General features: G+C 43.5%; 1 pseudogene; it reads right to left on the bottom strand.

The window, feature by feature from the left end:
- Window positions 1-16,477: 16,477 nt before the first annotated feature.
- Window positions 16,478-44,952, bottom strand: LOC134807001 (ankyrin repeat domain-containing protein 18B-like; annotated as a pseudogene).
- Between the last annotated feature and the right edge of the window lie 27,137 nt (window positions 44,953-72,089).

Genomic DNA, 72,089 nt, shown 5'->3' with positions numbered 1-72,089 from the left:
TGCCCCTCCTGGGCTGGAGGCTGTGCCCTCTACAGTATCTGAGGAAGTCCAGTCCTGAGATGGGACAGTGCTACCCAGGGTGGGTGGCCAGCACCTGACAACAGTCTCCCAGCAAGTGACCACATCACCCGGCCAAGGTCCAGGGAGCCTGGGCCAAGACCTGCCCAGTGCGCTGAGGGTGCACCTGGAGCCCACACCACCTGACGCCCCCACAACCCTCATAGGGTCTGACCTCCCAGCATGTACCTGCCTCTCCCTGAAACCAAGCTGCCCACCCTGCCTGTTCCCTGGCCTCCTCCATCCTGTGCAGACCATAGACTGTGACTATCTCTCCGGCCACTCTGGCCCTTCCTTTACCTTTGTCCTGTCAGAATCTCTGAGCAAGATCTCCCAGGTCCATCCAAACACCTGCTTTGTCCACTTTTGACGGACCATTGAACACCACTGGGCCACCCCAGCTGTCCACAGGCTCCTCGATAACATGCATTTCCCCTGACATCTCCCAGCAGTACTCAGCAGCCCCCACTGACCAGGTCCCTGGTGACCAGATCCAGCATATCACTTCCTCCCTGACCACACCCTCACTGATTAGAGCCCCATCACCAGGCCTCACTAACTAGATTCCCGCTGCCAGGCCCACAATGACCAGGACTCCACTGACGAGGACCTTACTGACAAGGCCTCACTGGCAAGGCCTCACTGACGAGGTCCTTACTGACAAGGCCCCACTGATCAGGTTCCACCGATCATGACCCCATTGTCTGGTCCCACAGACGAAGCCCCACTGACCAGGCCTGCAGGGAATAGGCAGCCAGTGACCAGGCCCCTGCTAACCAGGACTGAGGTGACAAGATGCCCCTGACTGGGACCCTAATGACTACGCCCCACTGAACAGGCACGCACTGCTCAGATCCCCGCTGACCAGGTCACCCTGTAGACCAGTGCTACAAAAGCCACCAATGATCAAGTCCTCTCTGACCAGGCCCCCACTGATTAAGTTCCACGGACCAGCCTGCCCTGACCAGGGCCCCACTGACAAGCGTCTCTGCTGACTAGGTCCCAAGGTCTCCACTGACCAAGTCCCACAGCCCAGGTTGGCACTGACCAGACACCAAACATTTGTCTACCACTATCAACCCACTCACCAAGACATGCACTACTAGATCCCTCTAATGAGACCCGCTCTAAGCAGACCCCTGCTGACCACCCCCCACTAAATAGGCCTCACTGACAAGTCCCAACTGACTAGGTCCACTGAGCAGGCCCACACTGATCAGGCCCCTCCTAACCATATCAGAAGACCAAGAGGCAATGAGATGTTTCATATGGCAGGAGTAGGAGCAAGACAGAGAGGGGAAAGAGGTGTGACATCCTGTTAGACAACCAGATCACATGAGAACTCACTGTCAGGAGATCAGCATCAAGAAGACTAACCAATGGTGAAGGATTCTCCAACCACACCACTGCCCACTTCTTCCAGGCAGAAGCCTCCTGCAGAGGCAGAACCTCTTATGAAACTTCCACTATGGCAGTGCAGAAGGAAAATATAGGCTTTGAGCCCCCACACAGGAGGCCACCATCCTCCAGACTCCAGATTAATAAGCCCACCAACAGCTCACACTCTCAGTATGGAAAAGCTACAGGCACTCAACACCAACCCAGCCCATGAGAGCAGCCATGGGGGCTACACCCTGCAAAGCCACAGGTGCACTCTCCTAGTAGAGGTTTCCCATGAGCCTCTGCCTCTGGAGCAGGTTACTCCCACCCTCCCACCACTCTACTGACAACCTACTCCTCCCCACACTATCCCTCCTTTTCCTTCCACCCCAACCCCCTCCCATCCAAGATTAAGTCACCTCCCACCTGGCCCACCTCCAACATTAAGGATGACACGTGAGTTTTATACGGACACACAGCCAACCCATATTATTCTGACCCTGATTCCCCAGAACCTCATGTCCTTCTCACAGAGCAAAACACAATCATGCCTTTTCAAAAGTTTCCAAAAGTCTTAACTCATTCCGAATGTAAAAATTTCAAAATCTCATCTGTGACAAGGTTACAGTCCCTTCTGCCAATGAGTCCCTGAATTTAAAAGGGATTTCTTTTCCTTCAAGGTAGAACAGGCATTGGGTAAGGTTTCTCAATCCAAAGGGAAGAAGTTGCCCAGAAAAATAACACAAATGCAAGTCCAAAACCCAGCAGGACAGTATTCACTCAATCTCACAGCTCCAAAATCATCAAGAGAACTCACTGTCATGCGGACAGCATTAAGGAGATAGTGTTTACTCATTTGTGAAGAATCTGCCCCCCACCCTCACCTTTCACTCCCACCCACAAAATAATCTCTCCCATTCTCCCCACAACCCTACCTCCAACACCCACTCTTCTCCATGATTAAATCACCTCCCACCAGGTCCCACCTTTAACATTCCCCACTACAATTCCACATGAGCATTGGTAGGGACACAGAATCAAATCATATTATTCTGGCTCTTGCTCCCCAAATCTTGTATCCTTGTCACACTGCAAAGTACACTGATGACTTCTCTACTGTCCCCCAATGACTTAACTCATTCCAGCATTTACTGAAATGTACAAGGACTTACGGACCCCATGCAAGTCAAAAACCCAGCAGGCCAGTCATTGAATCCTACAGCTCCAAATCATCTTTTCTGAATCTACATCTCACATCTAGAGCACAGGTGTGTGATGCCTGGGCTTCCAAGGCCTTGGGCAGCTCTGCACCTGTGGCTGTGCAGGGTCTGTACCCCACAGCTGCCCTCATGGGCTGGGCTGATGTTGAGTGCCTGTAGCATTTCCATACTAATGGTGCCAGCTGTTGGTGAGTCTATGAATCTGGAGTCTGGAGAATGGTGCCTCCATATTTAGGGACTCCAGCCCTAAATTCTCCTTCTGTACTGCCCTAGTAAAAGTTTCCCATGAGGCTCTGCCTCTTGGAAAAGATTCTGTGTGAACACCCAGGTTTTTCCGTACATACTCTGGAGTCTAGACAAAGGCTTGCAAGCGTCTAGTTTTGTGCTGTGTGCAGCTGCTGGCTTAACACTATGTGGAAGCCACCAAGCCTTGAAGCTTGCACCCCTAAAGCAGTGATGCAAGCTGTACCTGTGCATCTTTCAGCCAAGGCTGGAGCTGGAGCTTCAGGAATGCAGCCAACAGTGTCCTGAGGTTGGACATAGCAGCGGGGCCATGGGGCTGGAGAAGGAAACCATTCTTTTCTCTCAGGCCTCAGGGCCTGTGATAGCAAGGGCTGCTGCAAAAGTCTCTGAAATGCCTTCAAGTCCTTTTTAATATTGTATTGACTATTAGCACTGAACTCCTTTTTATGCACATTTCTGAAGACTTTTTGAACTTTCCCACTGATAATCAGCTTTCCTTTTTGGCCACTTGGCCAGGCTTCAAATTATCCAAACTTTTAAGCTCTCCTTCTCATTTAAATACAAGTTTCACTTTGAGGTCATTTCTTTGGTCACATATAGGACCATAGGCTGTTCGACACAGACAGGAAACCTCTTAAGCTTTGCTGCCTAAAATTTCATTCCACCAAATACACTCTAAATTATCACCCTGATGTTCAAAATTTCACAGGTCTCCAGGTTAGGGGCATCGTGCAGCAACATTCTTTGCTAAGGAAAAAACAAAGGTGACCTTGACTCCTGTTCCCAGCAAGCTCCTCATTTTCATGTGAGACCTTCTAAGCCTGGTGATCACTGTCCATCCTTCTGTCACCTTTTTAATTATAACTATTTAACAAGTCTCTACACTGATCCAAACTTTTCCTCATCTTCCTGTCTTCTTCCAAGACCTCCAAACTCTCCAACCTCTGGCCATTACACACGTCTCAACCTGCTCCTACATTTTCAGCTACGTTTGTCACAGCCTGGCAATGTGGTAAAGGAAGAAAAGTCCATTTCAGGAGAAAAATTAATGCAGGCTTCAGACATTTGCCTGAAAAGAAGCTGAGTGCTGATTGCCAAGAGAATAGGAAAAAGGCCTTGAAGGCATTTCATAGTTCCACTTTATAGCATTATTTTTCTGCATAATCAGAAAGAAAAGACGTTGAACTGGCTCATGGTTCTGCAAGCTTTAAATAAGTCATAGAGGCTTCTGCTTCTGGGAGGACTCAGGAAGCCTCCCAATCATACCAGAAGACCAAGCAGCAATGGGATGTTTTATATGGCAGAAGTAGAAACAAAACAGAGAGAGGAAAAAGGTGCCACACGTTGTATAACCCTGTTATACAACCAGATTTCCTGAGAACTCACTATCACAAGGTCAGTATCAAGAAGATGTTGCTTAACCATTGGTGAAAGTTCTGCCCCCTACCACCCACACCCCTCGCTGTTTCCAGGCAGAAGCCTGAGGAAAAGGCAGACCCACTAGGAAAACCTCTAATAGGGCAGAGCAGAAAAAGTATATGGGCTTGGAGGCCCCACACAGGAGGTTACCATCCTCAGACCCCAGAATCATAGACTCACCAACAGCTTGCACTCTCAGTATGGAAAAGCTACAGGCACTCAACAACAACCCAGCCTATGAGGGCAGCCATGGGGGCTACACCCTGCAAAGCCATAGGTGCACTGCCCTGGTGGAGGTTTTCCATGAGGCTTTGCCTCTGCAGCAGGCTACTCGCCCTTACTACTGCCCACGAACCTCTCACCACCCTACTGCCAGCCTACTCCTCCCCATCCTACCCATTTGTTTTCCCTTCCACCCCTACCAACCTCCCGTTTGTGATTAAATCACCTCCCACCAGGCCCAACCTACAACTGTCAGGAATACAATTCCCCATGAGTTTTTGTAGGGAAACACAGCCAAACCATATTATCCTGACCCTGACACCCCCACATCTCATGTACTTCTCACACAGAAAAATACAAACATGCCTTTTCAAAAGTTTCAAATAGTCTTAACTCATTCCAGCAGTAACTCAAATGTAGCAAGTTCAAGTCTCATCCAAGACAAGGCTGCAACCCCTTCTGCCTATGAATCCCTGAATGTAAAAGACAATTCTTTTCTTTCAAGTTACAATGATGGCACAGGCACTGGGTAGGCTTTCTTAAACCAAAGGGAAGGTTTTCCCAGAAAAATAACACAAATGGGACACAGGCCCAATCCGACTCCAAAACCCAGCAGGACAGCATTCATTTATCACGAGAACTCACTATCACACAGACTGCATTAAGGAGATAGTATTTAACCATTTGTGAAGGATCTGCCACCCATCCCCATGTTTCACCCTCACCCACACCATGAACCTCCATTCTCCCACATCCCCCTTCCAACCCCCATTCTCTACCATGATTAAATCACCTTCTACCAAGCCCCACAGTTAACATTCCCCATTATAATTCCACATGAGTTTTGGTAGGGACACAGAGCCAAATCGTATTATTCTCCCTTTGGCCCCCCAATCTCACATCCTTCTCATACTGCAGAATACAATGATGCATTCTCTACAGTCCCCCAATGTCTGAACTCATTCCAGCATTTACTCAAATGTCCATTTGTGAAGGATCTACCCCCTACCCCTGCCTTTCACCCCCAACCCCACCACAATCGCCCCCAACCCTCCCCACCCCTTAATCCCCCCAACCCTCCCCACCCCCCAACCATCTAACCTCCACTCTTCACCATGATTAACTAACCTTCCACAAGCCCCCACCTTTAACATTTCCCATTAAAATTCTACATGAGTTTTGGTAGAGACACAGAGCCAAAACATATTATTCTGTCCCTGGTCCCCCAAAGTTCATGTCTTTCTTACATTGCAAAATGCAATGAGGCCTTCTCTAGAGTCCCCCAAATCTTAACTCATCCCAGCATTTACTCAAATGTCCAAAGGCCAAAGTCTCCTCTGAGACAAGGCTGCCATATCTTCTGCCCTGAGACTCTGAAATACAAAGCAATTTAACCACTTCCAAGTTACAATGGTTGTACAGGCATTGGGTAAGCATTCCAAGCCAAAAAGAAGAAATTTCCCAGAAAGAAGCACAAAACACAGATGGGACTTACAAACCCCCTGCAAGTCAAAAACCCAGCAGGCCAGGCATTCCATCATACAGCTCCAAATCATCTTTTTGGAATCTATGTCCACATCCAGAGCACAGGGTTTTGTGATGGCTGGGATCCCAAGGCCTTGGGCAGCTCTGCACATGTGGCATTGCAGAATCTTCCCCCTACAGCTGCCCTCATTGGCTAGGCTGGTGTTGAGTGCCTGTAGATTTTCAACACTAAGGGTGCAAGCAGCTGGTGGGTCTATGATACTGGGGTCTGGAAAATGGTGCCTCCCTGTATGGGGACTCCAACCCTATACTTTCCTTGTGTATTGCCCGAGTAGAGGTTTACCATGAGGCTCTGCCTCTTGGAAAAGCTTCTGGCTAGACACTCAGGATTTCTGATATATCCTCTGGAGTCCAGACCAAGGCTCTGAAGCTTCTAGTCCTGTGCTTTATGCACCTGCTGGCTTAACACTATGTGGAAGCCACCAAAGCTTGGAGCTTGCTTCCTCTGAAGCAGTGACGCAAGCTGTACCTGTGCATCTTTCATCCATGGCTGGAGCTGGAAAAGGAGCTGCAGGGATGCAGGCAGCAGTGTCCTGAGGCTGCACACAGCAGTGGAGCCATGGGGCTGGGCCAGGAAACTATTCTTTTCTCTTAAATCCCAGGGCCAGTGACAGCAAGGACTGCTACAAAGATCTCTGAAATGCCTTCAAGGCCTTTTTCCCATTGTCTTGAATTATTAGCACTGGGCTCCTTTTTATGCAAATATCCGAAGGCTTCTTGATTTTCCCCCTGAAAATCAGCTTTTCTTTTTGGCCATTTGTCCAGATTACAAATTTTCCAAATGTTGAAGCTCTGCTTCTCAGTTAAATATAAGTTCCAACTTATGGTAATTTCTTTCATCACACATAGGAGCACAGGCTGTTCGACGTAGGCCGGACAACTCTTCAGCTTTGCTGCTTAGAATTTCATTCCACCAGATACACCCTAAACCATCACCCTAAAGTTCAGTTTCACAGATCTTCAGGGAATGGTCACTGTGTAGCCAATTACTTTGCTAAGGCAAAAGTAAAAAACCTTGGTTCCTTTTCCCAGTAAGTTCCTCATTTTCATCTGAGACCTTACAAGCCTGGCCTTCAGTGTCCATCCTTCTGTCAGCCTTTTAATCATAACTATTTAACAAGTCTCTGCAATGGTCCAAACTTTCCCTCATCTTGCTATCTTCTTCCAAGCTCTCCAAACTCTCTAACCTCTGGCCATTACCCGATTTGGAACCTGCTTCTACACTGTCAGCTATCTTTGTTGCAGCCTGGCAATATGGTAAAAGAAGAAAAGTCCATTATCAGGGGAAACATCAAGATGGCCTCCAATATTTGCATTGTAAAAAGCTCAGCGCTAATAGCCAAGAGAATGGGGGAAACGCCTAGAAGTCATTTCATAACTTCACTTCACAGCATTAATTTTCTGTATCTACATAAAGAAAAGAGGTCTAATTGACTCACAGTTCTTCAGGCTGTAAAGAAAGCATAGTGGTTTCTGCTTGTAGGAGGACTCAGAAAGCCTCCCAATTATACCAGAAGGCCAAGCGGCAATGAAATACTTCATATGGCAGGAGTAGAAGCAAGACAGAGAGAGGAAAGAGGTGAGACATCCTGTTATACAACTATATCTCATGAGAGCTCACTATCAGGAGATCAGCATCAAGAAGATTGTGGTTAACTGTTGGTGAAGGATCTGCCCACCTCCCCATATCCACCACCCACTGTTTCCAAGCAGAAGCCTGAGGCAGAGACAGAACCCCTTGGAAAACCTCTACTAGGGCAGTACAGAAGGAAAATATGGGCTTGGAGCCCCCACGCCACCATCCTCCAGACCCAAGAGTCATGCACCCACCAACAGCTCACACCCCCAGTGTGGAAAAGCTTCAGGTACTCAACACCAGCCCAGCCCATGAGAGCAGCAGCAGGTGCTAAACCCTGCAAAGCCACAGGTGCAAAACCACAGGTGCACTGCCTTAGTAGAGGTTTTCCATGAGCCTCTGCCTCTGTGGCAGGCTACTCCCTTCCTGCTACACACCACCCTACAGCCAGCCTACTCCTCCCCACCTTACCCACCTGTTTTTACTTCCAACCCCACCCCTCTCCCATCCATGAATAAATCACCTCTCACCAGGCCCCACCTGCAACATTCGGGATTACAATTACATGTGAGTTTAGGTAGGGACACACAGCTAAACCATATTATTCTGACCCTGATCCCCCAAATATCATATCCTTCTCACAGAGTAAAATACAATCATGCCTTTTCAAAAGTTGCCAAAAGTCTTAAGTCATTTCAGCATTAACTCGAATGTAAAAAGTTCCACGTCTCACCTGAGAAAAGGCTACAGGCCCTTTTGCCTATAAGTCCCTGAATTTAAAAGGGAGTTCTTTTCTTTCAAGGTACAATGATGGTACAGGCATTGGGTAAGTTTTCTCAATCCAAAGGGTAGAGGTTTGCCAGGAAAATAACACAAATGGGATCACAGGGCCAATGCAAGTCCAAAACCCAGGAGACCAATATCCATTACATCTCACAGCTCCAAAACCATCACGAGAACTCACCATCATGAGGAAAGGATTAAGGAGATGGTGTTTAACTATTTGTGAGGGATCATCCCCCCACCTCCACTTTTCACCCCTCACCCCCAGCATAATCCACCGATCCTCCCCAATCTCCACCTTCCAACACCCAGTGCCCTCCATGATTAAATCACCTTCCACCTGGCCCCAATTTTAACATTTCTGATTACAATTCCACATGAGTTTCCATAGCGACACACAGCCGAATCTTATTATTCTGTCCCTGCCTCCCTAAATCTCATGTCCTTCTCACTTTGCAAAATACAGTGATGCCTTACTTACAATTCCCCAAGCCACTATGCTTTTTTTTTACAGCCTGCAGAACCATCAGCCGATTAAACCCCTTTTTGTTATGATCATACAGAAAATTAGTACTGTGAAGTGAAGCTATGAAACGCCTTCAATGACTTTTCCCCATCGTCTTGGCTAAGACCTCAAAGGTCTTAACTCATTCCAGCATTTACTTCAATGTCTGAAGCCCAAAGTCTCATCTGAGAGAAAGATGCAGTCCCTTCTGTTCCTGAGCCTCTGAAATACAAAGCAAGTTACCTATTTCCAAGGTATGATTGTCCAGGCATTGAGTAAGAATTCCCACCCTAAAGGAAGATTTTTGCCAGAGAGAACAACGAAACACAAACGGGACTTACAGGTCCCAGGAAAATCCAAAACCCAGCAGGCCAGTTACTCAAACTTACAGCTCCAAAGTCATCCTTTTTTAATCCTTGTCCCACATCCAGGGCACAAGGGCATGAGGGCTGGACTCCCAAGGCCTTGGGCAGGTCTGCACCTGTGGCTTTGCAGTTTTCAGTCCCCACAGCTGCCCTCATGGGCTGTGCTGGTGTTGAGTGCCTGTAGTTTTTACCCACAGAGTGTACAAAGCTCTTGGTGGGTCTATGAGTCTGGAGTCTGCATATGGTGGCCTCCAGTGTGGGGGCTCCAACCCCATATTTTCCTTCTGCACTGCCCTAGTAGAGGTTTCCCAGGAGGCTCTGCTTTTTTGGCAGCCTTCTGTCTGGACATCTAGGCATTTTCATACATCTTCCAAAATCTATATGAAGGCTCTGAAGCCTCTGGGCTAGTGCTCTATGGACTTGCTGGCTTAAGACTATGTGGAAGCCGTGAAGCCTTATAGCTTGTACCCTCTGAAGCAGTGATGCAATCTGTACCTGTGCATCTTTCAGCCAAGGTCGGAGCAGGAGCTGCGGCTGCTGGGATGCAGGCAGCAGTGTCCTGAGGCTGCACACAGCAGCAGGGCCATGGGGCTGGCCCCAGAAACCATTCTTCTCTCCTAGGCCCCAGGGTCTGTGACACCAAGGGCTGCTGCAACCATCTCTGAAATGCTTCCAAGGCTTTTGCCCCCATTGTCTTGGCTATTAGCACTGGCCTCCATTTTATGCAAATTTCTGGAGCCTTCATGAATTTTCCCCCTGAAAATCAGCTTTTCTTTTTGACCACTTGGCCAGGCTGCAAATGGTTCTAAACTTTTGAGCTCTGCTTGTCATTTAAATATAAGTTCCAACTTGAGGTCATTTCCTCAGTCACACATAACCTCGGTCACACAAGAACACGGGCTGTTTGATGCAGACAGGATCCCCCTTGTGCTATGCTGCCTAGAAGTTCATTCCACCAGATTTGCACTAAATCATCACCCTCAAGTTTAAAGTTTCACAGCTCTCTAGGGCAAGGTCGCCCTGCAGCCATGTTCTTTGCTACAGCAAAACAAAAGTAACCTTGGCTCCTGTTCCCAGTAATTTCCTCATTTTCATCTGAGACCTTGTAAGCCTGGCCTTCACTGTCCATCCTTCTGCCAGCCTTTTAATCACAACTATTCAAAAAGTGCCTACGATGGTCCAAAATTTCTTTCATCTTCCTGTCTTCTTTCAAGCTCTCCAAACTCTCCAACCTCTGGCTGTTACCCACTTCTGAACCTGCTTTACATTTTCAGCTATCTTTGTTGCAGCCTGACAATGTAGAAGAAAATGAAGTCCATTTTCAGGGAGAAACTTCAAGAAGGCTTCAGATATATGCATTAAAAAGAAGTCCAGTGCTAACAGCCAAGACGATGGGGAAATGTCATTGAAGATATTTCATAGCTCCACTTCGCAGTACTTTATTTTCTGTATGATCATAATGAAAAGGGGTTTCATTGGCTCATGGTTCTGCAGGCTGTAAAGAAAGCATAGTGGCTTCTGCTTCTGGGAGGACTCAGGAAGACTCCCAATCATACCAATAGGAAAACAGCAATGAAATATATCATACGGCAGGAGTAGGAGCAAGGCTGAGAGAGGAAAGAGGTGCCACACCGTTATATAACCAGATCTCATGAGAACTCACTATCACTAGGTCAGCATCAAGAAGATGGTGCTTAACCATTGGTGAAGGATCCGCCCCACAACACAGCTCCACCTCCTAGTGTTCCAGACAGAAGCCTGCTGCAGAGGCAGAGGCTCTTGGGAATCCTGTACTGTGGCAGTGCGGAAGGAAAATAAGGGCTTTGACTGACTATGCAGGAGGCCACCATCCTCGAGACCCCAGATTCATAGACCTACCAACAGTTCATACCCTCAGTATGGAAAAGTGATAGGCTCTCAACACCAGCCCAGCCCATGAGAGCAGCCATGGGGGCTAAAGCCTGCAAAGCCACAGGTGCACTGCCTTGGTGGAAGTTTTCCATGAGCATCGGCCTCTGCAGCAGGCTACTCCCCATTCCTACTATCCATCACCCTCCCACCGCCCTACAGCCAGCCTATTCTTCCCCACCCTACCCACCCCTTTTTTCTTCCACCCCTACCCCTCCCATCCATGATTAAATAATCTCCCACCAGGCCCCTTCTCCAAAATTTGGGATTACAATTCCACATGAGTTTTTCCAGGGGCACACAGCCAAATCATATTATTCTGACCTTGACCCCCCAAATATCATATCCTTTTCACAGAATAAAATACAATCATGCCTTTCCAAAGGTTTCCAAAAGCCTTAACTCCTTCCTGCATTAACTCAAATGTAAAAAGTTCTAAGTCTCATCTGAGACAAGGCTACAGTCTCTTCTGCCTATGAGTCCCTGAAGTTAAAAGGGTGTTTGTTTCTTTCAAGGTACAATGATGGTACAGGTACTGGGTAAACTTTCTCAGTCCAAAGGGAAGAAATTTCCAAGAAAAATAACACAAATGGGACCACAGGCCCAATGGACATCCAAAATCCAGTACGTCAGTGTTCATTCAATCTCACAGCTCCAAAATCATGAAGAGAACTCACTATCAGAAGGACAGCATTAAGGAGATGGTGTTTAACCATTTGTGAAGGATCCACCCCCATTCCTGCCTTTCACCCCCAACCCTACCACAATCTCCTCCAACCCTCCCCAACCCCTATTCCCTCCAACCCTCTCCACCCCAGAATCCCCCCCCCACCCTCCCGGTGCCCCCAACCATCCAACCTCCACTCTCCACCATGATTAAATCACCTTCCATCAGCCCCCACATTTAACATTTTGCATTAACATTCCACATGAGCTTTGGTAGAGACAGAGAGCCAAAACCTATTATTCTGTCTCTGGTCCCCCAAAGTTCATGTCTTTCTCACATTGCAAAATGTAATGATGCCTTCCCTAGAGTCTCTCAAATCTTAACTCATTCCAGCATTTACTCAAATGCACAAAGCCCAGAGTCTTATCTGAGACAAGTCTACAGTCCCTCCTGCCCATGAGCCAGTGAATTATAAAGCAAGTTTACTACTTCCAAGGTACAATGATTGTACAGGCAGTGGGTGACTCATAGGATACATAAGTGTCCAAAACCCAGCAGGCCAGTCACTTAATGCTACAGCTCCAAAATCACCATTTTTGAATCCTTGTCCCATATCCATGGCACAGGGCTGTGAGGGCTGAGCTCCCAAGGCCTTGGGCAGATCTGCACCTGTGGCTTTGCAGCGTTCAGCCTCCGCGGCTGTCTCTCATGGGCAGGGCTGTTGTTGAGTGCCCATAGCTTTCCCACACTGAGGGTGCAAGCTGTTTATGGGTCTATGAATCTGGGGTTTAGAGAATGATGCCTCCCTGTGTGGGGGCTTCAACCCTATAGGTCCCTTCTTTGCTCCTCTAGTAGAGGTTCCCCATGAAGCTCTGCCTCTTGGAAAAGCTTCTTCCTGAACATCCAGGATTTTCTGTACATCTTCTGGAGTCTAGACGGGAGTTCCCAAGCCTCTAATCTCTTTCTCTGTGCACCTACTGGCTTAACACTATATGGAAACCATCAAGACTTTGAGCCACCTCTGAAGCAATGACCCAAGCTGTACCTGTGCATCTTTCAGCCATGGCTGGTGCTGGAGCTGTACGGATGCTGGCAGCAGTGTCCTGCGGTTGAGCACAGCAGCAGAGCCATGGGACTGGCCTAGGAAACCATACTTTTCTCCTAGGCCCCAGGGCCTGTGACAGCAAGGGCTGCTGCAGACATCTCTAAAATGCTTTCAAGGCCGGTTTCCCACTGTCTTGGCTTTTTGCACTGGGTTCCTTTTTATACAAATACCCTAAGCCTTCTTGAATTTTCCCCCTCAAAATCGGCTTTTCTTTTTGACCACTTAGCCAGGCTCCACATTTTCCAAACTTTAGATCTCCACTTGAAGTTCCAACTTGAAGTCACTTCTTAGGTCACCCATAAGAACACAAGCTGTTCAATGTAAGCAGGACACCTCTTGTGCTATGCTGCCTAGATGTTCATTTCACCAGATACATCCTAAATCATCACCCCCAAGTTCATAGTTTCACAGATCTCCAGGGCAGGGTCCCCATGCAGCCAGCTTCTTTGTTAAGGCCAATCAAATGTAATCTTGTCTCTTGTTCATAGGAAATTCCTCATTTTCATCTGAGAACTTTTAGGTCTGGACTTCAGTGTTTACACTTTTGTCAGCCTTCCTATCACAAGTATTTAACAATTCTCTATAGTGGTCCAATATTTTCCTCATCTTGCTGTCTTCTAAGCTTTCCCAACTCTTCTGACCTCTGTCTTTTACCCACTTCTGAACCTGGTTCTACATTGTCAGCTATCTTTATCACAGCCTGGCAATGTGGTAAAACAGAATAGTCCATTTTCAGGGGGAAAGTTCATGAAGGATTCAGATATTTGCATGAAAAGAAGCTGAGTGCTGGTTGCCAAGACAAAGGGGAAAGGGCCTTGAAGGCATTTCATGGCTCCACTTCATAGTACTAATTTTCTGCATGATCATAAAGAAAAGAGGTTTAATTGACTCACGGTCCAGCAGGCTGTAAAGGAAGCACAGTGGCTTCTGCTTCTGGGAGGATCAGATCAGGAAGCCTTCCAATCATACCAGAAGGCCAAGGGGCAATGAGATGTTTCAAATGGCAGGGGTAGAAGAAAGACTGAGAGAGGAAAGAGGTGCCACCCCCTGTTATATAACCAGATCTCATGAGAACACACTATCATGAAGACAGCATCAAGAAGATGTTGCCTAACCATTGGTGAAGGATCTGCCTCTCACCCCCACCTCCCACTGTTTCCAGGCAGAAGCCTGCTGCAGATGAAGCATTCTTGGGAAACCTCTACTAGGGCAGTGCAGAAGGAAAATATGGACTTGGAGCCCCCATGCAGGGGGCCACCACCCTCCAGACCCCAGATACATAGACCCACGAACAGCTTGCACCCTCCGTGTGGAAAAGCTACAGGCACTCAACACTAGTCCAGTCCATGAGAGCAGCCATTGGGGCTCAAACCTGCAAAGCCACAGGTGCGCTTCCCTAGTAGGGATTTTCCATGAGACTCTGCCTCTGCAGCAGGCTACTACCCCTTCCTACTACCCACCACCCTCCCACCACCACCCTCCCACCACCGTACAGCCAGTCTACTCCCTCCCACCCTACCCACCCCTTTTTCCCTTCCACATCCACCCCCACCCATCCATGATTAAATCACTCCCTCCCACTCCCTGTCATAATCTAATCCCTCCAAACCCTTCCAATCTTTGTTTGCTACCCACTACTGAGCCTGCTTCTACTTTTTCAGAAATCTGTATAGCAGGTTGGCTATGTAGCAATAACAAAAATCCCATTTAAGGGGAAACATTCAAGAAGATTTCAGAAATTTGCATATAAAGAAGCCCTGTGCTAATAGCCAAAACAAAGGGAAAAAGGCCTTGAAGGCATTTCACAGCTCCTCTCTGCAGTTCTACTTTTCTGTATTATTGTAAATAAAAGAGGTGTAATTGACTCATGGTTCTGCAAGCTGTGAAGGAAGCATTGTGTCTTCTGTTTCTGGGAGGAATCAGGAAGCCTCCTCATTATATCAGAAAGCCAAGGGACAATGAGATATCTCCTAAAGCAGGAGCAGGAGGATGAGATCTGTTAAACAACCAGATCTCATGGGAACTCACTCATTATCAGGAGGATAGCATCAAGGTGATGGTTCTTTATCATTCGTGAAGTATCTACCTGCACCATTTTATGACTAAATCTTTTTCCACCTAGATCTTGCCTGTAACATTACAAAATATAATTCCACATGAGTTTTGGTAGGGACATAGACAAAAACCGTATTATTCTGTCCTTGACCCGATGAATCTCATGTCCTTCTCACATTGCAAAATACAAACATGCCTTGCCAGCAGTCTCCCAAAGTCTTAACTCATTTCAGGATTAACTCAAAGTTACAAAGTCCAAAGTCTCATCTGGGTCAAGGCTACAGTCTCTTTTGCCTATGAGTCTCTGAAATAAAAAGCAGGCATTGTGTAAGCTTTCCATATCCAAAAGGAAGACATTTTCCAGAAAGCTTCTTATTTCTCTCTGAGACCTCCTCAGCCTGGCCTTCACTGTCCATGTTTCTGTCAGGATTTTTGTCACAACCATTGAACCAGACTCTAAGATGGTCCAAAAGTTTTCTCATCTGTCTTCTTTTGAGCCCTCCAAACTCTTCCAACCTCCATCCATTACCTGGTTCCAAAGCTGCTTCCACATTTCCAGGTATCTGTATAGCAACGCTCCAGTCCTCATTTGCCATTTTCTGTATGATTTATTTTGAAAAAGAGGTTTAATTGGCTCATGGTTCTAAGCACAGTGCTTCTGCTTCTAGGCCTCAGAAATCTTTCAATAATCATGGAAGGCAAAGAAAGAATCAATTGTCTCACATGGCAAGGGGAAAACACGGAGAGTGGGGAGGTGATATAGAGATTTCAGTGACTACATCTCATGAGAAGTCACTCATTATTGTGAGGATGGTACAAGGGGATGGTGCTGAACCATTCATGAGAAATTTGCCTTCATAATTCAATCACCTTATACCAGGATCCACCTTCCACATTAGGAAATATAATTCAACATGAGATTCGGTGGGGACACATATTCAAATTGCATCATCAATCTTTGAATATAAAGACATCCACAGCAGGCTTTATCCAGCCAACTTCTTTGAGACTCTTTAAGAGTTTGAAGTCTAGAGCATATACACTAAAATATTCATACTTCAAAAAGCAATAAAGTGGTATTTTCATTTTTCCAAACGTTACAGCAGTAGTTTAGGCATTCATAGTATGATTTAGTTCACGATTGCTACTGTTTCTATTCTATCACCATATTAACTGTTTCCTATACAATTCTGTATTCAGCTGATTTCAGTTGAGCACAAAACCATCCTTGTACTAGCTCTTTGCTAGTGTTATTATTCTGCTGTAGAAAGTATCCTTGAACTGGAAACCGTCCACGATCGAGTATCGAGTCATTCAACACTATCAATTCCTGGGTGAATTTTTGAAAAAGTAGTATCTCTTGTTGCAAGAAATGCTGCATCTGTGAGTCCATGTCTCTCACTAGAATTGGATGGAAGTGGTGAATTTCAGCCAAAGTGGCCAAAGAAATCCTGTTCCTGTGATTCTGACGTCATCAGCCTCTGCACCTCTGTCTTCCCTTCTGCCACGTGTTGCCTGCTCTCCATGACTTTGGTAAGAGCTTCCTTGTGTATGTGGATGATGTCCAGGATGTTGGTCTGGTGTCCCTGAGACAGCACTAACAGGTCCATGGCTGGGTCCAGGTCCTTCCTGGACTGACCGGCAAAGAGCTCACTGACAGAGTGGAAGGCATCTATACTGAAGTGGATGGCCTGGTCCAGCTCCAAGGCCTGGCTGAGGCTGAAGGAGAACTGTCAGGCTTCTGATGCTCTTTCTCAAAGCCTGCCACCACTCATTGGCTGTGAAGTTGAGCTGAGTGCCCTGTTGTCCATCTTCTTGGTGAAGCACTTGAAGCCGTCAATCTTGCTCTCCCACTCCTAAAAGTTGAGTGTCACACTGGGGGTGGGCTCAGGGCCAGGAAGAATCTGGCACTCACCATCTCATCCTTCTCAGCCTTCCTCTTGCCCTGTCTCCAGGCTATCTCTTCAGTGCTGGTGGGGCACATCAGGAAGTGACAAAAAATGTGGCACTGCACCTGCATCCAGAAGCTGGCTGTATGCTTCATCTACAAGATTGGGCCCTTTCTGCACTTGAACATAGATCCACTTCACCATAGATGCCTTCCACACTGTCAGTGAGCTCTTTGCCCATCAGCCCAGGCAGGATCTGGACCCAGTCATGGACCTGTTAGTGCTGTCTCAGGGACACCAGGCCAACATTCTGGACATCATCCACATACACAAGGAAGCTCTTACCAGAGTCCTACTCAAGATGGCCTGTGGTCTGCCTCTTGGCACCTGAGAAGCCCACAGTGCTGTAGAAGCCCCGATGCTTGGACTGGAGCCCCAAAGGTGGCACACACCCCAGTTCTGAGCCTGCTGCTCATTTCCTCTATGTGGCTCCATTTGCAGCACATTTGTTGCACTGAGGCCTGTGCATGCCAGGCAAAGCCAAGCTGGCTCAAAGAGCAAACAGCCACCTCTGCAAGGGTGTGCCAGGAGCCAGTGGACCAGCCACCAACGTCACTCCCTGCCAGTCAGGGTAAATCAGTTATTCTGCCCTGGAGGTGGAGCCCCAGTGCCATCTGCTTTTCCTCAGGCCTCCACTCCATCAGCTGTCAGGTGGTGGTCACTCAGACTGTGGGAAGCTGGCCATCCCTGTTTCCTTGAGTGGGTGAGGTTGGTGACTGCTCCACCTGCTCCTGGCACACCCTTGCAGAGGTGGCTGGTTGCTCTTTGAGCCAGCTTGGCCTTGCCTGGCATGCACAGGCCCCAGGTACTGAGAAGCTGCTCCGAGTAAGTTTGTCTTGGGCCAAATTCTAAGTCTGGCCAGGGCCACAGAAGGCCGAGTCCCCTGGGTGGTAATCCTGGCTGCTGCAGGGGGGCCCATTGTGCCCCTCCCCTCCCAGGGCTCAGGATGAGGTCCGACTGGGGCAGGATGCTTTAGGTATGGGACTTGTGCCCCAGGAGGGGACCTCTGTCACACACGTTGGGTGAGAATATGTATGGCATGCTGCTGGCTGCCAGGGCTGTTGGGATGCACGTTCACCCTTCCCTTCAGAGACCTCAAAGTGACCAGCTTCCCCTTTATGAATGACTTCCCAAGGCCCAGGAGCCATTTGGGGCTGCAGAGCAGCTGGCTGCATGCTGCCCTGGCTTCTTCCATGTTGTGCTGGTCACTACCTACCAAGGGGGGTCAGTTGCAGGCACAATGTAGGACGATTGTCTCTGGACCTGTGTCTTGGTTATCATGGAGCTAGACTGGGCCTGGTGACAGGGCCCTGATGGGGTTGCCCTCTGTGGTCACGGAGGTGATCAGAAAAGATGCAGAATGGAATTGCTGTGAGGATGAATGAGATGACTGTCAGCACATAACAGGCAGCTGGTGAGTGTTCAGCGATTACCCTCAGTAGCTGCCCAGAGGCCAAAACCACCCACCTGATAGTGACTTTTCCCAAGCCAGGAGGAAGAGAAAAGAGCAGGTCCCACTCACCTGAATCTGATCAGTGAGCTGTGTTGAGATGTGCCTCTCATCTAGAAAATGGTCCTTCACGCAGAGCTACTCACAGACACTGCTGTGTGTCTCTAACTGCTCCACAACACAGAGGCAATGGGGACTCAGCAACAGTGACATTGTGGGGTGACACAACCCACCACCATGGGAGTCTGCTTGGGTCAACAGGGCCCAGAGTCAGTGTCCTCTATCCCCTGAACTGACATGTGTGTATGCAATGTATTTGTGTATGCATGTGTGCCTGTGTGTGTGTGTGTGTATGTGTGTGTTTGTCTTGCTTCTCTGGACAGGCCTAGCTTCTCCACTCATGGGTGCACCCAAGTCCTCATCACTGTCACCTTAGAGCATTAGAGCCTCTATAGGTGCTCCCCAATCTCTGCCCACTCCACCCATGGTGGTCCTGGGGATGCAGACAGAGGAGGGGCACTGCATAATGCTGAGAGGGCTGGCACCCTCTCTAGGTGGAACACAGGTCATTTGTAAAGTTGTAGGTCTGCCAAGCAGTATTGGATTCAACACATCTTCTCACCTTCTTTCCAGCCACCCTCCAGGGTGCCCTGACTCACTTTCCCTGCAGATGGAGGCAAGGAGGCTCCACAGACAACCCCCCGCCTGAGGTCACATAGTGGCCAGCAGGCTAGGTACTGACCAACTGCCCCTGACCAGGTTCCCAGTGATGAGTGATGAGGCCCCTAATGACCACTCCTCCATTGACCAGGTCCCACTGATCAAGTCCCCACTGACCATGTCTTCCTAACCAGGCCCACACTTAATAGGCCTCATGGGCCAGACCCCACTGACCAATTTTCCACTGACCTGGTCCCCATTGACAAGACCGGGTTCCCACTGACAAGACCACAATTTACCAGGTTGCTGCCCACCCGACCCCCCACTGAACAATTCTCCATGAACGAGTACCCAGCTGACCGAGCCCTCTCTGACCAGGCCCTCACTGACCAGGCTCCAAGCCACTAAGGCCCCACACTGACCAGGCCCGTGATATATTGTGTATGCCCCACCAACCAGTTTTTCATTGTTTATGTTCCAACAGATCAGACCCCACTAAAAAAGCCACCACTGACTAGGTCCCCCCACTGACTAGGCTTCCAATGACTAGGTCACCAGGTCCCCACTGATGAGGCCTTTACTGAGGAGGCCGCCACTAACCAGGCCCCTGCTGATCAGGTCCCAAATGACTAGGTCCTGATGACCAGGTCATTTCTGACCATGGTCCACTGACCAGGCCCCGGAGCAACGGGGTTCAAAGTCTCATTACAATGTCCCCCTCAGCTCATAGACCCTCCCTCCCTGCATGTGTGCCCAGAGGTCAGGCCCTGGGGTTTTTTTTGGGACATGGCCTTTCCTCCAAGATACAGGGAGAGACAGTTGGTCTCAGGCTCCAGGTTCCCAGCTCCACACTCACCCCAAAGGCCCTCTGGGCCCGTCTCAAAGGAGAAAGTGAGGTGGCCTGACACTGCCTGGACACACCATCTACCCTATTCCTGAGTGTCAGAGTGTGAAGAAGGGAGGGACATTTGGCAGATAAGGCACGCTGTGCTGTTGGGTCTCTCAGGGCCCTTCCCACAGAGCCCCGATCTAAAGACACAACACAGAGGCTACAGGAAGACTAATCCAGAACCTCTGAGACAGCCAGGGTCCACATGAGGACTCTCCCCAGACAGCCAGAAGGCCCTTTGCTAGTTTCTTGGTACCTCAGTGGATGTGGCAGTGGTTCTTCTGTTGGGGACCAGTGAGTACACACTGGGGAGGGCTCACCTGTGCTTCCTCAGTGGCTCCACCTCTGCTTCTAAAAAGAATTACTCATTCCAGAGCTGGAGCAGAGAAAATACAAGCTGAGCTTAGAACATCTTCTGCCAGAAATTAAAAAAGTGCCGACAGAGTAATGGAGACAAATCAAAGAGACATAAAGTCAGCTTGGAATGTCTACTACTGGCCTAATCTTGGGGAATTGGAGCATCAGAATCATGAGCTTTCCTTCTCCCTTATTTATTGGTTTTATTTCTCCATGTAGAACAAAGAAGAGAATAAGAAAATAATCATCTGGTAACCATCATAGTAATAATTGTTCAAACACAAGTCATCCATGAAATGCTAAATCTAGTGGGTTCTGAGGAGTAACCAGATATTTACAGAGCCTCAAAGTATCTCCATACAAAATACAGTTGAACTACAGAAAGAAAATTGTAACATTAGCACGGACAAACCTGGCAGGTACTCCTTAACTCTCCTAAGTAATAAAAACTGTAAAATGCAAATAAGCCTTCGATGACCTTTACTAACTTTTACTAAAGTATCAATGATGACTTAGTTGTTTAAACAGCTGACATTTGGGCAATTTGAGTATGTCAAACTCAATAATACTGGTTTTCATTTGCAAGATCCACTTAAAACTTAAGGAGGCCAAAAAACATCATTTAAAATACCCTATAAATTATAATCATACATATGATACAAAAATATCCTACTTCAGTAAATATTGGAATGTTATATATTTTATGAGAAACAATTAAAATGTGTAAATAGCCCAGTAATAAAATTTTATAATCTTTTAAATCATCATACAATTTTTCCTTAAGATTTTATGGTTAAATATTCTCTTCATTAGATGTGGCTTACCCGTGGATTCTAGAGAAGAAAGTAGATGGGAGCAAGTGTCCAATACAGCAACAGTTGGAAAGAAAAATAAAGAATTTTGTTCTTTACCTAAAACGCTTCAGTTAACTAAGTGTGAGTTTAAAAACTAAAGACTTGAGAACTTTATCAGAGTTAATAAGAATGATAAATATGTATGTACATTTACAATACAAAATTACTATTTAATAATTTACACATGGCATTAATTCTAATTGTGTTTAAATATCAGAGCTTTTTCAGTCTTCATTCATGTAATCAACAGCCACATGCTAAGGTACTAGAACCAGCACTGGAATTACAAGATGAAGATGGCATGGTCCACCTCTCAACAGTCATAAGCTATAACCTAAAAAACAGACAGGCAGGCAATGTCCATATAGAGTCATAGATACCATGACAGGTATATAGCAGGGCACTACTGGAACACAGAGAAGGGACATCTACCCACTTTTATGTCAATATCATGGGCTTTCTGGTGGAGGAGATAACATAGGTTGATACCTGAAGGACAAGGAAAAGCTTCCCAGATAGAGGGAAGAGGCAAAGGCAAAGAGCCTGAGGTGAGGAAGAGCCCTGCAGAGTTCCACTCCATCCAGTTTGGTGCTAGAGCAAAGGGCAGAGTGCAGTAAGTGGTGAGAAACAAGGCTGAGTAACTTGACAAGAATTACATTGACATGGGTGTTTTTATTTCATGGTGAAAAATTTGGAACTTTTCCTGAGAACAAGTGTAAGCCAATGACACAGTAAATTAGAGGAGATTTAAAATGTCACCTGTCAAGTGACTGCTTATGAAGGGTTATTGCTCAGCTAAGTATTTCTGAATGAGTCTTAGGTCTGTTGGCCTTCAATCTCTACTGAAACCCTGAGAACTTGATGATACATTTGTTTTCTGAGAATCGTTTCAGTGTGCTGGCTGACAGTTCCATGAGGATGGCAAAACTTAAGAAAGTGTAGAGCCAGTGAAAAAGAGATGCACAGACTTCTTGGGAACTGTTTAAGCTTTGGAACATGATGAATTTATGGTGCATAAGTACAGTCTTCTCTGTGAAAGTTTTTGTTTTCACATCTTTCATTAGATGTGTGTAAGAAAAAAATATTGATGTAGTATCTACTAACCCAAGAATGAAAAGGAATGCCATTTGCTATTTACACTTTATTTCTAAAATAAACCTAAATTTAATTAATAAATTTTGTCAACGTACTTCTCTTTGTTTCTCTAATTATTTATTCTACACAGTCCGGCCCCATCTAAAATAAGTAAAAAAAAAAAATGTCTAAATTAAACAAGAAACATTATCATGAAAATCATGTATCACTTACAAAATGTGGCCTTTAGTATTTTTAGTGACTAGACATAACTTGAAGTTTGCTTAAATAGAAAAATAATCACATAAATAAAATAAAATTTCTACTCATTTTAAGTTTAGATAACAGAGGATGTATATGTGTAATGCTGTTTAGAGTAATCTGACAAAAATGCAGTTAATATTGATCTATTGCATATACATGATTTTAGAAAGGTAGTGTTTTATTAGTACAAAGGTTAAACAATGGCCAGACATGGTGGTTCATACCTGTAATCCCAGCACTTGGGGAGGCCAAAGCAAGCAGATCACAAGGTCAGGAGATCGTGATCATCCTGGCCAACATGGGGAAACCCCATCTCTACTAAAAATACAAAAATCAGCTGGGCGTGGTGATGTGCACCTGTAGTCCCAGCTACTTGGGATACTAAGGCAGGAGAATTGCTTGAAGCCAGGAGGTGGAGGTTGCAGTGAGCCAAGACTGCACCACTGCACTCCAGCCTGGTGACAGAGTGAGACCCTGTCTCACAAAAAAAAAAAAAAAAAAAGATTAAGTAATTAAAGCCATCTTTTGCAATGAATGCATTGCTTTGAAATTCTTAGAAAACTCTGCCTTTATAAAAGTTTAATCCATTTTTTAGTTCAATAAATTTTATCTTAAAAAGAAATTTCTGTTCTCTACTTATAGTAAACTTTTCTTTTTTTTTCTAGTTTGTATTCTAAATTAACGTGGTACCTCTGTAAGTTTCTTCCAAAGGCATATTGAGGGATACCGAGGTTTGCAGTACAATTAAACCCATCACACAGGTTGTGAGCATAGGACCCAAGAAGTAGTTTTTCAACCCTGGCCCACTCTGTCCCTCCCCGTTCTTATTTCCCAGTGTCTATTATTCCCATCTTTATGACAATGTGCACCCAATATGTAGCTCCCACATGAGTGAAAACATGAGATATTTGGTTTCTGTTTCTGCGTTGGTTTGCTTAGGAGAGTGGATTCCAGCTGTATTCATGTTGCTGCAAATGACGTGATTTTGTTCTTTTCATGGCTGCATAGTATTCCATGGTATATATGGAATTTTCCAATCTACCTTGGATTTTCAATCTACCTTGGATGTACCTGGATTGACTCCACGTCTTTGCTATTGTGAATAGTGCTGCAATGAACATACATGTGTATACATCTTTTTGTTACAATGATTTATTGTCCTTTCGGTATACCCCTAGTATAGTAATGGGGTTGCTGCATCCAACAGTCATTCTTAGTTCTTAATTTCCAAACTGCTCTCCATAGTAGCTGAATTAATTTACATTGCCACAAACGGTTTGTGTTCCCTTTTCTCCACAGCCTCCCCAACATCCTTTTTTAAGTTTTTATTTATTATTTGTTTTTAACAAAAGTCATTGTGACTGGTGTGAAATGGTATCTCATTGATGTTTTGTTTGGCATTTTTCTGATGATTAGCAATGGTAAGCATTTGTTAATGTTTGTTGGCCACTTACGTGTGTTGTTTTGAGAACTGTCTGTTCATGTCCTTTGCCCATTTTTAATGGTCTTATATATTTTTCGCTTGTTGATTTGTTTAGGTCTCTTATGGATTCTGGATAATAGGCGTTTGCTATATCCATACTTTGTGAATATTTTCTTCCATTCTTTTAGGCTGTCTGTTTAATCCCGTGATAGTTTCTCATGCTGTGCAGAAGCTATTTAGCTAATTAGATCACACTTGTCAATTTTTGTTATTCTTGCAATTGCTTTTGAGGACTTAGCCATAAATTAATTGACAAATATGATAGCCAGAAGAGTATTTCCTAGGTTTTCTTCCAGGATTTTTATAGTCAGATGATGTACTCTTATGTAAGGAAAGCACAAACCTTTTTTTGTTTTGTTTTGAGACAGAGTCTGCATCACCAAGGCTATAGTGCAGTGGTATCATCTTGGCTTACTGCAACCTCTGTCTCCTGGGTTCAAGTGATTCTCCTGCCTCAGGCTCCTGAGTATCTGAGATTACACCTGCCTGCCAACATGCCTTGCTAATTTTTGTAATTTTACTAGAGACAGGTTTCATCATGTTGGCCAGGCTGGTCTCAAACTCCTGACGTCAGGTGATTCACCTGCCTCGGCCTCCCCAAATTTTGGGATTACAAGTGTGAGCCACCATGCCTGGCCAAGCACAAAGCTTTTAACATAAAAATGGAAATGAATATTTTAGTGTTTTGTTTAATTCATAAAATGCAATTATTTTGGATTCTACTAAATAATAAACATCCATATGTGGCAAAGTGTTTGGATGCCAATCATTCAGTTGTGATTATGAGTGGGAAGAATTGAGATGGTGCAAATAAACTTTTTAAATTTTTTTTTAATTTTCAAGATGGAGTCTTGCCCTGTCACCCAGGCTGGAGTGCAGTGGTGCAATCTCAGCTCCTGCAACCTCCGTCTCCCAGGTTCGAGCAATTCTCTGCCTCAGCCTTCCTAGTAGCTGGGATTACAGGTGCCCACCACCACACCAGGCTAATATTTTTTTTTGTACTTTTAGTAGAGATGGGGTTTCACCATCTTGGCCAGGCTGGTCTTGAACTCCTGACCTCATGATACACCTGCCTCAGCCTCCCAAAGTGCTGGGATTACAGGCATGAGCCACCACACCTGGCTGGTGCAAATAAACTTTAAAAGTGGCATGGGCCGGGTGCGGTGGCTCATGCCTGTAATCCCAGCACTTTGAGAGGCTCAGGCAGGCAGATCGCAAGGTCAGGAGTTCAAGAAGAGCCTGGCCAATATGGTGACACCCTGTCTCTACTAAAAATGCAAACATTAGCTGGGTGTAATGGTGGGTGCTTGTAGTCTCAGCTACTCAGGAGGCTGAGGCAGGAGAATCACTTGAACCCGGGAGGTGGAGGTTGCAGTGAGTGGAGATGACACCAAGACACTCCAGCCTGGGTGACAGAGTGAGACACTGCCTCAAAAAAAAGAAAAAAAAATGTGGTATGAACCACAGCTAAACTACAATCAATTAGAGAGTAAGCCAAAGCATCTCAAAGTATATCATCAGTTATCAGGCAATAACATGCAATTTTTCTAAAACCTAACTGAAATGCAGCTTTTAAAGACATTTCAAACGTGTCAATTTAGTCACATTTATTGAATAAAGTTAGCAAATGGATATCTCTTGAAAATGAGAGCTCCAGGGAATTAAAAAATGTAAAGTTCCCATTTCCTTTCTGTGTTAACACAGCTAATTATGATCTTTACTTCACATGCAAAAGTCAACAGAACAACTCAGTATTTCTCCAAATTATAAACAAGAATTACGCTAGAGAAATGAAACCCTAAAGAGAAACGGTCATATAACTAACCTCAGTCAAGTAGTTCTGGCAGTTATTTGATGTCTGAGGTTTGAAGTAGGAATTCTTACGGGCATTTGGGAAATATATTTTCTCTTGAGTCCTATACTAGTAAGATTTTCAACACAAGGTGACTCTCGACCTCGCCTTGTAGGAAGAGTGCTGAGAAAATATTTCACCTGCTCCTTCTCCATAAAGAGCTGATACTGATCATTGCTATTTTCTTATTCGATCTGTAAAGATAGCAAAGACAAATGCTTAATATTTCATTTTTCCTTAAATGATTCTTAATGACTTGCAGTTTTTAAAAACTTACCCTGAGAGTAAACCAAATTACCCACTAAATAGTGTTTTCACACAGAAGATGTGTGTAAGAGCATACCTGTTGTAAGGAATTATAATTTTAAAATCGTTCTAAAGAAGCACCATTGTTTCTAAGGTGATTTCTACCGAACAAGCAGTTCAAACAAAGTACACAGGGAAGAGAAATGGCTATCAGTGATGTATGGCTCAACAGGTAAAACTTCCTGCCTTCTAAAATGGCTCTACTTGTAAGATTCTGAAGATTCCATTAGAAATACTTGTATTTAAAGGGTAATAATGTGGGAAAATGAATATGTTGATTTGCTTGATTATAAGAACCACTTCACTAGAAATAATTATATCAAAACATCATGTTGTACTCCTTAATGTAGGTTAAGAAAACTAAAATGAAAGAAAAAAAAAATCTAGGAATACTTGTGTTTAGTAAACCAGTTTTAGATTTCACTCTTGTACATTTCACCCATTATCTAGGACCAATTAAACATTTGGCACTGAGGAATAATTCAGAGCAACAACTCCTAGGGGAGAACTAGATTGTCTGGTTGGTGATCAAAAAGAACAAAAGCATCTCTGAAGGCAATTAGCCCCCAACACTGTGACCAAGGCCCTGGAGGTGGGGCATGTTCTTTCTGCCTTCCACACACCGCTTCAGGATGAACAAGGTGTTATTTTTTAACCGCTTTGTGAATTACACTTCTTTAAATTCCTGTGATATTTATTCCCTATTTCACAAGGGTGCCTTTCTGCAACATCTTGAATATGTTACACAAATAGTCTTTCTTGAGGCACCCTCTGGTGATGATACTAAAGATCACAATCAAAAACAATTGTGCCCAGAGTAGCAGTACCACTTTGCATTTAGGTTGTGATCCACTGAAAAGTAAATTAAACACATTAATATTTCTATTTAGGGAAATTCTGACAAGTAATTTTATAACAAGATCACTTCATTAATTATAAAGCTTCAAAAATACTTAGTGAAAAAAACTAACAGATCAGGTTAATTACATGAGACTTTTCAGGAAAAAAAGCCATACAAAAGCAAAAAAAAAAAAAAAAATGAGAGGAGAGACAAAAACTATCTTTGACTAACATTTTAAAGGTAAAATTATTTACTAACATTATTTTTCAAAATTACATTGTCAAATTAGCATTCACTTCCTTCTAATCTCCTGAAGCCATCTCACTAAAAATTATGCTTTTGAAACAAATTAATGAGCTTAATTCATTTTCTATGAGTGTATGTTTTGACTTACTTAGTTAATTTTTTTGACATGGAACTGTTAGCTTTCAATGCTGCTGCAAAGGCTTCCTTATATTCTTCTAACTCAGTTGTAACCTCTTCATAAGCAGTTTTCATTTGTAGAATTTACATTCCACATCTTTAAGTGTGAGTTCCTTCTTATTTAGTGAAGCTGTATTATATCCTTGTTTAACTGCTCTAATTGTTTTTTATATTGTGCTTGTTCCTAAAACAGAGGAAAAGAATACACTTTTAAAACAATTATAACCTAATTATTATGTTTGTTGCCTTTCATTTTGAGTCAGTGATTCAAAGAGTATTTTTGAATATGTTAAAAAAGAGGATGAAGTTTAAAATATTTCAGCAATATCAAAACTAATAACTGAATTCAGAATTAAGTCTGATTTGTAAAAATTTGAAATCGTAATTATGCTAGTATTAATGTAATCTGGTCATATAAAAAGTAATAGAATCCATTCATAGTTTTAAAAAGTGATCAATGAACACTGTAGCTTAAGACCAATTCATAATTATCACATAATTTCTAAATCACAATTTTTTCCTATGCCAACTGGTCTTAATCATCAAATGACTCCATAATGAGAATCATTACTCTGAAAGATTGATTTTGTTATAATAATAATAATGGAAATTTAAATATTTAAAAGAAAAAACAGATATCTTTTTTTCTAGAACTCTACAAAGCAGATTGCTACAAGAGAGGCAGAGGTAACTATATATATATATATATATATATATATATATATATATATATATAATCTCCAAAATATAATTTGCAGTGAAATAAATGAAAGCACATTACAAGTAAACTTACCTGATTTAAACAACTTACCTGTAAATGGATTTCTTCTAATTTTTCTACTGCCTGCATTGCCCTTTCATCTAGCTCTGATTTATATTCTTGTAGTTTACTAAGTTCTACCATACTGTTTTCCATATGTGTCTTAAGATTTAATATTTCTTCTTCCAACATCTTTTTATCCTCCTCAAGTTTTTCACATTCCTGTTGTACTTTTTTCATAGATAATAACTCCTGTTGAAAAACTTGATTCTCTTTAGCCAAATTGACACATTTTGAAGATACAGCTTCCTTCTCCGCCATAAGATCATCAAACTGCATGAATAAAATAGTATAGCTTGATAATGAAGTAGGCTGAGAATAATCTAATACAAAATCAATAGCAAATTTTGAAATGCATTTACTTGCAATAAAATGTTATCTGTAATGCAGCAGATTCTTCAAATGTGAACCCTTAAATTACTCAGAATTTTAAGAACAAAGTTAAAGCTACCATGAGTCATAAAAATATATTCTTTACTATCATCATCTTTGCCACAGAATTTTTGTACTTCATTTTACTTTTATTTTTCTGATAATTCATTTTTGTTCCTCCTTAAATGGCACAAAGTTATCTCCTAGTAAAAAGTGTCTAACCCCCTTCCTTCATTATCATTCCCCACAGTATGTCAAAAAAAGTTTCAGAGATATCATATTGAGTTATTTAGGCCAAAGTCAATAAATGGGTCTAGGAATAAGACTTTGAAAATGATATTACACTCTATACTAGGCATGGTGGCTCATGCCTGTAATCCTAGCACTTTAAAAAGCTGTGGCAGAAAGATCACTTGAGGCCAGGAATTTGAGATCAGCCAGAGCAACATAGTGAGACCCCCATCTCTACAAAAAAAAATTTTTTTAATTACCCGGGCATGGTGGTTCATGCCTGTAGACCCAGCTAGTTGGGATACTGAGGTGAAAGGATGGATTGTACCCAGAGTTCAGGGCTGCAGTGAATTATTATCACTGCACTTCTGCCTGGATGACAGACAAAGACCCTATCTCAAAAAAAACCACAAAATAATGAAATCTATGATTAAGGACTCTGATGCTATAAGCCTTTCCTTAAACTGCAAATGTTTCATGCTAATTTGAATTGCATTTTAAGAAGTAATGATTCTTGGGGTAAAGACCATAGAATACGGCACCCAGAAATAAATCCACATATTTCCAGCCAACTGATTTTGGACGAACATGCCAAGAATATACGCTGGGGAAAGGACAGCCTCTTCAAATGAATGACACTGGGAAAACTAAATATCCATATGGAGAAGAATGATATTAGCTTCCTATGTAACACCATATAACAACATAAACTCAGAATCGATTGAAGACTGAAATATAAGGCCCAAAATTATCAAACTACTCTAAGTAAATATAGGGAAAATGCTTGAGGACATTAGTCTGCACAAAGATTTTTATGGGTAAGACATGAGAAGCATAGGCAAACAACAAATCATAGACAAAAGACACTACATTAAGCTAAAGAGCTTCTGTCCAGCAAACAACTGAGTGAAGAGAAAACCTGTAGAATAGGAGAAAATATTGTCAAGCTATTCACCTAATAAGGGACTAATATACAAAATATACAAAAAAACTCAAACAACTTCACAGTAAAAAAAATCTGAGTTTAAAATTGGGTAAAATATCTAACTATACTTTTTTTTAGAAAAAGAAATACAAATATCCAATAAATAAATTTTAAAATGCTCAGTATCACTAATCCTCAGGGAAATACAAATCAAATCTACAATGTGATATAATCTTGCTTCAATTTGAATAAATTGCTGTCATTGAAAAGACAAAAAAATAACAAATGCTGGTGAGGCTCCAGAGAACAGTAAACTCTTACATGCTGTTGGTGGGAAGGTAAATTAGTGCAGCCACAATAGAGAACAACAGGAGGTTTTCTCAAAAAAACTAATAATGGGACTGCCGAGGGATCCAGCAACCCCGCTACTGGATATTCAGGCAATAGAAAAGAAAACAATAGATCAAAAGGATATCTGTCCTCATATGTTTACTGTAGCTCTATCCACAACAGCTTGTGTATGGAATCAACCAACATGTCCATCACCAAATGAATGGACGAAAAACTGTGGCACACAAACACAGTGGAATACTATTCACCGTATAAAGGAATTAAATCCTGTTATTCGTGGCCACGTGGATCAGTCTGACGGATGTTATGTTAAGTGCAGACACAGAAAGATAAATACTGCACATTCTTACTCATATAAGGGAGCTAAAGGAAAATTGAAGGCTGGGCAATATGGCTGATGCCTGTAATTTCCTAGCTCTTTGTAAGACCAAGGCAAGAGAATCATTTGAGGCCAAAAGTTCCAGAGCTCCCTGGGCAACATAGGGAGATATCTCTACAAAGTCAAAAATCAGACATGTGCAATGGTGCACGCCCATAATGCCAGCTGCTTAGGAGGCTGAGGTGTGAGGATCAGATGGGCCCAAGAGTTTGAAGCTGCAGTGAACTATGATCAAACCACTGTCTCCAGTCTGGGTGACTACAGTTGCCCAGAGCCCAGACTACAATAGCAAGACCCTGTCTCTTAACAAAAAAAAAGCTCACAGAAGTAGGGGAGGGGAGGCTGGTTAATGGATACAGAATTACAGTTAGATAAGAGGAGTGAGTTCTGGTGTTCTGCGGCATTTTAGGGTGAATATGGTTAACTATGACTTATTGTATATTTTTAAAAAGCCAGAAAATTTTGAATGTTCACAATTCAAAGAAATGAAAAATGGTTGAAGTAGTAAATGTGCTAGTTAGCTTGATCATTACACACTATAAACGTGTATAAAAATATCACTCTATAGCCCATAATTATGTATATATGTGTCAATTAAAACAAAAGAGAAGCTACATTCATCCCATTTAAAAAACAGAATATGGGCCAGCCTTACTGACTTCCTTCTAATGAGTAGAATGTAGTGAAAGGGATACCATGTGGCTTCCCTATCTCAGACTGTTTTCCCTTGGAACCCAGCCCCAATTGTGAGAGCCATCAGGCCACAAAGAGAGCCTGAAAGTGCCTGTGTCAGTGTTCATGCTGCCTGTCCCAACCAAGTTTACAGCCGATGGGCAGCATCAACCATCAAACAAGTGGGTGACCAAAGCTTCAGAGGATTCCATTTCCCCAACTGATCAGCTGTTCCTAGGGAAGCTGAAGGGAGCAGAGACAAGCTGTCCTGGCCAAGTTTTTCCCAAACCACAGGTTCATGAGCAAAATAAATGTTTTTCTTTCAAGCCACAAGACTCTGGGTAATTGTTAGGAAAATAAGTTTTAAAAAGAGACAACAGGAAACATAACTTATGCAGCAGAAAAGAGTCTCCTTTAAAGCAGGATCTAATAAATGTTGATATTTATTTATTGATGTCAAACATTATTGAGAAGCAGTAGATAACCAGGAGAGAGACATAAGCTGCTGAGGAGGAATTTTCCTAAAACTCCTTCAATTATGAACTCTGATAACAAGGCAAGGGTGTCTTCTTACAATTTCCCCTCAAGTTAGGAAGTAAGACTGGGAAGCAAGAAGATGTATGATTTGAAAAACACCTAGAAATACTGGGTGACATAGGCAAAATCAGACATTTACCTGATTTCAATTAACTAAAATTCTAAAAGAAGAAGTTTTGAGTATTTATTAATCAACCTAGTATTCAATTTTCATTTTCTTTTCTAAATGAGGAAATAAGGAGAATATTATGGAATGATTTTTATTCTTCACAGAAGTAAAATAAGCATAGTGTGTTTTTGAGTGTTAAGACACAAATGCAATTTCTCCTTTACCTTACTCCAAGCTTGTTTGTATGGAGAAGTTAAGACCATCCCATCTCTATGTTATGCCACAATGCTTCTCTATAGCACACAACTTGGCTCTGAAATTTTGAAAGTCAAAATACTAATCTACTATGTGTCTCTGATAAATTGCCTGAATGTTATCTGATTTTGAAGTGCTGCACTCCTAAGACTTTTTCTTGGAATGAGTTAAACGTTTTATTCCAAGAATCCTCTACTGAGCTAGAAAGCAGAGCTGCGCATCTCTGTTTCAGTAAAGGGAGGTCAATGCAGGGAACTGTGGTTTCTGAGAATGCAAGATCTGCACTAAGAAAAGGATTAGCCACAGTGCTACCCAAGAGAACTAGCTACCAGGAGGAAAGAGGGTCTGTAAACTGCAAGATGATGACTTCACTTGATTTCCACTGAGAAAAGCTGGTGGCTCAGACTTAAACTTCTCCTTCCTAGATGATAAACATCTATGGAAGGTTCTATGAATTATAATGAGTTAGTAAAACATAATGCACTGAATATTAGACTATGTCAGCAGATCCTGTAACCAAAACTTACTGAAAATATAACTATAGTGGGAGGCAATGGAAAAGAGACTAAAGGCTTGAATGGAGAAAAAAAGAAATTAAGTGTGTCTTGTAAGCCTGGCGTCTGATCATGTCTTAGAGGAAGTAAGGTATAAGCTGGCCAGAGACTCCTTTGTGACACAAAAGGTGAAGTTACAGACATTCCACTAAATTTAATTTTTATTATGATATAAGACAACTGGTAATATGCAACATGATTGAAAAAAACTTCTCATTGAATTCGATTGGGCCTTGACATAAGAATAGACATAAACAAGCTAAGAATTGACAATCTAAAAATAAGCCTGCACTTTTACAGTCAATTGATTTTATACAAGCTTAACAAAAGAACAAAATGGGAAAAGAATAGTCTTTTCAACAAATGGTGCTGGGACAACTGGGTATCCATAAGCAAAAAATAAATAAAGTTTGACCAAATATCTTATTTAATAATTAACTCAAAATAAAATATTTAACTGTAAAAGCTAAAACTATAAAACCCTCAGAAGAAAACACTGGCATAAATCTTCGTGACTGCATTTGCCAGTGTTTTCTTAGCTATGACTCCAAAGGAAAAATGGATTCAATGGACTTCAAAATTGAAAACTGCTGTGCCTCAGAAGACAGTATGAAGGAGTGAAAAGGTAAGACGCCAAGTAGAAGAAAGTATTTGAAAAGCGTGTATCTGATAAGGGACTTACATATATAGGAAATATAAATAACTCTTGCAATTAATAAATAACAAGATAAGCCAATTTTAAAAAATGGGCAAAGATTTTGAATAGATATATCTGCAAAGAAGATATAAAGATGGATAAGCACATTAATAGATGCTTAATGTAATTAGTCATTAGGAAAATGTAAATCAAAACCACATGTGGTATCACTTCACACCACAGGATAAAATCTTTGTTCAAGAAAAAAGAGTGTTAGGAAAAATGTAAAGAAATTAAAACCCTTATCTAATGCTGCTGGGAATGTAAAGTGATGCAGCCACTTTGGAAAACAAACTGGCAGCTCCTTAAAGGGTTAAGCATGAAGTTACCATATGACACAGAAATTCCAGTCATAAGTATATGTTCCAGAAAAGTAAAAACATACGCATGCACAAAAACTCATACATAAATGTTTACAGCAGCATTATTAATAGGAGTCAAAAAGTGGAAAGAACCAGAACGTCTGTCACCTTTGGGTGGGAGAGAACCCAAAAGTCCATCACCTGGTGAATGGATAAATGAAATGTTTGATGTATACATACAGTGGAATATTACTCAGCAATAAGAAGAAATTAAGTACAGATACCGTATTAGGAGGAGACAGCAAAATGCCTAGGCAGATACAGAAGGGTCCCTGGAGAATCTCCAACCAGCCCCACAAGTGTTTACACCAGATATTATGTGCAGATAAGGGAACCTGGACTTGTCTTGCCTGGACATGCCCACAGCAGACCGGAGGCCCACATGCAGTGGGGGGATGGGGTGGAGTCACCAGGAATTCACGCCTTATGCAGAGGAGGAGCCTGGCCGCTTCAGCTCATGTGATCCTGGTATTCAATTGTGAGGTGGAAACCTCTTTGCAGGACCCCTCTCTTTGCTGAGAGCTGTCCTTTCACATAATAAATTCTGCCCTCCTCAATGTGTCTGCATGCTTAATTTTTCCTGGTCACGAGAGAAGAATCCAGATGTAGCTGAACTAAGGAGCAAAAACCCGGCATGAATACCTGCTACAGCACAGATGCAGCATGAAAAATTATGCTAAGTGAAATAAGCCAGTCCCAGCAGACCACTTGCTTTTTATTTCAGAGACTTATAGGCAAATGTATACAAAGAAGGTGGGTGGTTCCCTAGGGCTGATGGAGGATGAGAAAACTGGTGAAGATGGCTAAATGATGTGGGGTTTGTTTTTCGGGTGATGAAAATGTTCTAAAATTAACTGTAATGATGACGGCATAACTCTCTGAAAATACTAAAGTTAATGAATTCTATACTTTAAATGAGTAAATTGCATAGCCTGTTCATTATTTCTCAATAAAACTGTTACCCCCCACCCCAAATTAATTTGGTACTAGAGATCTGGAGATAGGTACTACTTGGTTTCAAATCACTGGCCAGGGTTCAAGGTCTAAGAGAATCAACAACGTGTCCTTTTTATAGAAAAAGAGATTTATATTTTACAAGCTATCCTTTTCATTAGTATCAAGTCTGTAAAATTAAATGAAAAATCTTTCTTTCACTGCTTAAAGCACTGACAGATTTATATAGAGGAATAAGACCTTGTTTTCTTTGGCCCCAATTTCTATCTAAAGGGTCTGGGAAACACACCCTTCAAACTATCAAATCTCATCAGATGGGTTTTATTAACACTTATAATGTGGCTTCCTTTCTAATCTGATTCTGGTGCAGCATCACAGAGAGAAGAAGCTGAAGGAAATCAAAATATTTTACCCCCAAATATATTTTTTGACGTATTTTGAAATGGCTGCTGCAGGGCCAAGAGATTGAAATGGCCCTCATTAAGGTAGCCCAATCTCTCCCCTTCTAGGTCTTCCCAGATCTGGGGAAGATTAACTAAGAGCCTGAGGCATTTAAAGTTTGAAAAGATATATTTACCCTCTATTTTCTCAACATATTTTGGCAGAATTTGGATTTTTCCATTATCAATATTTTCCAAAATGCATGATTTTTAATACCAAAACTGATTTAAAATTACCATACGTTGGAATATAAATTATTCTATTATAAAGATACATGCATTTGCATGTTCACTGCAGCACTATTCACAATAGTAAAGACATGGAATCAACCCAGATAGACATTATCAGTGATAATGGGATAAAGAAAATGTGGTATATATACACCATGGAATACTATGGAGCCATAAAAATGAATGAGATCATGCTCTTTGCAGGGATATGGATGAACCCGAAGCTGATATCTTCAGCAAACTAATGCAGGAAGAAAAAACCAAACACTGCATCTTCTCACTTATAAGTGGGAGCTGAACGATAAGAACACATGGACTCGGGGAGGGGAACAACAAACACTGGGGCCTGTTGGGGTCAGGAGGGAGAGCATCAAGATCAATAACTAATGTGCACAGGGCTTAATATCTAGGTGATGGATTGATAGGTGTAGCAAACCATCATGGAACACGTTTACCTATATAAGAAACTTGTTGGCCAGACTGGTCTTGAACTCCTGACCTCATGATCTTCCTGCCTTGGCCTCCCAAAGTGCTGGGATTACAGGTGTGGCCACCATGCCTGGTGGCTATTTCTCTTTTTAAATTCTCTCAGGACTCCTAAAATCTCAAAACTTTGACCTAGATTCCCTAATCTACATTTCCAGCTCTGACCATTTTCTTGAGGTCTCTTCCTTCTAGTACACATATTATAGAAAATATTCTCAACCACATGCTCATACATTGCTAATTGGTGCAGATTGCTTTTGTAGATAGTGAATGTTGTCTATTTTATGTTGGTTCTCATTAATGTTACTTTGAGTATACTGTTATTTTCTAATCTCAAAGGGGGACTATCTCACTGTTATGATAGTAACCAGTATACTTTGTCCTTTTTTTCTTGCTTTCTTCTTTTTTGGACCAGTATACTTTGTCTCTTTTTTGTTTTTCTTTTTTTTTTTTGTTTTGAGATGGAGTCACACTGTGTCATCCAGGCTGGAGTACAGTGGCATCATCTCAGCTTACTGCAACTTCCACCTCCTGGGTTCAAGTGATTCTCCTGCCTCGGCCTCCCAAGTAGCTGGGACTACAGGTGCACACCACCACACCTGGCTAATTTTTGTATTTTCAGTAGAGACAGGGTTTCACCATGTTGGCCAGGCTGTTTTTGAACTGCTGACCTCAGGTAATCCACGCACCTCAGCCTCCCAAAGTGTTGGGATTACAGACGTGAGCCACGGCACCCAGCCCTCTTTCTCTTTTATGATAAAAACTTTCCCATGAGAATCATATTATCAATTGTTTGCCTTTGTTTTCTTTTAAAGAAATTCCTTTTCCATAGAGATATTGCATGATGAAAGTCTTGTTCTAAAGTTTCTTTTGGGGGACACTTAACTATGTCATTGGGAAGCTTCAGTAAGTAGAGATCTCCCTTCTTCTCACTCAAGATTCTTCATCTCAAAATGGTGTCCACCAAATGTCTTAATCCAGGTAGTCGCTTGTTTAGAAATTCATGAAATAAGAACCTTCTCGAGAAGTTGGAGGCTATTGATTGAGATGGTTTAACGCTGCCCCTTATTATATGTTTTACTCCCAAGGTAGACATCAAAGTGGCTAATAATTCTATGACTGATGTCTAACTCACTTCTATGGGAATCTATACAAAACGTTTTATTTATGAGACAGAGTCTCCCTCTGTTACCCAGCCTGGAGTGCAGTGGCTTGATCACTGTTCACTACAGCCTCAATATTCCAAGCTCAAACGACCCTCCTACCACGGCCTCCCAATGTAGCTGGGACTACAGCCGTGCACCACCATGCCTCAGATAAGTGTTTAATTTTTTTTTTTTTTTTGAGACAGGGTCTCACTATATTGCTCTGGCTGGTCTCAAACTCATGGGCTCAAACGATCCTCCTGCTTCAGCCTTCCAAAACCAGGTGTTTAACTGGGGACTAACATGAAACACTTAGAAGACTACGTGGAACATAGTGAGCTACATAAAATATTTGCTATTAGCATAATAATTTTATTGTATATCTTAACAAAATTGTGTATTTTAGGCAGGTGGCATGCCAATGGAAGTACTCTCCTATAGCTGCACTGAATCATTCTTACCACTGAGAGTTGCAGCAAATGGGGGACATAATTTATAACTTACTTTTCTCTCTGTATGACTCATTAGGCAATGACTATGTATGTACTACAATGTAAACAGCACCTCCTGGATTGAATAGTACATAACTGACATGACCAGCAGAGACAGGCTAAAGGCACTGAGCTGAAAACCCTGGACTCTATTGCTAAATCAAGGCTCCTGAATCTGTTCCCTCTGAGCAACTGTTGCTGTGGTGCTGCCTTCACAAGCACTCTGCTGAGCACTCAGATTGAGGTGCTCTGCTATCTGTCATCGGACAAGCTGCACCCAGAACTGTTCAGCTGACAAACTGGTAGCAGTCCAGAAATACAGTTCTGCTGCATAGTGAAAAAAGGCCAATTTAGATTCTTTTTCATAGAGAGAAAAACATAAATATGTGATTTAACAAGTCTCCTGTATTAAACTAATTGGTTTAGATTTGATATATAATTGCTAAAAACACACTTAGAATATAAACCTTACTGTGTCAAGGTCTCAAAGAAGAAATAATTGGTATGGTATAAAGTATTGAATTGTATGCTACAAACTTCTAAGCTAAAATATTTTCAATGTATGCAAGGATAGGTGGCATACATATTATATATTATTCCCCCATTAAGCAAATTTATAATGAGAGAAAATTATCTTCCATAAAAAAAGCCATGTAAAATTAAGAACTAAGTTTTTCTGCACAGACTAGACAATGATTGCTAACACATAAGGTCAATGAGAGAACAGTCAGAGAAAGCTTCATGAAAACAATAAATTGTCTGCCACGTCTGAGTGAATGAGGCTAGATGAACAGAAACTGAGAAGGTAGAAAGAATAGCATGAGCAAGACAAGTGCTGAAATCTGCCCACTTAACTCTGAGGATAAAGTCCAATGGCAGAGAAATAAAAATCCGTGTCCACATAATAACCTGTAAGTGAATGTTCACAGCAGCATTTTTCATAAAAGCTAAAAAGTGGAAACTAACCTAAAGGTCCATCAACTGATGAAAGAATGGAAAACCAGTGTAGCCATGGAATAGAATATCATTTAACTATAAGAAGAAATAAACTACCAATGTGTGCTAAAACATTATGCTAAGTGAATTCTGAAAACATTATGCTAAGTGAAAAAGCCAGTCACAAAGGACTACGTATTGTATAACTCTATGTATATGAAATAAGCAGAACAGGCAAACATATGGAGACAAAAGTAGATAGATGGTGGTCGCCTACAACAGAGGTAGGTGGAGGGACATGGAGGAAGGCTGCAGTCATGCCTAGGAGATGTGGGGTTGCTTTTCAGGGTGATGAAAATGCTGTGAATATACTAATAGATACTGAGTTGTACATTTTAAATGGTCGAACTCTCTGAAATGTGAATGATATCTCAGTGAAACTGTTTTTAAAATCCAAAGGCAGGATCAAGATAATTTTCTCAACTCTCAATTTTTGATGTACATGTTATCTCAAATTTAAATATTTCCACAGTTTTATAGTATATTTTAAATAAAAGATAAATAAAGAAAATGCCTAACTTTTCAAATAGTTTGTAAATTAACCTAAAACATGCACTTTTAAAAGAATAGTATAATGGCTTTTCTGTACAAGTTAACCTAGAATCTGTGAAATAAATAGACACAGATTCTGTGTCCACTCACAAAAGTGAAGAAATAAGACAATTTTCTGGAACATTCCATGAAACATTCTTCTCTGATTTAATCTGGCCTGCCTCATCAGAGCAATACAAAAATTACTTAAAAATACTGTTTTAACAGGACAAAAGTCAGTTTTCTATGAGGAATGATGTATAATTCTCAACTTTTCCAAGGGTACATATTGTAAGAGAAAAGGTATGCAATGGTTTTTCAAAATGGTAGAATGAAAGTCACTATATTAAAAAAAAGTATATTATAGTGATAGTAAAATGGAAATAATTCATTGTAATGAAAATAAAAAATCAAGCTTCTGCCATAATTAGTATCCTAAAACATGTTATGTAATTCAACTAGCTACAGAATAACAGTTGACATGCTAAGTTCCATACATACTTGACTTTCCACTTGAAATAATTTCTTCTTTGGGACCTGTGTCTCATCCAAATTAATGTGATAATGTGACATACCTTCCAGTGGAGACTCTAACATAGTTAATTTTTTTAGGCTGTCAGCCGCTTCTTGTTGAAGTTGTCTCACAACCACCTGAGAAAATATTTTTGTTACTGATTTTATAAATTGCCTTATTATTAAATTATGTTAATAATATTTAACTCTAACATACCTACTTTGAAAATTATCACCACACATATCAATTCACCTTCTTTTAATCACATGTACACATTTGTATTTATTACTGAATTCAGTGAGGGATGCACAATATGTTCTCTTCCTGCCAAGTTGGTATTCTCTTACTTACATAACAGATTCATCCCACCATTCAATCATCTTAGAAGCTCAACTCAACCTCAAAGTTCCTGACATATTCAATCACCTGTTCAAATCCTTCCAGCAGATTCCTATCTCAGAATAAAAGTAAAATTCCAAAGACCTTTGAGGTCCTAGGTAAACAGGTCTCTACCTCCCTCTCTGACTTCAAAGCTCCTACAACTCCCTCCTGTAATTACTCCATTCCCACTGTACGTGAAGCCTGCCACCCCTCAGCCTGAAAATAGGGATCTAATGCCTTACTCATAAATCACAGGCAGCTACAAGTATCTTTGTACTGAAAAAAATTATATTCCAATGATAGTCATTGAGCCTTGAAATAAAAATTAGGAGCTAATTATTAATATAAATATTCAAAGTAAACTATAAATACCAGTGGGAAGACTAAACCAAATATAGTTTTGCTAAATATTACCACATGTATCCTAAATTATGATTTTATAACAAGTAGGTGCCTTTAAAACATTACATAGTCATAAAAATATGTAATTTGACATGTTTTCAGATTTGTTAAATTAATATGATTAATAACAAAGATATACCAACTAAAATACATAAAAAGCTACTTAAAGCAAGGTATTACAAGACACAGCAATACACTTCAGTTCATCTGGGAAATCTAGAATTAAGTGTCAAAGAAAATCAATTAAATTTTAATTTGAAAATACTCATTTCAGGTGTAAACATTTCCATTTATACTTACATTATGGTCTTAACATGTGGCAACATAAAGTCATTAAAATTATTATTTCAGCAGTACAGAACTATCTACCTTAAAATATGACTCTGTGCCTAATAAAATTTCATAGGTGACACAATGTCTTTTCTCAAAGTAAATCATCTCTCACCTCTACCTTTTATTTCCTAGAAATGAGGCACGTTTCTAAGCTGGTATAGTAAACACGGTTTTCCTTTTTTTTTTTTTATTAAAACAGATTTTTTGAAATATAATTTACATACTATAGAATGTATCTGTTTTAACTTAAAGTTAAAAGATTTTTTAGTCCATTTACTGAGTTGTGCAGCCATCTCTACAATCCAACTTTACAGCATTTCCATCACTGCAAGATCCCTCACGCCCATTAGCAGTCACTACCAGCTTTCAGCCCCAGCCCTTTGCAAACATTAGTCTACTTTTTGTCCCTATACGTTTATCTTTTCTGGATGCTTCATGTAAATGGAATTATACAGTATGGTAAACACACTTTTTATCCATTGATTTTTATATTCAACTAAGTTCAACATGTATCCAGAACCAAATGTTTAAATTTTCTTTCTAAAAGTTTGAAAATATTTATCTTCCTTGATACTTACTACTCTTTCTGCTTTCTCTCTCTCATATTGAAAGAGACTTTCTTTTAAATGATCACATTCATTCGTTACCTTCTTACTTTTCTCTTCTAGCATGAGGTCTTTCTTTCCACTCTCAATAAAGCCTCTTTGGATATTACTTACTATCTCTTTATGATCCTCTTTCTGATGAACATCATCTAGTTGCTGTTCAATGCACGGATTTTCATGTTGGAGTTGACATATCCTCTCTTCTACACAGCTCCACTTTCCAGTGGAATTATTCACTTTAGCTTCTGCATTTTCATATATCTCTTTCATTTCCTTTATTTGCTGCTGTGTTTGGCTTAGGTCGTTTGGAGAGTTTCTAAAGCCAATGACTTTTTTCTGAGAGTATCTCTTTTCTTACGGAACTTATCTTTTAAGGTATTGAATTTAATTTGCGTTTTAGAAAGTTGTTCAGTAAGAAACTCATTCTTAACTTCTTCTTCGGAAATATCAGAACTCATTTTTACTTGTACGGAAACATCTTGTGTTCTAATGCAAGTTTTAGGTTTCTTTCTGTTTTCACACTTTCACTGTGTTTACTTATAGCAGCAGTCAGTCTAGACTGATGATTCAATTTCAGCTTCCAGTCTTTTGTTGCTTTCTTCTTCCTTCAACAGTTCAGAATTGAGCCTCGTATTCTCAGCTTTGAGATCATTAAGCTCTTGTTGATACCGGAATGCTGTTTTTGTTATCAATTCCTCATTGAGTTTTATATACTTTTCAAGGGCAGCATTTGTTTTTTAACAATTTTAATGTCCTTAAGATATTTATTTTCTTTTTCCAGGTTGTCATTTTTCATTGTGCATATTTCCTGTCTGAATATAGCAATATCTGTCTTCAAAATGCAATTTTCATCCATCAGATCTTTCATTTCTTCGTGATTATGAAAATCCTAAATAAAACAAAAGAAAGTTTTAGCTAGTACGCAATAAAATAACGTATCATGATTACCTCTGAAGTTAAAGAATAACCTGCACATCCATATACTAAAAAGGTTACTGTAAGTGGATATCCAACTGGAGAAAAAGTTGAAGCAAAACTTTGAACCTTATAGAGCATAAGTTCCAAAAAGTTCAGAAATTTATTTAAAGTCAATGAATTTATAAAAGTAAATACACACACACACACGCACACCAGAGAATTTTTAAGAATTTCAGAATTGGAAAAGCCTTTCCCTGAATTACAACAAACTCAAAATCATAAATTAAAGCATTAACAAATTTGACTAAATTAAAATATATCAAAAAATTGCATTTACACTTTTGATATCTAACCCATACACCACCCTATAGTAAGAACCTTACTTCACACGTATTTGGACAGATAAAATTTCCCAGAGTTACTACAGTTCTGTTTCACTGATAACATTCTATTTCAATTTGACTCTTTTAACACTTTTATAGTCAGTTGTAAGAATTACATTTACTAAATCATAAATCTAGACATTATACGAGTCACTCCTATATACATTCATTGATGAACTCATCTAGTTACCACAATTTTGAAAAAGAAATGTTAAAAATATAAGCAAGCTACAGGATTTTCCCCAGGACTTCTGATGCTACTTCTAGTTCTCTGACAGATCACAGTTACTTCTGTGGTGTAAATGTATCAATACGAAAGAAAACTTTTATTTCAAAACACCAATGGTAAATAAGATAAAATTTATAGAGCTCTTCTTAGAATATCATGAGATTATTTGTGATTGCAATAATTTGTTTCCTCTTTATAGTATTAGGTACACTAATCAATATGAAATAGCGGGAAGTACAAGGAACAATTTTACTGGGAAAAAAATCTTTATCAATAGGTTATCACTAAGTATATATTATGGCATATTATTGTTTTCAAAAGCTCTTTGTAATAAAATAATATCCTATGTGGATGCCAAGATTTATAATAAATATTAATAATTGTACCTGTAAGTGTCATCATTCATTTTTTGAAAATGAGATAACATTTCTGGTTTGTTTTAGACCAAAATATTATATATTACATCAAGAGGATATTATAAGTAACATTGATAAAATAATGTTTAAAATATAGAATTTTTACCAAAGATTGATTTATCTGATTTGGAGTATTTCTTGTAGTCTTCAGTTTCATCTCTAGTGATTGAACAGTTGGTTCAAGTTGTTTTGCTTCAACTTCTTTCTTATATTGTTTCTCTTTCCTTTCTAATTCTTCTCTATTTTTTTGTACAGCATATTAACATTTGTTTTTTCTTCACTTTCTTGTCTTAAGATGCATCTGCAGATAAAGACATTTATCTTAAAATTCATTTTGTTAAAAAACAAAGAGATCATCCTGTGATCTACCTCTGCAGATGCTCTTTATCATCCTAATAAAATTTCTATGTTCTGGATTATTTATCCTTTGTAGTTCTCAGATATTTAATTTCTCACTTCAACATCTTCAAACTAATGCATATACTTGAAAAGTAGTAAGGAAAGAATATTCTGCTAAAGTTTTTGTTACTAGTCACTCTAGTATGTATTATAAAAAAGGATACTGGAAATAATTCAGTATAGTTAGAAGTTCAAAATTACCTTTTCAAATCACACAGTCATAATTACTCCCCGATTAGAAAAGATCGTTTACAATCAACTAAATTTTTAAAGTTACTATTTATTGACAAGCGTATAAGTTCACTAGAAATAAATTTTCATCTCTATGAAATATTGTAGGTGTCTCTCCAAATGATTTACAGAGTAAGATGTCTCTCACACAAACTATATCTGCAGATGATTGTCATCTAAAACTAGGCTAAAGAGTCTAACATCTGTTACCCCACACTTTTTATAATTCTTTCTTAATACTTCCAATTCACCTTCTTATTACATATATTTTATATATTTATTAAGCTGTTGTTCATTATGTGTAATATATAATTAATGCCCTTAATAAGTATGTGTATGTTTACACAAGTTATGTTTTCCTGTGAAATCTAGTCCCAGAAGTGGAGTTGTTGAGTTAAAGGGATGTCAGGTTATTTGAAATTTTGATACACAGCACTAAGTTACCCTTCAGAAATAATTTACCAATTTCATATACCAACAGTGTATGAGAATGCCTTTTTCCTCACATTTTCAATGGTAGTAATTACTTTTTCAATATCAGCATGACTTTACAAAATATATCTTATTTTATGTTAATTTGCATTTTTCTGATTACCAGGCAGGGCTAAATATCCCTGGTAAAACTATAAAACTTGTTAATCATAAGGAACATTAGTCCAATTTTGAATTAGTTTATAGCACAATGACAATTATCTGCTGAGAAATGCTGCTATAGGTGGCCAGTCACGGTGGCTCACTCCTGTAAACCCAGCACTTTGGGAGGCCGAGGTGGGCAGAACACCTGAGGTCAGGAGTTCGAGACAAGCCTGGATAACATGGTGAAACCTCATTTCTACTAAAAATACAAAAAATTAGTTGGGCAGGGTGGCACATGTCTGTAATCTCAGCTACTAGGGAGGCTGAGTCAGGAGAATCACTTGAACCCAGTATGCATAGGTTGCAGTGAGGTGAGAACACACCATTGCACTCCGGCTTGGGCAACAAGAGAGAAACTCCATCTCAGAAAAAAAAAAAAACAAACAAATAAAAAAACAAACAAAAACACACTGCTATAGGCTTACTTACCTATCATGCTCTTCCTTCAGTTTCTTGGGAAATTGCTGAGGATACGTTTTCCCAACCTTTCTCTTTTTGGTTAATCTGTCAGCAGCAGCAGAAGACGTACTATGACATACATTTTCTGATAGTTGTAGTTTTTCACTTTTGTTTGTATTATTTCCTTCTTTGACCTTTAATAAAAGTAATATGAATAATAATAATTATTTTATTCAATAAAAAACTTTTTCCCTGATTTTTTCACTTGATTCAGGTTAACTATCACCATTTTAATGATAAAAGTATTTTGTGCTTACTTTAATTTTATCATTATACATAATAATTATAAGATACTTATCATTTTATCATTGAAATTTTTGTCAAGTCTGCTCATTTCTGTTTGAGTGAATGGAATAATTTTCCAAAATTTCAAAAAGGACTCTTCTCCATTTTGTGCTTTTATTCGCATCCACTCTTTGCTATCTGATATAAACGTTTATGCTATCTGACTGGCAGAAACAGAGAAATAAAAAGACACAGACATGACATATATCTTCAGTCATTGCCACCTGGATTTTACATGAAATAGCCAGATTAAGAGGATGTGACCTTGTAGGCCTTCAGGAAGAGTAAAGAAGTTATCCCTTTTCTGCACTGAGCTATTCTTTTCCCCACTGCCTTTTATCTCTTTTTTTTTTTTTTTGGATCCTGGGATATCAAAAAAGTGAAAGTTCTCCCTGAACTATGGGAACCAATGTTTGCCACAACACAAGAAGCAGAGTGAAACTGCTGAGTTTCTAGTGCAGAATTCTGGAAAACGAGATGCTTCCCAGATTTCACATTCAATTACCACAAACATTTATAGGTGGAAAACATACGGTACAGTTATCTACTTTAGCCCCATTATCTACTGAAAATGGGAGTCAAACCAACCAAGACATATGAAATGTTTCATCCAGAGCTCTTGAGGTGGCATTCCCTAGCATTTCACGGCACCAAATAGCGTGATACAATTCCATATTGCTGAATTACATAAATTACCAGATAAATTTATCAAATTAGATATATTAAAAGTCTAACTTGAGCAAAGCAATTTAACACCTCAGAGGGTGGGAAAAGGCCTCATCTGCTTTTACTTTGAAAGAAGAAAATCTCTAGATTTTTGTCTATCTTTAGAACACAATGTACAGAACTCAACTTTCTACTAAAGAGTCAAAGGCTAAATTTTTAGCCAAGAAATTATGCTTCTTTCTTACATGATAAAAATCATACATGCCAAAACTTAACATACTTTATTAAACAACATAATGTAAGGTCTGATTCAACAGAAATATTGGAGTGGTGATTTTTTAAAATATGTGGAAGTATATATTTGTTTTCAAAATATTGGAAATAACCATGATGGAACTATAAATTCAAACAGTTTGAGCTAAGCAGATAAACTGGCGTGCATGAAAACACATTAAACAGACTCATTTGCCTGGGAATATTCATTGCAACTCTCAAGGCTAGACGTGTTTTTGTGGCTCATCTCAGTCATTGCTTCCCTCCCATTGTATTCCCATTCTATCATTAAATAAATGTAATTCATCCCTAAATGAATACAGAAAAAAGAATCTAGAATCTAAAGCTTATTTCTTTACCAATTTCTTTATGTTGATCTGGTTCAGAAGGTCACATGGTATATGGCTGAATTAGTTTCCCAGCTCATATGCCACTTGGAAGACTGAGAGTGAGACTTAGGTTGATTAATGAAGAAACATTATGAGAACATTCTCCAGAGCCGTTGTTTAGATAGCAGGACTAATCTACTTTGACACATAATTACACATTTAGAAAACCCCGCTGTAACTGTACACATGAGATTTTCTTGAATAGAAAATTTGACTAAATCAAATAATTGATAAAGAGAAAAAAGAAGCAGCAAGTGAACCTCTGTCTTTTTGAAGTTGGACTTTCTCTTTCTCCAAAGCCAGGAACTCTACTTGTAACATGCCTACCTCATTCTTTTTACTATTATTATACTTTAAGTTCTGGTACATGTGCACAATGTGCAGGTTTGTTACATATGTATACATGTGCTATGTTAGTGACCTTGGAATATCTTGCTGTAAGTCTTCTAGCTATATTTTTGATGTTCTCTCACTATGTGGCAAAGAATAACCCGCATTTTATAATTCAAGATTCATGCTTTTGTAGTTATTAACACTGGGATTGTCATACAGCGGCTTCTGGAATAAGCACTGTGTTGGTTTTCTGTTTTTATAAGTATCTGTAGGAGCAGAAATACTGTGACTTTCTATCTGAATCATGTGCTTCATTTCTTTGGGGTGGGTAAACCACAAATCAAAAAGACTTTCTGGATCTCTAGACTGAGACCAATGCCTAATGTCTAATTTCCAATTAGTGGTATTTGGGTTTATATATTTTTCCTTTTGCATGTCAAACTCTTAATCATCTTTCATTTCAATCATAATTACTGGGTTCCTTGCTTTTTCAGTTTCTATATCATAACAAAAATTTTCATCATCTGTGTTAGAAACAAGCTGTGTGTCTGGTTTGTTATCATTTTTATAGTCTGATTTAATTTAAATGAAGCTTAGAAGATGACTGGTAAGTGTATTTCAGGGACCTGGAGTGTGAATGGAATAAAAAGACATTTGACATGGGCTTCCTCTGTTCAGGCGCTGCCTGGACTGCCACAGAGCTAGACCCTCCAGATACATTTTTCTCCTCACAATCAGGGACATGATTCATCAGACTAGAGGGCACTCCTTTTTTGTTCATCCCTCTTTAGAGTTACCATGTAGGAGCTCTTCCTCAGGGCAAGCAGTAATTTTGGAGTTTTCAGAACTTTTACCAATATTCAGCTTGAACTTGTTTGTAATGAATATTAAAGAAAGTCATGAATATATAGATTGAGTCCCTTTATCACTGTTCTTACCCAGTTCTGGTTCTTGAGACTTTTTTTTGGGGGGGGGCAGGTGCAAAATGGAAAACAAATTTGCTTATTTTGTTTCTCAGATGTCTTTTCTGTCAGAGTGTATGTTTTAAAATTAGCTTTAATCAAGTATAAACAAAGAAATATTAGAAAATAGTTAAAATGTAACTGTGAAACTTAATCTATGTGTTGCTACTCTTAAATTATGGGATTGTAACTAAAAAGTGAAAAATAATTTGCCTTGGCTTAACATAGGACAGAAACATGAACCAGCAAGCTGAACTCTCAGTGTCTGTTTGGACTAAACTTAATGCATTTGTGTAAAATCTACCAGAAATGAATTCAAAGATGATAGGTAGTATTATAAAAGCTTCCTCTCTTACAAAGACTTTACCTCAGCATACCAGAAAGAGTGAGCCCCTACAGTGCATGTTTATTTCTGAAGATTAACTAGAGCACTAGGCAAACACTAAATTATTAAGAGCTAAACTGAACACCAATAAGAAAGAGAAGCAAAATTTTAAATTCTAATTCAAATGATATACTATGATAGTGTTATGTATCTAGATAGAATTTCTGCTTATATCCACTTCTAATATATTTTAAGTTCCGGTAGTGATAGGGTTTGGATTTTTAAAATTTTAGTAATGTTTACTATGTATTTATGTTGAAATAAAGTTATTGTTCACACCCTGACACCAAAGGTCCCATTCTGCAAGGTAGGATTCTCTTAACAGGCAACTGCATTGACTTTTATGACCCCATTCACTCCCTGAACACAGACACAGAAGTCAACTGGTGACCACAAAACAGAATAAATCTTTAACCTCGGCACTGGTGACCAGAAATATAAGACTGCAACATTTGAAGCACTGGCAATGATGACTCCTTTAACACTACTTTAACTCAGTGGCCATTGTTGTTAAACTGTTCATAATTTCTATTCCTCAGTAATATGACCCAATACTTCATGTTACCTTGTGTATTATGAGTAAGGTTATATAAATAAAACAGCAAGATAATTCTGAAAATTTCTTGCCTCAATTCCAAGGGTAAAGACAGCTATGAGTTACTAGAGATACTAAGAATTACTAGAGTAACTAATAGTTACTAGAGATAGTAAGAATATCTTAAGTTTCATAACTGGTTAAGATGTTTTAAAAATTAAATATAAAATTATGATCTATTGGATTCTAAAGGTATACTCTGAAAGGTCATGTCATTTGGACTATGCTTTGTTAGTAAAGCAAAAAAAAAAAACCCTAATATTAAACAAGAACTTAAATTTTCATATACCTGTGATTGCTTCTTTTCACTTCTTTCACACTTTTCTTGCTCTTCCTCTAAAGCCACTGGTAAGGTTTGTTCTGTTGACAAATTCATTGATTTAGTTCAAATGAACTAAGAAGAGTTAGATAAAGACTATAATCTTTATAAAAATAAATAGAGAATAACATTTCTTTGTATTTTATATTTTGAGAGTTTGAATGAAACAATGCTTACTGAAATATTTACTTCTGTAAGAAATACTTCTAATTATCCAAAACTTCAACAAACCACTTGGGGAGACACCAGATATCACCAGATTCAAGCCATGCAAAATCTCAGGGTCACTCACAAATTGTTCCACCCAACATAAGTCAACAAAACTGTTGGAAACAAAACAGAAATTTGAAATACAGTCAAAATATACAATGTAATGCTTTACTATACTTTGTAACAGTATCTTTTTAACAAGACACTAATTGAGTTGGCAGTTACTAATAATTTGCAAAATTATTGTTCTTTATACCTCAGTTAGTGTGCACCCCATTTTTTACATCACAAATGTTTTCCCCTGCTATTCTGAAAAATTTATTTTCATCTTTTAAGACTCAGAAAGTAGGCTGGGCATAATAGCTCACATCTGTAATCCCAGCACTTTGGAAGGCCAAAATGGGAGAATTGCTCAAGGCCAAGAGTTTAAGACCAGCCTGGGAGCCATAGGTAACCTTGACTCTACAAAAAATTAGACAGGTATGGTGATATGTTCCTGTTGTCCCCGCTGCTCAAGAAGCTTAGATGAGAAGATCCCTCAAGCCCAGGAGTCTGAGGTTTCAGTGAGTCTCAATCATGCCATTGAACTCCAATCCTGGGTGATAGAGTAAGAACTTGCCTCCAAAAAGAGGGAAAAAAAAAGGCTCAGAATGCTATGTGAAATCTTCCTTGATTCTAGCTATCTTTCTCCACACACACAGGTGTCTGCTTTGTTGGGGTCCCTTAGTACCTTGTCAATTTTTCTAGTGTCACTTTACCACCTGACCTGCACATCATGTCTTTACATGTTTACCCCCTTTGCTGCTAGACGGTAGAGGACAATCTTTTGAATCATCTTTGTATAAACAGTCTTAATTTTGCTAAATAATTACTTATTGAGTTCCTGCTAAATGTTAGGCACTGGGGAATAAGGAAGGAAAATAGAAGCTGTCAGGGATGGCTTTCCTAAAGATCATCCATGAGCTGAGACTTAGAGAGTGAGGTTAGACAGATTAAGCGAGGCAGAGGGCAGGAAAGGGTGAGCACACGCCAGGCAGCAACAAGAGAGGAAGAGAAGCCTCCAAGAGAGTATGCATTTCTCTGCAGAAGAGGAATGGTGAGGGGGCCATTACCAGCAGCTCAGTAATTCCAGAGAAAAAGGCAGATGGGGAAAGGGATACAGATGGAGATTTGGGCAGAAATCAGTTTCCTTTTCTTTTCTTTTTTGGGACAAGGTTATACTCTGTCTCCCAAACTGGAGGGCAGTGGCATGATCTCAGCTCACTGCAACCCGGCCTCCCAGGTTCAAGTAATTCTCCTGCCTCAGCCTCCTGAGTAGCTGAGATTACAGGCGCGTGCCACTACCACCTGCTAATTTTTGTATTTTATTAGAGATGGGGTTTCACCTTGTTGGCCAGGCTGGTCTTGAACTCCTGACCTCAAATGATCCACTTGCCTCAGCCTCCCAAAGTGCTGGGATCACAGACATGAGCCACCGTGCCCAACCCAGAAGTCAGTTTCTGAAATCCTTATATAAACCTTTAAGATGCTTGGACATTAGGTATTCAGGAGTGGTTCACGGATCTATTTGCATTAGGGATAATTCACTCTAAATACTGCGAGGAGCATAAAATTCTGAGGCATATAAATCAATGAACAAAGATAAAACATAAGGCAATGTTGCAAAGATGATGCAGGCCTGAGGAGATGTTTTCAGAAATATTTAGGATATAGGTATCAGTGGCCATTATAAGAATGAATTTCTATTGAATAAATGTATATATCTGGGTCCCTGGAGAAATATACTCTGCTCATTACTTTACAAATTTTATCAAATGAGAAGTAAAATAATATACATAAACTCTTTCAGTTACTTGTATTTACTTTACACTTTTTCTGTTTCCGTTTTACTGTGCCAAGGAAATGCATTTGGGTTTTGTGGTGGTTGTTGTGGTTGTGGTTGTTTTCGTTTTTTGAGATGGAATTTCACTCTTCCTGCCCAGTCTGAAGTGCAGTGGTGTGATCTCAGCTCATGGCAACCTCTGCCTCCTGGGTTCAAGAGATTCTCCTGCCTCAGCCTCCCAAGTAGCTGGAATTACAGGCATGTGCCACCATGAACAGCTAATTTTGTGTTTTTAGTAGAGATGGGTTTCTCCATGTTGGTCAGGCTGGTCTCAAACTCCCAACCTCAGGTTATCTGCCCGCCTCAGCCTCCCAAAGTGCTGGGATTACAGGCACTAGCCACCGCACCCAGCAACATATGGGGATTTTGTTTTAAAAGTTCTGTTTCCTGGATCTACCAAGCTCATGAGAAAATAGAGCAAACAAGTCATTTGCATAGGTAAGAAACTTTGGATTTATAGCTTGTCCTCACTACTCTAGAAGATTATGCATTCCTTCCCGCCTGAGGGCCCGCCTGGCCGTGACTCCCGCCCCTCTCCTCCTCCAAAGAGAGATCGGGGCCGCCCCAGGGGCCGTCTACAGCCACCGGGGATGGGGCTGAGGGTCGGTTCCTGCCCCGGTGCAACCGCCCCTGGGCAGACCGCCTGGCTTGGTCGCAGCCACGGCGACATCTAGCCCCGGTTCTGCGAGGCTGGGCGCGCCAGCCAGCTTGGGAGTGGCCCGGCGCCTGTAGCTGGGCGCCCAGGTGGTGGAGCATGCCCCGGGCGGCCTCTGGATCGCGGGTGCCCCTGGCCTGAGAGCCTGCCAGACCCTGCCCCGGCCCGGCTCCTCCTCTGTCAGAGCTCCAGATCTCTATCCAGGGGCCCTCTGCAGCCACCGGGGATGGGGCTGAGGGCCGGTTCCCGCCCCTGTGCAGCTGCTGCAGGACAGACCGCCTGGCTTGGCCACAGCCACAGGGACATTTGGCCCTGCTTCCGAGATGTGGGGAGTGTGGGCGGGCTCGGGAGTTGCCTGGAGGCTGCTGCCTGCACGCAGAAGGCGGCTGCAGCTCGGGTGCCCAGGCGGGCTGGAGGTGCATGGCCTGGTCGGCCTTGAGATCGCCAGCGCGCCCAGCCTGAGGGCCCCCAGGCCGTGCCTCCCGACCACTCCTCCACCTGAGGCAGATCGGAGCCGTTTGTATGGGCACTCGGCAGTCACCTCGTGTGGGGTTGAGTGGTGGGTTCTCGGTTCTCGCTCCTGTGCAGCTGCTGCCGCAGGGCAGAATGCCTGGCTTGGCTGCAGCCACTGGGACACGTGGCCCTGCTTCTGTGATGCTAGGAGCGCGAGCGGGCTCGGGGGTTGCCAGGCAGCTGCTGCCTGCACACAGAGGGCGACGGCAGCTTGGGCGCCCAGATGGCGGAGCATGGTTTGGGTGGCCTCTGGAATGCGTGCGTGCCAGGCCTGAGGGTCACCCTGGTGGGGCCACATACCCCGGTCTTCCTCTGCTGGAGCCTGGAGCAGCTGGAATGGCCACTATTCCGTCACAGGGGATAGAGTTAAGTTTTCTTATCCCACCCATGCACACAAAAAGGTGACTATTCTGTGAGGTAATAAACGTGTTAATTGACTTCATTCATGCCACTCTGCATCCACAAGTAAGGCTTTCATAACAATGACACAGAAAATAAATGTTGCTAAGGAGGTGGAGAAGTTGGAGCCCTCATGATCTGGCTGCTAGGAATAGAAAATGATGCCCTTGCTGCAGAAAACAATTTGGTTGTTCCTCACAGAATGAGCATTGGGTGAAAAATGAAATCAAGATGGAAATGTAAAAAATTTCTTCGAACTGGATGACACAACCTATCAAGACCTCTGGGATACAGCAAAGGCACTGCTAAGAGCAAAGTTTGTAGTCCTAAAAACCTACATCAAAAAGTCTGAAAGAGCACAAACAGACAATCTAAGTTCACATCTCAGGGAACTAGAGAAGCAGGAACAAGCCAAACCCAATCCCAGCAAACACAGGAAATAACAAAGATCAGAGCAGAACTAAATGAAATTGACACAACAACAACAACAACAAATACAAAACATAAATAAAACAAAAAGTTGGCTATTTGAAAAGATAAATAAAATTGATAGACCATTAGCAAGATTAACCAAGGAAAGAAGAGAGAAAATCCAAATAACCTCACTAAGAAATGAAACAGGGGATATTACAACTGACACCACTGAAATATTAAAGATTATTCAAGGGTACTATGAACTCCTTTTGGCACATAAACTACAAAACATAGAAGAGTTGGATAAATTCCTGGAAAAATACAACTCTCCTAGCTTAAATCAGGAAGAATTAGATACCCCAAGCAGACCAATAAAGCAAGCAGCAAGATTGAAATGGTAATTTTAAAATTACCAGCAAAAAAAAGCGGAGGGCCAGACAGATTCACAGCAGAATTCTACCAGACATTCAAAGAATGTCTTCTTTCATTCAAGGAAGAGATGATACCAATCTTTTCATACTATTCCACAAGACAGAGAAAGAAGAAACCCTCCCTTATTCATTCTATGAAGCCAGCATCACCCTAATACCAAAACCATGGAAGGACATAACCAAAAAAGAAAACTACAGACCAATATCCTTGATGAACGCAGATGCCAAAATCCTTAACAAAATACTATCTAACTGAATCCGACAACATATCAAAAAATAATCCACCATGATCAAGTGGGTTTTATACCAATGATATAGGAGTGGTTTCACAGATGCAAGTCAATAAGTGTGATACACCAAATAAACAGAATTAAAAAAAATCTAATATGATTATATCAACAGGTGCAGAAAAAACATTTGACAAAATCTAGCATTGCTTTATGATTAAAGCTCTCAGCAAAATAGGCATACAAGGGACATATCTTAATGTAATAAAAGCCATCTATGACAAACCCACAGCCAACATAATACTGAATGGGGAAACGGTGAAAGCATTCCCTTTGAGAACTGGAACAAGACGAGGAGCCTACTCTCACCACTCCTCTTCAACATAGTACTGGAAATCCTAGCCAGAGAAATCAGACAAAAGAAGGAAATAGAGGAAATCCAAATCGGTAAAGAGGAAGTCAAACTGTCACTTGTTGCTGATGATATAATCTTTTGCCTAGAAAACCCTACGGACTCCTCTAGAAACCTCCTAGAACTGATAAAAGAATTCAGCAAAGTTTCCAGATACAAGATTAATGGACACAAATCAGTAGCTCTTCCATACATCAACAGCTACCAAGCAGAGAATCACATCAAGAACTCAACCCCTTTTACAATAGCTGCGACAAACAACAACAACAAAAAAACAAAACTTAGGAATATACCTAGCAAAGGAATCAAAGGACCGCTACAATGAAAATTACAAAACACTACTGAAAGAAATCATAGATGGAGCCAAGCACGGTGGCACATGCCTATAATCCGAGCTACTCGGGAAGCTGAGGCAGGAGAATCGCTTGAACCCGGGAGGCAGAAGTTGTAGTGAGCCGAGATCACACCATTGCACTCCCACCTCAGCGACAAGAGCAAAACTCCCTCTGGAAAAAAAAAAAAAGAAGAAAGAAAAGAAGTCATAGATGACACAAAAAAATGGAAATGCATCCCCATGCTCATGGATGGGTAGAACCAATATTGTGAAAATTACCATTCTGTTAAAGGCAATCTACAAATTCAATGCAATCCCCATCTGAATGCCACCATCATTCTTCACAGAATTACAAAAACAATTCTAAAATTAATATGGAACCAAAAGAGAGCCATGTAACCAAACCAAGCCAAAGCAAAAAGAACCTGGAGGTATCACACTACTTGATTTCAAACTGTACAATAAGGCCATAGTTACCAAAACACCAACATACTGGTTTAAAAATAGGAACATAGACCAATGGAACAGAAGAGAGAACCCAGAAATTAACCCAATTACTTACAGCCAACTGATCTTCGACAAAGTAAACAAAAACATAAAGTGGGGAAAGGACCCCCTTTTCAACACATGATGTTGGGATAATTGGCGAGCCACATGTAGGGGAATAAAACTGGATTCTCATCTCTCATCTTATACAAAAATCTACTCAAGATGGATTAAGAACTTAAATCTAATTCCTGAACTATAAAAATTCTAGAAGATAACACTGGATAAACCCTTCTAGACATTGACGTACGCAAGGATTTCATGACCAAGAACCCAAATGCAAATGCAATAAAAACAAAGATAAATAGCTGGGACTTAATTAAACTAAACAGCTTTTGCATGGCAAAGGGAACAGTCAGCAGAGTAAATGGACAACTCAGAGTGGGACCCCTGACCCTGACCCCTAACCCCTGACCCTAACCCTAACCCCTAACCCTAACCCTTAACCGTAACCCCTAAGCCTAACCCCTAACCACAACACTCACCCTCACACTAATCCAACCCTAACCCCTTATCCCTAACCCCTAACCTCTCTTAACCTCTAACTCTAAACGTTGACTCTTAACTCTTAACTCTGACCCCAACCCCTATCTCCAACCCCTAACCCTAAACTTAACCCTTAACCCCTAACCCTAACACCAACCTTAACCTTAGGCTCGTTACTACGTTTGTACTATGTCAATGTTGATTATTATGATCTCTGTCTTAGGACTGCATGGCAGCAAGGGGATTGCGGATCTTATATTAATATTTTTGTATTGAGGCAGTGCATTAGCATTACAGGTGCTTGTTACATGAGCAATGGGAGTGTCATATTTTGGGTGTCGTGTCTGCATTAGGAATGCTGCATTTGTCTTCCGAGGCTGCGGTGTGGATCTCGCACTGCGGCCACCTCGGCTTGGCTGGGGAGAACCTCGGTTGGCAAGATTCAGAGGGGCTTTTGGTTTCCCTTTTCCACACTGAGCCCTTCTAACTGGTCTCTGACCCTGATTATTCAGGGCTGCAAAAGGGAAGGATTTTATTCACCGTCTATGCGGTCCCAAGTTGTCCCAAAGCGAGGCAGTGCCCCAAAGGTCTGTGCTGAGGAGAACGCTGCTCTGCCTTAGCGGTGTCCCCCGGGTCTGTGCTGAGCAGAATGCAGCTCCGCCCTCGCGGTGCCCCCGGCCCGCCTGGGTCTGTGCTGAGGAGAACACTGCTCCACCTTCGCTGTATCTCTGAAGTCTGTGCAGAGGAGAACTCAGCTCCGCCCTGGCGATACTCTCCTTGTCTGTGCTGGGAAGAACGCAGCTCCGCCCTCGCAAAGGCGCACAGCGCCGGAGCAGGCGCAGAGAGGCCCACAGCGCCGGCGCAGGCGCAGGGAGGCCCACAGCGCCGGCGAAAGTCGCAGAGACGCCCGCAGCGCCGGCGAAAGGGGCAGAGAGGCCCGCAGCGCCGGCGCAGGCGCAGAGAGGCCCACAGCGCCGGCGCAGGCGCAGAGAGGCAGAAGGCCCATGAGGGGAAGGTGAGACACCTGGGGCAAAGAAGAAAAAAAAATGCGCCGCGAAGCGGTGTCTGGGTCATCCAGGGACGAAAGTTTTTTCCCATCAGCCCTTGCGCTGGGCCCCAGGGACCCTGGCATCCCTGGTTCACGCCCAGGGTGTGCCTCAGGCGACTAGGGGTACCCCAACTTGGACAGAAGGCCCATGAGTGGAAGTTGAAGTTTGTGGGAGGAGAGGTGAGGCACCAGGGGCAGAAAAAAAAAGAAAAAGAGGACCGCGTCTCAGAGAAGCGGGGCCTGGGTCCCCCACGGATGAAAGTGCCTTCCCATCAGGCCCTATGCTGGGCCTGGTGGACCCTGGCGACCCTGGTTCGAGACCAGGGTGCGACTCGGGACAGCTTGGGGTACCACAAAGCGAACAAAAGGTCCATGAGGGGAAGGTGAGGCACCTGAGGCAGAGAAAAAAATAAACGTTCAGCCGAGATGCAGTGCCTGGGTCCCCCACGGATGAAAGTGCCATCCCATCAGCCCCTTCGCTGGGCCCTGGGGACCCTGGCGTCCCTGGTTTGACCCTGGGGTATGCCTTGGGACAGTAGGGGTACCCCAAGGTGGGCAGAAAGCCCCTAAGGGGAAGGTGAGGCACCTGGGGCAGAGAAAAAAAGAAAAACTTCGCCGCGGAGAAGCACGGCCTGGGTGCCCCACAGACGAAAGTGTCTTCCCATCAGTCCCTGCACTGGGACCCAGGGACCCCAGTGTCCCTCGTTCGTGCTCAGGCTGTGCCTCGGCCGCTAAGTGCACCCCAAGGGGGGCTTTGGGGACACAAAGCCCGTGAGGGAAAGGTGAGTTTTGAGGGAGGAGAGGTGAGGCACCTGTCACAGAAAAAGAAAAAAAAGAAACCCGCGCCGCGGAGAGGTGGGGCCTGGGTACCCCAAGGATGAAAGTGCCTTCCCATCAGCCCCTGCACTGGGCCCCGGGGAACCTAGAGTCCCTGGTTCGAGCTCAGGGAGAGCCTCGGGCCACTAGGGGTACCCCAACGCGGTGGAAAGCCCATGAGAGGAAGGTGAGCTGTGAGGGAGGAGAGGTGAGGCACTTGTGGCAGAAAAGAAAAAGAAACCGTGCCACGGAGAAGTGGGGCCTGGGTCTCCCATGGAAAAAAAGTGCCTTCCCATCAGTCCCTGAGCTGGGACCCGTGGAACCAGGCGACCCTGGTTCTAGGCCTGGGTGCACCTCGGGCCCGCTAGGTGTACCCCAAAGCGGGCAGAAGGCCCATGAGGGGAAGGTGAGGTTTGAGGGAAGAGAGGTGAGGCACCTGCGGCAGAAAAAAAAAAAACCGTGCGGAAGAGGAGCGGGGCCTGGGTCTCCCACAGACGAAAGTGCCTTCTCATCAGCCCCTGCGCTGGGCCCCCTGGACTCTGGCGACCCTAGTTCAAGGACCAGAAGAGACTCCGGCATGCTAGGGTACCCTAAGGAAGCCAGAAAGCCCATGAGGGGAAGGCGAGATTTAAGGGAGGAGAGGTGAGTCACCTGTAGCAGAAAAAAAAAAAAAATGTATATATATACATATATATATATATATATATATATATCAGCACCTCGGAGAAGCCGGGCCTGGGTCCCCACTGATGAAAGTGCCTTCCGATCAGCCCCTGCGCTAGCCCCGAGAACCTGGCGACCCTGATTGGAGACCCGGGAGCACCTCGGGCCTGCTCGTGGTACCCCAAAGCAGGCAGAAGGCCAGTGAGGGGAAGGTGAGTCACCTGGGGCAGACAAAAAAAAACCGCAGCTTTGAGAAGCGGGGCCTGGGTACCCACGGATGAAGGCACCTTCCCATCAGCCCCTGCGTTGGGCCCCGGCGACCCTGGCATCCATGGTTCGAGTCCAGGGAGCGCCTTGGGCCGCTAGGGGTACCCCAAGTCAAGCAGAAAGCCCATGATGGGAAGTTGACGTGTGAGGGAGGAGAGGTGAGGAACCTGTGGCAGAAAAAAAAAAGAAAACAAGCCGCGCCTAGGAGAAGCTGGGCCTGGGTCCCCCAAGGATGAAAATGCCTTCCCATCAGTCCCTGCGCTGGGCCCTGTGGACGCTGGAGACCCCGGTTCGAGCCCCGGGTGCGCCTCGGGCCCGCTAGGGGTACCACAAGGCGGGCAGAAATCCCATGAGGGGCAGTTGAGGTTTGAGGAAGGAGAGGTGAGGCACCTGTGGCAGAAAAAAAAAAAACTGCACCACAGAGAAGCGGAGCCTGGGTCCCCAACGGACGAAAGTGTCTTCCCATCAGCCCTTGCGCTGGGCCCAGGGGACCCTGGCATTCCTGGTTCGAGATCAGGGTGCGCGTCAGGCCGCTAGGGGTACCGAAAGCGGGCAGAAGGCCCATGAGGGGAAGGTGACGCACGTGGGGCAGAGAAAAAAAAAATAACAACCGTGCTGCGGATAAGCGGGGCCTGGGTCCCCCACAGAAGAAACTGTCTTCCCATCAGCCCTTGCACTGCGCCCCGGGGACCCTGGTATCGCTGGCTCGAGCCCAGCGTGCGCCTCGGCCTGCTAGGGGTACCCCAAGACAGACAGAAGGCCCATGAGGGAAAGGTGAGACACCTGGGGCAGAGAACAAAATAAAAAACTGCGCCGCGCAGAAGTGGGGCCTGGGTCCCCCATGGACGAACGTCCCTACCCATAAGCCCTGCACTGGGCCCCGGAGACACTAGCATCCCGGGCTCAAAACAAGGGTGCGCCTCTGGCCGGCTAGGGGTACCTCAAGGCGGGCAGAAAGCCCATGACGGGAAAGTGACGCACCTGGGGAAAAGAAAAAATAAAACGCCACAGAGAAGCAGAACCTGCGACCCCAAGGAAGAACAGGACTTCCCATCAGCCACTGCGCTTGGCCCTGTGGAAGCTGGCTTCCATGGTTCGAGCCCAGGGTGTGCCTCGGGACGCTAGGGGTAGCCCAAAGCGTGCAGAAGGCACAAGAGGGGAAGGTGAGGCACTTGGGGAAGAGAAAAAAAAAACCCAGCCGCGGAGAAGCGGGGACTGGGTCCTCCACAAGGACGAAAGTGTCTTCCCATCAGGCCTTGCGCTGGGCCTCAGGGACCCTGGAGTCCCTGGTTAGAGCCTACAGTAAACCACGGACCTCTAGGTGTACCCCAAGGCAGACAGAGGGCCCATGAGGGGAAGGTGAGATTTGAGGAAGGAGAAGTGAGGCATCTATGGCAGGAAAAAAAAAAAAAAAAAACGCGCCACGGAGAAGCAGGGAATGGGTCCCCAACAGACGAAACTGCCTTTCCATCAGGCCCTGAGGGTTTGAGACAGAATGAGGAGTGACTAATGTCTACAGGGTTTTTCTCTGGTCGGTGGTGATAAGACGTTCTACAATGGATTGCGAATTAAAATTGAATGTGCACCACCACAGGTATACTAAAAGCCACTCAATTCATGACTTTTAATGGGGGAATCTTACGTGGCGAACTCCCATGGAGATCACGGCAGACATAGTGAGAGAGAAAAAGGTGAGTAAATATCTGAATCGGAGGCAGAAACAGAGAGAATGAAAAGTCTTGTGAATGGAAGGGAGTGGGAAAAGGGAAAATGGTCCTATTTACAAATGACAGATGTGAAACTGGGGTTCACATCAACAGTGTCACTGCCAGGAAGGAGGGTCATGGTAGCCACGTCACCGGTAGTGTGGCCCGCAGGGACGCCGACCTGCTGGAGCGTCGTGCCAGCATGGGCTGTGGCAGCCACGTGGGCCAGCAGGAGGGAACCGCTGCACAGCTGTGGGGTGAGGATAGACTGGGTGGTGATATCGGCCATTACAGGGGCCTCTTCTGCTGGCAAGAGTGTGACAGTAGCAAGTAGATGGACAGGCCTGCGTGTGAGGAAGGAATGCAGGACGGGCTCTTGTGCGGCTGGGTGTGGGGCCCAAACCGGAAATGTGGAGAAATGGCCAGGTAACTGCGTCATGTGGGCTAGTAGATTGGCAAGGGCTTCGAACTGAAGGACAATAACGGGGAGTAGCTGTCAGGCCCTGGGACTGTCTGAGTGTAAGTGGAGATGGGTTTGGGGTCACTGAGGGATGCGTGGGAGCCATCCCTGTATAGGTACAGGTCATAGGGAGATAGTCTCGTGAGGCCTGTGAGTGTCTAGGGTTGTCCTGGGTGCCTGGGGCTGACTGAGGCATAAATCTGGGGAAGGCTGGAGAGAAGCCGGGAGACCCAGGAGAGTCCCTGAAGGCAGGGGGTGAAGAGGTGAAAGAAATGGGGGAGGGTTGCAGTAAGGTCCGTGAGTTTGTAGGTGATTCCAGGGTGCGGGAAGCTGACTCCAGGTGAAATCTGGAGATGGTTGGAGAGTAGCTGAGAGAGACAGAAGAGTCCCTGAGGGCTGGGGGTGAGAACATGAGGGAGACTGGGGAGTAAGTCAGTGAAATTCGTGAGTTCGGTGGTGTATCGTGGGTGCCTGGAACTGACTCCAGCTGGAATCTAGCGAAGTTTTGAGAGTAGCTGAAAGAGACACAAGAGTCCCTGTGGGCTGAGGGCAAAGACCTGAGAGAGACCAGGGAGGACCTCAGTGAAGTCTGTGAGTCTGTAGGTGATTCCGGAGTGTGGGAGGCTGAGTGCCGCTGAAATCTGGGCGTGGTGGGAGAGTAGCTGGGACAGACAGGAGAGTCCCAGGGGGCTGGGGGTGAAGACATGAGAGAGACTGGGGAGTAACTCAGCGAAACTGCTGAGTTTGGTGGTGATACCTGGGTGCCTGGAACTGACTCCCGCTGAAATCTGGGCATGGTTGGAGAGTAGCTGGGTCACACAGGAGAGTCCTGAGGGTTGGAGATAAAGACGTGCTAGAGGCTGAGGAGTAACTGAGTGAAATTGGTGAGTTTGGTGGTGATTCCGGGTTGCCTGGAACTGACTCCAGCTGAAATGTGGGCGTGGTTGGAGAGTAGCTGGGACAGACGGGAGAGTCCCTGAGGGATGGTGAAGACATGAGAGAGACTGGGGAGTAACGCAGTGAAATTGGTGAGTTTGGTGGTGATTTCTGGGTGCCTGCAACGGACTCCCGCTGAAGTGTGGGCGTGTTTGGAGAGTAGCTGGGACAGACAGGCGAGTCCCTGAGGGTTGGAGATAAAGACGTGCTAGAGACTGGGGAGTAACTCAGTGAAAGTGGTGGGCTTGGTGGTGATCCCTGGGTTCCTGGAACTGAGCCGCGCTGAAATGTGGGCGTGGTTGGAGAGTAGCTGGGGCAGACTCGAGGGTCCATAAGGGCTGGGGGTGAAGACGTGAGAGAGACTGGCGAGGATCTCACTGAGGTCTGTGAGTTTGTAGGTGTTTCTGGGGTGTGGGGTAGAGACTCCCGCTGAAATCTGGGCGTAGTTGGAGAGTAGCTGGGACAGACAGGAGAGTCATGGGTGGCTGGGAGTGAGCTGCTGGATGATGGCAGTAAGAACATATGGTATATTATAGATGAATGAGGTGACTGTGAAGAATCTCCAGAGGAGGACACGGGAGAACACAATGACATGAGTGACTGTCCTGCTTGGTTAGGAAAGGGAAACGTAAAGTTGTGGAATTCTGTTGATGATGGATGTGAGAGTGGTGAAGCCCTGCGGGGTGATGTAGAGTACTTCCACATCCCTGGTGAGGAGCTGCCCCTTGGGTCAGAGTTTCTGGGAGGGGAGAGGGAGAAGCTGCGTGAGGCAGGCATGAATCTTGAGGATTCAGGGATGGGGGACCGCTCATATTCTCCCGAGACCTGTGAGTCTCTGGGGGACTCCTGGGTGCATAGGGCTGACTCCCGCAGGAACCTGGGGATGGCTGGAGAGTAACTGGGAGCCACAGGAGAGTCCCTGAGGCATGGGGGTGAAGAGATGAAAGACACAGGGGTGGAGCACCGTGAGGCTCGTGAGTTTGTAGGTGATTCCCGGGTGTGGGGGGCTGACTCCAGCTGAAATCTGGGGTTGTTTGGAGAGTAGCTGGGAGACACAGGAGATCCCCCGAGAGCTGGGGGTGAGCTGCTGGGTGATGGCAGTAAGAACATGTGGTATATTATTGATGAACGTGGGGACTCTGAGGAATCCTCAGAGGAGGACAGGGGAGAGCCCAATGGCTTCATTGATTGCCCATCACGGTGAGGACAGGGAAATGGGAGCTTGTGGGATTCTGGTGATGACAGAGGTGAGTGTGGTGAAGCCCTAGGGGATGGTGAATGGTAGCTCCGGATCCCTGGTGACGAGCTTCCCCTTCAGCCTGAGTTTCTGAGAGGGGAGAGGGAGAAGCTGGGTGAGGCTCGCATGGACCTTGGGGAGTCCGGGCTGGGGGACCTTTCATAAGAAGAGCCAGACAAGACCCTACTGTTCTTAGGTGCAGACATGATTAGGAAGCCTGCAGCTCCCAGGGGCCCCTACTAATTTTCTAACTCGCAGAAGGAAGGAGTGTGTGTGCGTGTGTGTGTGTGTGCGGTGTGAGGTATGTGCCCCTTAAGAAAATGGAAATCAAACAACCAATGAGACAGACAGACAGACAGACAGACAGACAGAGATTCACTTGCCCAAGTGTTCTGTCCTGTCCTCTGAATCCGCTTGCAAGTCGCAAGACGCTGTGAGCTGCAAGTCCACGCAGAGTCCGCCAAACGCTGCGGCCGCTGATCCGCTCCGCGAAGATCTGAGTACAAGCCAGCCAGGGTGGGTTTAAATAGCCTCGGGCGCAGCCTAGCAGCGGAAAGGGCGGAGCTTCACTCCTCCTTTCCATCAGTCACCCCCAACTTTCCCAGGCTACACCTCCTAGGAAACTGTTCTCCTGCTTTGATTTCATGCGCCACCTTTGGGACAATGTAAGAACTTACAAGTTTTCTTGGCCAGATATGTTAGGAATTGTATGCACTGAAACACTGAAAACCAACTAGTGGTTCTGTGGTTCCCACGTTGTGGTTTTGACACCAGCAGCATCCTTTCCACAGTCAAACCCCGGAGATCCACAGATCTGTGTTGTAACAAGACCTCTCCCTGCCCCTGATGCATGGCAGTTTAAGAAGTCTTTCCGTGTAAGCGAAAAGACTTTGAAGAAAAGGTGGAGATATGCGTTGTAGAAACGTTCTTTTGCTCTGGAACCACGTAGAGACTTGGGAGCCAGTTGGGTGGAGCATTCGTTGGATGAGGGTGCTCGGGTTGGGAATATCAAGGTGTGGCTCCAGATAATCCAATCATCTAATTAAGATTCCAGTTATGCTCATCTGTTTTAAAATTCCGTTTGGGTAAACTCTTTTAGTCAGACTGAGAATGGCAAAGCCTAAACCCCAGTTTCCAGGGAGGGTTGAGAGCCTCAGGTGGAGTTGATCACCAATAGACTATGGTTTAACCCATCATGCCTATAGAATGAGGTCTCCATAAAAACCCGAAAGGACTGGGTTCAGAGAGCTTGTGGATAACACTTCCCGGAAGGTAGTGCGCCCCTCCCCACAGGCCGGGCCCCACATTTATTTCTGAACTTTTTGCAATGTCCGCTAAAATACAACGGCAAATGTAGGTGTTTCCCTGCGTGCTGTGAGCTCTTCCAGCAAATGAATGCAATTAAATCTGGGAGTGGTGGCAACCTGATTTATAGTCAGTTGCTGAGAAGCACAGGTAAAACAACGTAGGGCTTCCCATTGTTATTAGTGTGGGAGGCCTGTCTGGCGGGACTCGGCCCTTTGGAATCTAATGCTATGTCCCGGTAGGTAGCGTCACCATTGAATTAGAAGACACACATATGTTGAGAATAATCTTTCTGGTCATTTGCTGCATGTCTTATTTACAATATGTAATCAAATTCTTTATCCTGACCTTATGGCACCTGGGTTGAGAACCAAGATTTGAACCAAACATTGGTCTGTCACGTTCTGAGTTTGAAACTTTAGTTTGCCTTTAGCGTTTTACTATTGCTTTTTCGTTTTCTTTTGTTTCGTTTCGTTTCTAAGTTCTGGGGTATATGTGCAGGATGTGCAGATTTGTTACTAAGGTAAACGTGTGCCATGGTGGTTTGCTGCACCTGTCAACCCATCACCTAGGTATTAAGCCCAGCATGCAGTAGCTGTTTTCTTAACGCTCTGCCTCCCGAAAGGCCCCAGTGTGTGTTGTTCCCCTTCCTGTGTCCATGTGATCTCATTTTTCAGCTCCCATTATAAGTGAGAATGTGGCGTTTGGTTTTCATTCCCTGGATTAGTTTGCTGAGGATAATGACCACACATCACCACTGTTTTTGTTTTTTAGTATAAAGAGTAGTATTTTATTGAATAAGATTTGCTCACAGAAAAATAAGCTTAAATCTACAATGAATGCCAGACTCTACAGCAGAAAGCAATTTTCTCACTTTTCCACACGCAATGGTTCCTACTAAGTGAAAAAACTTCATTCACAAATGTACTACTCTGTCTCAAAACATCTCACATAATCATGCACTGTACTAAAGCCATTAGATCAGTTCTTCAGTCAGGTTGAAGAAGTATCCCTCTAATAACTGACTTTTATGATGCTATCAATATCCACTCCCAATCAGTCTGCCATTGTTAATGGTGTACAGCATTACTGAATACAATGGAATTGATGACGCCCATATCCACGGACACACCGTGACTTATGGTGGTTTGATTTAGGATTCTTCAACGTTATGATGGGTTTATTGGAATATTAGATGCGTTTCTGAGTTACAGTGCATTTATGAGTATGCCACCCTATACTCCAGAAACAGCTGTATAAGGAAAAACAGGTGTAGCTAATAAAAATATGCTTAGTGACTTGGGATAAACCAATAGATGTTCACAACTGATGGAGAGCCGTGAAAGAGAGATAGCGGTAAATAGTTACAATAACACAATTTTCCTGCACCTGTCGAGGATTTACCCCAAAAAACGCAGAATGTGGGATGCACCTAAGGCATATGAAAGAGAGAGGGCAGAAGGAGTAAGAGAGAAATAGGAGGAAGGCAGGAAGGAAGGACGGAAGGAAGGAAGGAAAGAAGGAAGGTAGGAAGGAAGGAAGGAATGAAGGAAAGAAGGAAGGAAGGAAGGAAGGAAGGAAGGAAACAAGGACGAAAGGCAGGAGAAAACACCCGGTGTTACTAAAACCCCCCAAAAAATGGTTTCCCCCTGTGGGTAAGCCTACAATGTGGATGAATCTTGAAAATATTGTGCTAAGTGTTGTGTGAGTCATAACAGCTCACCTATTCTGCAATTCCGTTGATAGGAAATGTCCACAATATGGAAATCTATGCATATGGGATTGATCGCACTAGGTAGTTGCTACCTAGGGCTGAGGGTCAGGGAGAGGGTTTGAGACAGAATGAGGAGTGACTAATGTCTACAGGGATTTTCTCTGGTCGGGGATGATAAGACGTTCTACAATGGATTGCGAATTAAAATTGAATGTGCACAACCAGAGGTATACTAAAAGCCACTCAATTCATGACTTTTAATGGGGGAATCTTATGTGGCGCACTCTCATGGAGACCACGCAGACATAGTGAGAGAGAAAAAGGTGAGTAAATATCTGAAACGGAGGCAGAAACAGAGAGAATGCAAAGCCCTGTGAATGGAAGGGAGAGCGAAAAGGGAAAATGGTCCTATTTAGAAATGACAGATGTGAAACTGGGGTTCACATCAACAGTGTCACTGCCAGGAAGGAGGGTCATGCTAGCCATGTGTGACCCGCAGGGACGCCGACCTGCTGGAGCGTCGTGAAAGCATGGGCTGTGGCAGCCACGTGGGCCAGCAGGAGGGTCCCGCTGCACAGCTGTGGGGTGAGGATAGACTGGGTGGTGATATCGGCCATTACCGGGGCCTCTTCTGCTGGCAAGAGTGTGACAGTAGCAAGTAGATGGACAGGCCTGCGTGTGAGGACGGAATGCAGGAGGGGCTCTTGTGCGGCTGGGTGTGGGGCCCTCACGGGAACCGTGGAGAAACGGCCAGGTAACTGCGTCATGTGGGCTAGTAGATGGGCCAGGGCTTCGAACTGAAGGACAATAACGGGGAGTAGCTGTCAGGCCCTGGGACTGTCTGAGTGTAAGTGGAGATGGGTTTGGGGTCACTGAGGGATGCGTGGGAGCCATCCCTGTATAGGTACAGGTCATAGGGAGATAGTCTCGTGAGGCCTGTGAGTGTCTAGGGTTGTCCTGGGTGCCTGGGGCTGACTGTGGCAGAAATCTGGGGAAGGCTGGAGAGAAGCTGGGAGACCCAGGAGAGTCCCTGAAGGCAGGGGGCGAAGAGGTGAAAGAAACGGGGGAGGGTTGCAGTAAGGTCCGTGAGTTTGTAGGTGATTCCTGGGTGCGGGAAGCTGACTCCAGGTGAAATCTGGAGATGGTTGGAGAGTAGCTGAGAGAGACAGAAGAGTCCCTGAGGGCTGGGGGTTAGAACATGAGGGAGACTGGGGAGTAAGTCAGTGAAATTCGTGAGTTCGGTGGTGTATCGTGGGTGCCTGGAACTGACTCCAGCTGGAATCTAGAGAAGTTTTGAGAGTAGCTGAAAGAGACACAAGAGTCCCTGTGGGCTGAGGGCAAAGACCTGAGAGAGACCAGGGAGGACCTCAGTGAAGTCTGTGAGTCTGTAGGTGATTCCGGAGTATGGGAGGCTGAGTGCCGCTGAAATCTGGGCGTGGTGGGGGAGTAGCTGCGACAGGCAGGAGAGTCCCAGGGAGCTGGGGTTGAAGACTTGAGAAAGACTGGGGAGTAACTCAGTGAAACTGCTGAGTTTGGTGGTGATACCTGGGTGCCTGGAACTGACTCCCGCTGAAATCTGGGCATGGTTGGAGAGTAGCTGGGACACACAGGAGAGTCCCTGAGGGCTGGGGGTGAAGACATGAGAGAGACCGGGGAGTACCTCAGTGAAACTGGTGAGTTTGGTGGTGACTCCCGGGTGCCTGGAACTGACTCCAGCTGAAATGTGGGCGTGGTTGGAGAGTAGCTGGGACAGACAGGAGAGTCCCTGAGGGCAGGTGAAGACATGAGAGAGACTGGAGAGTAAGTGAGTGAAATTGGTGAGTTTGGTGGTGCTTCCTGGGTGCCTGGAACCGACTCCCGCTGAAGTGTGGGCGTGGGTGGAGAGTAGCTGGGACACACAGGAGAGTCCCTGAGGGTTGGAGATAAAGACGTGCTAGAGACTGAGGAGTAACTGAGTGAAATTGGTGAGTTTGGTGGTGATTCCGGGGTGCCTGGAACTGACTCCAGCTGAAATGTGGGCGTGGTTGGAGAGTAGCTGGGACAGACGGGAGAGTCCCTGAGGGATGGTGAAGACATGAGAGAGACTGGGGAGTAACGCAGTGAAATTGGTGAGCTTGGTGGTGATTTCTGGGTGCCTGCAACGGACTCCGGCTGAAGTGTGGGCGTGTTTGGAGAGTAGCTGGGACAGACCGGCGAGTCCCTGCGAGTTGGAGATAAAGACGTGCTAGAGACTGGGGAGTAACTCAGTGAAAGTGGTGGGCTTGGTGGTGATCCCTGGGAAACCTAAAGTTGTGGAATTCTGTTGATGATGGATGTGAGAGAGGTGAAGCCCTGTGGGGCTTCCAACCTTCCTTCTTTCCTACCTTCGTTCCTTCCTCCTATTTCTCTCTTGCTCCTTCTGCCCTCTCTCTTTCATATGCCCTAGGTGCATCCTACCTTCTGCGTTTTTTTGGGGGGAAATCCTCGACAGGTGCATGAAAATTGTGTTATTGTAACTATTTACCGCCATCACTCTTTCACTGCTCTCCATCTGTTGTGAACATCTATTGGTTTATCCCAAGTCACTAAGCATATATTTATTAGGTACACCTGTTTTTCCTTATGCAGCTGTTTCTGGAGTATAGGGCGGCATACTCATAAACCCAGGGTAACTCAGAAACGCATCTAATAATCCGATAAACCCATCATAACGTTGAACAATCCTAAATCAAACCATCATAAGTCACGGTTTGTCCGTGGATATGGGCGTCATCAATTCCATTGTATTCAGTAATGCTGAACACCATTAACAATGGCAGACTGATTGGGAGTGGATATTGATAGCATTATAAAAGTCAGTTATTAGAGGGATACTTCTTTAACCTGACTGAAGAGCTGATCTAATGGCTTTAGTACAGTTCATGACTATGTGAGATGTTTTGAGACAGAGCAGTTCATTTGTGAATGAAATTTTATGGCTTTTTTTCACTTAGTAGGAACCATTGTGTGTGGAAAAGTAAGAAAATTGCTTTCTGCTGTAGAATCTGTCATTCATTGTAGATTTAAGCTTATTTTTCTGTGAGCAAATATTATACAATAAAATACTACTCTTTATACTAAAAAACAAAAACAGTGGTGATGTGTGGTCATTATCCTCAGCAAACTAATCCAGGGAAAGAAAACCAAACGCCACATTCTCACTTATAATGGGAGCTGAAAAATGAGATCACACGGACACAGGAAAGGGAACAACACACACTGGGGCCTTTCGGGAGGCAGAGCGTTAAGAAAAACAGCTACTGCATGCTGGGCTTAATATATAGCTGATGGGTTGACAGGTGCAGCAAACCACCATGGCACACGTTTACCTTAGTAACAAATCTGCACATCCTGCACATGTACCGCAGAACTTAGAAACGAAACGAAGCAAAAGAAAACGAAAAACAATAGCAAAAGGCTAAAGGCAAAATAAAGTTTCCAACTCAGAACGTGACAGACCAATGTTTGGTTCAAATCATGGTTCTCAACCCAGGTGCCATAAGGTCAGGATAAAGAATTTGATTACCTATTGTAAATAAGACATGCAGAAAATGACCAGAAAGATTATTCTCAACTTATGTGTGTCTTCTAATTCAATGGTGGCGCTATCTACTGGGACATAGCATTAGATTCCAAAGGGCCGAGTCCCGCCAGACAGGCCTCCCACACTAATAACAACGGGAAGCCCCACGTTGTTTTACCTGTGCTTCTCAGCAACTGGCTAGAAATCAGGTTGCCACCACTCCCAGATTTAGTTGCATTCATTGGCTGGAAGAGCTCACAGCACGCAGGGAATCACTTACATTTGCCGTTGCAGTTTAGCGGACTTTGCAAAAAGTTCAGAAATAAATGCGGGGCCCGGCGTGTGGGGAGGGGCTCACTCCCTTCCAGGAAGTGTTATACAGAAGCTCTCTGATCCCAGTCCTTTTGGGTTTTTATGGAGACCTCATTCTATAGGCATGATGGGTTAAACCATAGGCTATTGGTGATCAACTCCACCTGAGGCTCTCAACCCTCCCTGGAAATTGGGGTTGAGGCTTTGCCATTCTCAGTCTGACTAAAAGAATTTACCCAAATGGAATTTTAAAACAGATGAGCATAACTGGAATCTTAATTAGATGATTGGATTATCTGGAGCCACACCTTGATATTCCTAACCCGAGCACCCTCATCCAACGAATGCTACACCCAACTGGCTCCCACGTCTCTACGTGGTTCCAGAGCAAAAGAATGTTTCTACAACGCATATCTCCACCTTTTCTTCAAAGTCTTTTCGCTTACACGGAGAGACTTCTTAAACTGCCATGCATCAGGGTCAGAGGGAGGTCTTGTTACAACGCAGATCTGTGTATCTCCGGGGTTTGATTGTGGCAAGGATGCTGCTGGTGTCAAAACCACAACGTGGGAACCACAGAACCACTAGTTGGTTTTCTGTGTTTCAGTGCATACAATTCCTAATATATCTGGCCAAGAAAACTTGTAAGTTCTTAGATTGGCCCAAAGGTGGCGCATGAAATCAAAGCAGGAGAACAGTTTCCTAGGAGGTGTAGCCTGGGAAACTTGGGGGTGACTGATGGAAAGGAGGAGTGAAGCTGCGCCCTTTCCGCTGCTAGGCTGCGCCCGAGGCTATTTAAACCCAACCTGGCTGGCCTGTACTCAGATCTTCGCGGAGCGGATCAGCGGCCGGAGCGTTTGGGGGACTCTGGGTGGACTTGGAGCTCACAGCGTCTTGCGACTTGGAAGCGGATTCAGAGGACAGGACAGAACACTTGGGCAAGTGAATCTCTGCCTGTCTATCTGTCTGTCTGTGTGTCTGTCTGTCTGTCTCATTGGTTGGTTGATTTCCATTTCCTTAAGGGGCACATACCTCACACCGCATACACACAGACACACACACACACACACACGTGCACGCACTCGCACACACACTCCTTCCTTCTGCGAGTTAGAAAATTAGTAGGGGCCCCTGGGAGCTGCAGGGTTCCTAATCATGTCTGCACCTAAGAACAGTAGGGTCTTGTCTGGCTATTCTTATGAACGGTCCCCCATCCCGGACTCCTCAAGGTCCATGCGAGCCTCACCCATCTTCTCCCTCTCCCCTCTTGGAAACTCAGACTTAAGAGGATGCTCCTAACCAGGGATCCGGAGCTACCATTCACCATCCCCTAGGGCTTCACCACACTCACCTCTGTCATCACCGGAATCCCAAAAGCTCCCATTTCCCTGTCATCACCGTGATGGGCAATCAATGAAGCCATTGGGCTCTCCCGTGTCCTCCTCTGGGGATTCATCAGAGTCCCCACGTTCTTCAATAATATACCACATGTTCTTACTGCCATCACCCAGCAGCTCACCCCCAGCTCTCGGGGGGTCTCCTGTGTCTCCCTGCTACTCTCCAAACAACCCTAGTTTTCCGCTGGAATCAGCCCCTCATACCCAGGAATCACCTACAAACTCACGAGCCTCACGGTGCTCCACCCTTGTGTCTTTCATCTCTTCACCCCCAGGCCTCAGGGACTCTCCTGTGGCTCCCAGTTACTCTCCAGCCATCCCCAGGTTCCTGTGGGAGTCAGCCCCATGCACCCAGGAGTCCCCCAGAGACTCACAGGCCTCGGGAGAATATGAGCGGTCCCCCAGCCCTGACTCCTCAAGATTCATGCCTGCCTCACCCAGCTTCTCCCACTCGCCTCACAGAAACTCTGACCCAAGGGGCAGCTCCTCACCAGGGATGTGGAATTACTCTACATCACCCCGCAGGGATTCACCACTCTCACATCCATCATCAACAGAATTCCACAACTTTACGTTTCCCTTTCCTAACCAAGCAGGACAGTCACTCATGTCATTGTGTTCTCCCGTGTCCTCCTCTGGGGAATCTTCACAGTCACCTCATTCATCAATAATATACCATATGTTCTTACTGCCATCATCCAGCAGCTCACACCCAGCCATCCATGACTCTCCTGTCTGTCCCAGCTAATCTCCATCTACGCCCAGATTTCAGCGGGAGTCTCTACACCGCACCCCAGAAACACCTACAAACTCACAGACCTCAGTGAGATCCTCGCCAGTCTCTCTCACGTCTTCACCCCCAGCCCTTACGGACCCTCCAGTCTGTCCCAGCTACTCTCCAACCACGCCGACATTTCAGCGCGGGTCAGTTCCAGGAACCCAGGGATCACCACCAAGCCCACCACTTTCACTGAGTTACTCCCCAGTCTCTAGCACGTCTTTATCTCCAACCCTCAGGGACTCGCCTGTCTGTCCCAGCTACTCTCCAAACACGCCCTCACTTCAGCGGGAGTCC

This window comes from Pan troglodytes, chromosome 14 (assembly GCF_028858775.2).
Source record: "Pan troglodytes isolate AG18354 chromosome 14, NHGRI_mPanTro3-v2.0_pri, whole genome shotgun sequence".
Lineage (NCBI taxonomy): Eukaryota > Metazoa > Chordata > Mammalia > Primates > Hominidae > Pan > Pan troglodytes.
The sequence above is the reverse complement of the archived record's forward strand: the minus strand, read 5'-3'. Positions and strand labels throughout refer to the sequence as shown.